The 65,088-nt window shown below is 37.4% G+C and overlaps 1 long non-coding RNA gene across 2 annotated transcripts, besides 1 other annotated feature; it reads right to left on the bottom strand.

Annotated features, from left to right (window-relative positions):
* Nucleotides 5,335–5,535: a silencer, noted in NCBI's record as "peak1873 fragment used in MPRA reporter construct". NCBI's record gives its function as "represses an SCP1 promoter by STARR-seq MPRAs in K562 erythroleukemia cells {active_cell/tissue: K562}" and the evidence as "EXISTENCE:reporter gene assay evidence [ECO:0000049][PMID:32103011]".
* On the bottom strand, nt 6,544–14,175 carry LOC105378255 (uncharacterized). Of its 2 annotated transcripts, none has more exons than XR_945169.1 (2): nt 14,134–14,175; nt 6,544–6,625 (listed from the first exon to the last, which is right to left on the bottom strand). It is a non-coding gene; the product is annotated as an uncharacterized LOC105378255 (long non-coding RNA). The 2 variants fall into 2 exon arrangements; XR_945170.2 differs by lacking the exon at nt 14,134–14,175 and adding an exon at nt 13,802–13,872.
* Nucleotides 14,176–65,088: the final 50,913 nt, after the last annotated feature.

Below are 65,088 nucleotides of genomic sequence, written 5' to 3'. Positions count from 1 at the left end.
GATATACATCTCTCTTGGTAAAAACTGGCAACAGTGCAACCCACCTTTGAGAGCTTGTAGAGAAAGGCAAATTCAAGCAAGTGATTCATAGATTACAAGTATCCTGAGAAACAGGAAATGAGGGAACAAGGCTATACTCAATCTTTATAAATGGTAAGCAAATCCTCTCTTCCCACGTGAAAGAAATTGGCTGTGAAGAAGTATGGTGTCCCTTCTAAAACCTCAACATTCTTGAATTTATGAAGTGCTGGTTCATGATGTTTCATTGGACTGTTTTTATTTTTTCTTCCACAATTTCATGTCCTTTCCTCAATTCACTTGTTCATGGGTTTTGTTTTGTGCACTGGTCAATTATCAGAGCCCAGAGCAAGGGCACACAGTAGGCATTATACATATATTTATTGAGTCTGTCTGTCCATGTGTCTGCTTGTCTATTGCTTCTTTCATCCATTCATTCATTCATCAAATATTTATTATTTTTTATGTACCAGATTTTGTGCTAGTTCTTAGTGATAAAAAGGTGAATCTGAAGTCATCCCTTCCCTAATTAAGCTCATAACCTAGTGGCATGACAGTGACATAAACCGAGTTACAATTCCCCTGGATAAGCACAGTAATAGACCTAAGCACACTTGACACCAGCTCTGCAGTATGGAGGAAGGAGAGGAGGAGGGGTAGGCAGAGGTCAGAGGAGGCTTCCTGAAGAAGGAAACCTCCCTTCCTGTACTTTAGAGATCTCCCGGTGTTGATTATCTTTTTGCTTTCTCTTATCTTAAACCTCTTCCTCTTTACTGTGTCGTTCCCACCAACCTTTAAATTTGTTCAATTCTCCACTATCTTGAGAAAAATCCCTCTTCTTAGTCCAGCATCCCTCCAGCTACCTCCCTCATCTACTTCTTTTTTTTATCCTTTCTCTCTTGCCTTTCAGTCCCAAGTCCACTAAAATCTGGCCCTCATCTTGACCTCTCCCTCAAATTGCTCTCAACCCAGGTCAATAATGGCATCTTGGTTGTTAAATACAACGGAAACTTTCTAGCCTTTTCCTTATTTGTCTTCTTGGTTGCATTTGCCACTGTTGACACTTTCTGTAAGCTCAGCTTCCTCCCTTGGTTCCTCTGACTCCCCTAATTTTCTGGTTCTCCCTCTCCTTCCTTGCCTCTGCCTTCTCATTGTTTTGCAGGCTCTTCCTTTACAGCTCATCATTTAAGGATTGGTAAATGTTGGAATTGCCCAGAGATCTCTTGTAACTCTGTGTTTTCTTCCTGAGAAAGCCTGTCTATTATGATTGTAATACCGTTTTTATCCTGATGATTTCCACATAATTTTCTTCAGCCAAGATCAATCTTCTGAGCATCAGACTTTATTCCTGCATTCATCCACTCAATAAATATTTACTGGTGCTCACTATGTGCCGAATACTGTTTTAGAGATGGAGATTCAGTAGTGAATAAAGTCCTTGCCCTTGCTGGAACTTACATTCTTCTAAAGCAGAAACATGCACACACACACACACACACACATATTCTGTGAGGTGGTGAAAAGTGCTATGAGAAAAATAAAGCAAATGAGGGAGTGCTGGGGTGTGGGAGAAAGATTTTTCTCTTTATAAAGTGTGGTCGGTAAGTCCCCTTTAATCAGGTGACGTTTAAGCAGAGACCTGAACGAAGCCAAGAAGGGAGGGAGCCAGGCAGATATCTGGGGGAAGAGCTCAGCTGTCAGAGAAAAGAGCTAATGTGAATGGTCATCACCATCATTCTCCTCTGTCCTCACTGAGGCTGAGTAAGAAGTCCCATATGATGAGAATCTTCTACCTTGGGCCAAGAGGTGGATAATTAGGGGAAGAAGTGACTGGTGCCATTTCTAAATTCTCCCTTCTTGCTCCTACACTCAACAAATGGGCTTCTTTTCTTGCTTAATGTAGTTGAATCATACAGGTGGGCTAGAAAGAATTGAAATAGTCTCTGTAAATTACTGGCTATCCCAGAAGCCATGTGGCAACAATTATCTTCCCCCACAAAACCGCTTCTCCACCCATGTTCTCATTGTCAGTGACAGACACTGGCATCCACCCTGTTGCCCAAGCTAGAAACATGGACATCACCCTCCCTCATCCTTAACATCTGATTCATCACCAAGTTCTTGTAGGTGGCATTCTCTCTCAAATCTGTCCATCTCTTTCAATCTCTGTTGCCCCTATATAAAACCAGTCACTCTCCTCTCTGCTTTGGATGACTGCCCCAGACCTCTCTGTTGGTTTCTTCTCTTCTTGTCAGTCCCTCCTCCAATCTATTATCTGCAGGCCAGTTAGGGGAGCTGTCTCTAAAACAGAAATCTAACCTTAAACTTTTCACTGGCTCCACGTTGCCCAAGGGAAAGCTCCTGTACTGCCTCCAACACTCCATACCCCAGTCAGGTTGAGCTGTTTTGACTCTCTTAAAAAATCTATGTTCGGCCGGGCACGGTGGCTCACACCTGTAATCCCAGCACTTTGGGAGGCCAAGGCAGGCGGATCACGAGGTCAGGAGATGGAGACCATCCTGCCTAACACGGTGAAACCCCGTCTCTACTAAAAATACAAAAAATTAGCCAGTTGTGGTGGCGGGCACCTGTAGTCCCAGCTACTCAGGAGGCTGAGGCAGGAGAATGGCGTGAACCCGGGAGAGCGGAGCTTGCAGTGAGCCGAGATTGCACCACTGCACTCCAGCCTGGGCAACAGAGCAAGACTCTGTCTCAAAACAAAAACAAAACAAAAACAAAAGACTATGTTCTGGCCAGGTGCGGTGGCTCACACCTGTAATCCCAGCACTTTGGGAGGCCGAGGCGGATCTCATGAGGTCAGGAGTTTGAGATCAGCCTGGCCAACATGGTGAAACCCCCTCTCTACTACAAAAATACAAAAATTAGCTGGACGTGGTGGTAGGTGTCTGTAATCCCAGCTACTCGGGAGGCTGAGGCAGGAGAATTGTTTGAACCCGGGAGGTGGAGGTTGCAGTGAGCTGAGATCACGCCACTGCACTCCAGCCTGGGTGACAGAGTGACATTCTGTCTCAAAACAAAAACAAAAACAAAAACCTATGTTCTTTCTGATACAGAATGTTTTTATGTATTATGATGCTATTCCCTTGTCTGGAAACTTCCCTTCTCCTCCCATTTACTTGACCATTCCTACTCATGCTTTGGGTCTTGGTTTAGATGTCACTTCTTCCAGAAAATATCTGACTTTGGCTAAGTTCCTTGTTGTAGGTGCTCCAGGTCCCCTCTAGTCACTGTACTTTTCACTGGACTGTGATCATTTGTTGAATTACCTATGCTCCAAACTACAGTGCATGCTCTCTGAAAGCAGAGACTGGGGTATGTATCACTACACCCTAGTCTCTGGCACAGAGTGGATGTTTGACGGTTATTTTTTTGGATAAATGAATGAGTAAATGAAGTGACACTTGAGCAAAATTAAAGAACGAATAGGAGTTACCTGGATAAAGAGGTAGTGAGAACACAGAGGGTGTCCCCGTGGAGAGCACAGCTTGAATAAAGGCACAGAGGTGAGAAATATCATGGTGAATGAGGGAAACTATATGCAGTTTGGTGTTTCTGAGGCATAAAGCATGAATATGGAATTGGCAAGAGGCTCGAGAGACCAGTCAAACCATGGAGGGTTTGTGGGTCAGGTTAAGTTATTTAAACTTGATCTTGTAGGCAATGAGGAGCTTACAAAATATGCTTTAGATGTTTAATACAGACAGTTCTATGAAGATTGAATTTGAAGGCAGCAAGAATAGAGACTAGAAAGAGTTGTTAGGAGGTTGCCACAATTCTTCCTAGCTCTGCCTTACAATATGATTTAAGTTTTTTCATCCTGACCCTCAGTATTAAAATTTTATTGTCACTAGAATCCTAAGACAGCCCCCATAATCTATGCTCTTGGGTGTTACTCCATGATTATGTTATATGGCAAGAGAGATTTTTGCAGATGAAATTAAGTTTATTAATCAATTTGCTTTAAAATGAGGAGATTATCTAGGCTGGACTAACCTGAGCACATGACCTCTTTAAAAGCACAGTTTTCTTCTTGATGATCGCAGAAGTTGGAGAGAATTGAAGCATTAGAGGGATTCAGTATGAAAGAAATTCTCTTTTGTGGACTTTGAAGGTGGAGGAATTCACATGGGAAAGGACTGAGAGTGGTATCTAAGAGCTGAGAGAGGCCCCTTTGGGGCCAGCCAGCAAAGAAACAGGGACCTCAGTACTACAATCACAAGGAAATGAATTCAGCCAATAACCACATGAGTATGGAAGCAGGTCACTTCTCAGAGTCTTTAGGTAATAACTCAACCCTGTTGACATTTTGATTTCTGCTGGTGATGCCCTGAGAAGAGAACCCAGTCTTGCCATGGTAGACTTCTGACTGCATAACTGTGAGCTAATCAATGGGTGTTGTTTAAACAATAAGTTTGTGGAAATGTGTTATGTAGCAATAAAAAAGCCAATACAAATATAGCAAGAGACTATTGTATTACTTTTAGTTGTTTATAGAAGGATGCTTGTCATATCTCCTTTTGCTTTATGAACAATTGTTTTTGGATTGGATCATAATAAAAGGACAACTGACACTGTGGCCTCACAGAGTGCCAAATACCATACCAATGCTTAACAACTGATATCTCATTTAGTGCTCAAAACCACCTCATGTGAGAGCCACACCCAGCTATCTCCATTTTACAGAGGAAGAAACTGAAGCTCAGAAAAACAAAGTTACATGCCTAAAGTCATTCAAGTAGCAATCGACAGAGCTGGGACTTGACAACAGGCTGCCTTTCTCTGCCCTATACAGAGGCTTGTGAAAAAATTTAGTGATTCCATTAGTATTCTTAACATTTAGAGTCTGAGAAGGGTTTAATGGTCTAGGTTATAAAACTGGACAATGGGAATAATATTCAAGGTTCAAGTTGTATGCCGTTTCTGTTTGGGATAGATTAGGGGATCTCTTGGGTATGATATCAATTTATTCTTTTGTGTTTTGTTGTAACCTGGACAAGGAGAAGGAATAAGAAAATGAAAGGTAATTGGAGGGAAATGGTTAGAACTAATAAAAAGAAATGAGCTTGATATGGGTTTAAAAGCAGAGGTTTAGTCACAGATGTATCCAATTTAGCAATTCTCTGTTTCATGTCCATTCAAGCATGGGCAGGTGTCCCTTATTCGTGTGTTATAGAAAGCTTGAGGCTGTCTTGTGCCAAGAAAAAAAAAAGCAATTAAATATTTTAATATTTCCTGTCTATAAACTGCTCCCTGTTTTATTACTTCAAATGCACTGGATTTAAAAGGAGGTGTGAAAGACTCCTGAGCCATTAATAAGAGGCTGCAGCTGCTTGTGGAAAGCGATGCTATGTGTTTTTCAAAGGCATGTTTTTGGTCTGAGCACCTTGGTCCACAGACTGTTGATTTATGATCGCCCTGAAACTGATACAGAGGCATGAGGCAAATACTTCAAGTGCTTCCAGAATATATTTGGGCAGAATACAGACAATGAGTTCCTTTCCTTGGGGGAATACACAAGGAAATAAAGGGAATAAATATGAAAGCAGTAGTTCAAAAGTTATGGTGCAATGTAGAGTGAGCACAAAAAAAGAAAATCTTTTGCCAGAGCAAGCCTGAGTCAGTGGTGAATTTCATGTGGGTTGTTCATAAGATTTTTGTTCTTGTATGAACAGAATGAACAGTAGGGACTTAGTGATTTATCTGAGTCTTTGAGAGCATCAAATAGAGACATACCCTAAAGTTAAAAGGTAAAAACCAAGATGTAATTCTATTTTTTCTTACAATCAGCTAAATGAAACCAAAAGACTATTTCCCAAAGGTCTTAAACTTTATTTTTTTGAAAAGTTCATTTTTCCTTTTCAGGAATGGTGTATAACAGAGGTCAAAGGATGCAGGATGTTGGAGATTCAATTCAATTCAGCAAGCCTTTGTTTAATGATACCCTCTGCAAGGTCATGTTTGGTGCTGGGAAAAATGCAATGAAGTCATTGCCTTCTCCCTCTGTCTTATGTAGGTGACTGGGCCCTTTGTATGGACATGTTGAAATCTTTTTGAACATGCTAGAAGGATGTTTCTTAAACTTTAGTTATTCCTGTGCCACTTTTCCAGTTTAGGCTGTGACCCACCTTATAATTTACTTAAATTTTTTTTTTTGATAACTCAGCACACAGTTTACTTAAATAGATTTAACCTCATCTTAAGCAATATTTGTGAAATCGCAGGGTTAGTATACTAGTTAGACCTTTTCAAATGCACCTTCAAATAATAAAGTTTTACAATATCCTTATCTTAAACCATTGGACTAGATGCATTTGGAAATTTGGAACACTTCTGAATGTCACAAAGATAATAATGTACATGTACTATATGTTATGTAGCACCACTATGAAGGTATGAACAATACCCAAGAATTAAAGATTAATATTTCCATAGTGAGACATGTGAATATTTGTACTAGGTAGAATGTGGAATAAGTTAAATAACCTCATGTCCGTTGGAAAATTGTTGGTTTTCAAGCTTTTTGTTTATGGATTTCATAACTGCAGATAAGGAATTGCAGGTCTGTAAGTATCATTTAAAGAAGTTTCTGTAACACAAAAAAACAAAGTTGTCAGTAAAGTTCAATGCATGAGTCATTTCATCTTTTTTTCTGATATATTACTAGGCTGAACTTTTTAGAAAATATTTTCACTCATGTATAAATATAAAGTACATTGAGTAAAGGCCTTAAAGAGCACCAATCTAAAGTACTTAGCTCAATGACTTTATGTATATATAAATTATATATATAATATATGTTATATATATTCCATGTAACCAGGACCCAGATAGAGATACAGAACACTTCCAGCACCAAAGCTTCCTTCAATCCCTTCCCTGACAATATCCCTCCTAGCCTCCACACTATGATAACCAGTTAACCAGTTTTGAGTTCTGTGAAAGAGCTCATTTAAATGGAATCACGCTGTACATATTCTTTGGTGTCTGGCTTCTTTCACTCAATGTTTTTTTTAAATCTTCAATTTTTATTTTAAGTTCAGGGGTACATGTGCAGGATGTGCAGGTTTGTTACATAGGTAAATGTGTGCCATGGTGGTTTGCTGCACAGATCAACCCATCACTTAGGTATTAAGCCCCGCATGCATTAGCTACTCTTTCTGATGCTCGCCCTCCCCCCAATCCCACCCTTTTCAGGCCCCAGTCCATGTCTTTCACTCAACTTAATGTCTGTGAGATTCTTCTGTGCTATTGTGTGTATCAGTAGTTAGCTCCTTTTTATTGTTGTGTAGTGTTCCTTTGTTAACTATTGTAACCTCTTAGAGTGTTACATGTAAATATTTTAAGTTAACACTATATTGGCATTGAAGTATGCTCCTTCTCTTCAAAAGACAGATAATCACCTGAAGAAAACTTTTATCAAGAAATTTGAAAGCAGCTGGCCATGCTCAACAAGATTGCACCCCTTTCAGCCGACTTAGAAAACACAGCTCATGTTGTGATGCTGTATATAAATAGCAGTTAGATTCATTTTTCATCTTGTTTTTGTCACTTTGGTAAGTGGATGCAAGCTGCTAGCTTCATCAAATTAAAAAAGAGACCAGGAGATTCTGAAGAAACATTTTGATTTAATTTTTGGATAGTGTAAAATTTTAGAAAAGGGAATTAAAAGCCCATATTGTTATCCAGCTAGATGATGATATGACATGAAAGAGTCTTTAGAATGAATTTTATACTAAATTTGGGATGGTGCTTTATGTTCAGGCCAGCTGTGCATGGAATGGAGTGAGCAGGGATGAGTTGGGAGCAATCATTGGCAGTTTTCTACTTCCTCTCAAATTCCTTCACAGTCTGGCTTCGTTTAAAACATTTGAGTTGGTGTGAATTACTGGAACATGAGAAGCACTCATTTTCAAAATACAAAAAACACATTCCAGAGGCGAATAGAAAGAATGATCAGATTTTGCTGCTTTAGATTGATAGGGAGAATAGAGAACTGAATGACCGAAGACAGATTGGAAATTCATTTGCTTGGATTCTCTTAATGGATTGTACTATGTCCTTGACAAAAACACTCAGCAGTGCCTATGCAAATGCTCACTATCCTTAAAAAGAAATCAAAGGGGCTAAAAAACATTTGGAGATCTTGTGTATGCATCAGATCCACATTATCTCATAAGAGGCAAAGTAGCAAAATCACATGTAGGTTCTGGGATCAGAAAGACTTGGGTTTAAAAATCCCTTCTCTGTCATTGTGTAGCTGTGCAAACTTACTTCAGTTCATTAATATATCTTATTCTCAATTTTGATTTTACTTGGCTTTTCTTTACAAGAAGCATTATCAGAAGTGAATCAATCTCAGGAAGGACCATGCCAGTGAATTTTAAAGTAAAATGTAAAGATGATTAAAGAACTCACTGCCTCTCTTTCATTGATTTATTTGTCTTTAGAGACAAGGTCTTGCTCTGTCACCTAGGCTGGAGTGCAGTGGTGTGAACACTGCTCACTGCAACCTTGACTTCCTGGGCTCAAGCAATTCTCCCACCTCAGCCTCTGAGTGTCTGGGACCACAGGCATGTGCTGACACGCCCAGCTAAGTTTTAAAAATATTTTTTGTAGAGATGAGGTCTCATCATGTTGTGCAGGATGGTCTTGGACTCCTGGGCTCAAAAGATCCTCCTGCCTCGGCCTCCCAAAGTGTTGAGATTACAGCCACCATGCCTGGCCTCTCTCATTTCAAAATACAGGAAGACCTAACCCTCAGTAGGCTGGGGTTACATTTCTACATCTTTATTTAGGAGCTTAAATATGTAGTAAACCATAGCTTTTTCTAGATCTTTCTTTGGCTGGAATTTGCCAGGGAATTTTCTTTTCTTTTCTTTTTTTAAAAATTTTTCTTTTTAAATTGTCTGATGTTTTTTGTTCTTTAATTTTTTTTTCAATTTTTAAAAATTTTTATGGGTACATAGTAGGTATATATGTTTATGGGGTACATAAGATGTTTTGATATAGGCATGCAATGTAAAATAACCACATTATGGGGAATGGGGTATCCATCTCTTCAAGCATTTGTCCTTTGAGTTACAAACAATCCAATTACAAGCTTTATGCCAGGGCATTTTCAATAATATTTAGCGAAAATGATTTTCCCAAGAACTCACCAAATACCAACAGAGCTAGCCATATGATTGTATTTCCTTGTCATGATTTTTTTTAGTTGAGTACTGGGATAGTTTATAGAGAGTTCATTATCCCAGAGGTTGAATATAGGGGAAGAAAAGGGGGTTGTGCAAAGAAACCCAAGTGAGCATTCATTACATGTAATTGAAAGCTAATCATCTCTTCATGGATAACTACTCTACAGAAAAGACCAGCCAAACCACTTAAAACCATCCACAAAGCTCGCTGGCCAGTTAGGACAATAATGCTGAAAAAATATTGCTATGCTCAATTTATTTGATTGCACCTTGTTTTATAGACTGCCTAATGATGAGTGCAGGTTCAAATTCAAATCAAGGAATTTTGCCTCAACAAATTCTTTTCTTCTGCTCTCCTGCACAAATCTAAAGATATTTATCATAAGAACTATATGTACCAAGATCTCACAGGAACATCACCACTGGGTCAGAAGCAAAATAAACTTCACCTGAGTCTGTCAAGAATTGTTTGATGAAATCATCTTTGGTCTGGGAGAGCGAGGTAATAACATATCAACTCAATTTTAAAGGTCCTGCTTACAGAGGACAGAGACAGCCCCCCCCACCCCCCAAAATGCTTTTATTTGCCCTGATACCTAAGATAAAGATTTTATTTTTCAGCAAAGTGATTAAAAATCCGGGTTTTTATTTAAAAATTCTGAGAGATTAGAGATCTAGCGAATTGTTTTTTGGTTTGGACAACAGTGACTCCTTTATACCACAAATATTTGGTAACACATTTTTATTTCTCATCCTTATTTCTCCACTGGAAAACCACTTTATGATAAATTCTGTAAATATTTATTGAAAAAATAAAATATACAGGTTTTATGCTTGGTGCTTCAAGTTTCAAGATGATTGTGTTTAAATCCCTTCTGCTGACGGCTCTTATATTTCTGAATTTGGCTCCCTTAAAATATTTTGTTTCATAGCCAAAGCCAAAAAACAAAACAAAACTATGTTTAAAAACACTACAGGGAAGAAGGAATCACTTCATTGCTTAGTTTTAAAACTACATGAATGACGTCGCTTTTGAGATGTGGAAATACCAGGGTAATTTTGTTTTACTAAAGGTGTATTTTCTTTTCCTTTTAAAGACATATAACAACTATTGTTTTTAACTGGTGAAAGAAAGAATTGGGTTTGGGGCTTTTCATGACCAGGTTAAGTAATTCAGAGCCTTGGTGCTAACAATGAAAGTGAGATTCCCTTTCACGGAAGGGCTGGCCCATTTGAAGTTGATGATTCCAGTCTGGCTGGTCCAACAGGTTTTTATTTCTTAAAGCTTTGAGCACCATGAGTCAGAGGGAGAGGAAGAGAGAGGGAGGACATGAGCTCACTACAGAGAGGTTGGTATTAGAGGAGAAGGGAAGGATTGTTTGTTGGACCCAAACCAGAGAAAGGAGTGGCTGTTATTGCAGCATAAAGCAATGAGCACTGTAGGGGAGCAGCTGAGCTGTTTGTGGAGTCAGCTTCAGGGCCTCAAGGCTGAACTTCCACAGGCAGCAAAAGCATGAGTTACCAGCCTGAAGTGTGAGCTGGTTTTAGAATCTTGTCCCAGTTTTTTTTTTTTTTGGTAGAGATGGGGTCTCACTATGTTGCCTAGGCTGGTTTCAAACTACTTGGGCTCAAGTGATCCTCCCACCTCAGCCTCCCAAAGTGCTGTGATTACTGGCGTAAGCCACTGCACCTGGCCCCCCTCTTTGGTTTTCTCTGCCTGGAAACTTGAGTTGAGAGGCGGGTGTCTCGCCTCTGCCCTTGACTCACCGACATCACACTTCCTTTCATCTGAGTGCTCTCTGAAGTGAGGTCACGTTGGTGAGCTCATCTATATTCAGGAGCCAGAAGAGCAAAGGAGAGCTTTTGCATGTGAAGATCTGCCTGGATGGAAGCTCTGATGTGATGGAAGCTCTTACTACCAATTGGCCAATGGTTCAGATTTTCTTAGAACTAAACTTTTTTTTTGGTCCAGATATGCTAATCAAATGAAAAATGAATTAGGCTGGGATTTCCTCTTCGTAGTCTAACCTTAATGAAAGGAATAATGAGAGAATCTATATTAAATAGGACCCTTTTCATACAAGTAACAGAAATGCAACCTCAAATGTCTCCTTTTAGTGCAGGCAAAAGGGAAGAGCAAAGGAGAGAACTGGGTCTGCAGGATCACTGGAAACAGAGACTTACATGCCTTCCAGTCTCTCTCTCTTTTAACTTTCACTTCTTTTCGACATGTTTTCCTACAGACCTCCTCCACAAGGTTACCTCCTTCTCAGACTCAGATCCTAAGCCTTGATATCAGAGAAGGATTGTCCCGTTTTTGTAAGTCCCAATTTGCAGATACTCAGGAAGGTCCAGCTCAGGTCACACGCAGCCTCTCTGCACAGTGGATGGGCTCTTGTGATTGGCAGTTCTCATGGGAACCATGTAGTGGCGTGAGGGAAGATGGAAATAGGAATGGGTGGGTCTGTGCCAGAAAAGGGAAGGGTGCTGGGCAGATGAAAGAATACATACCTATTACTACACAGAAAAAGGACTATATGTTTGTATTAATCACAGTTCTCTGGAGAAACAGAACAAAAGAATTTTTGATAGAATGTGGCTTATGTGATTATGGAGGCCTAGAAGTTCCATGATATACCATCTGCCAGGTGGAGAGCCAGGAAAGCCAGCGGTGTAATTTAGTCCAACTCCAAAGGCCTGAGAACCAGGAGAGCCAAATGTGTAAGTCTCAGACTGATTCCAAAGGCCTGAGAATGTGGTGGGGGCAGGGAGGGCAATAATGTAAGTCTCTGTCCAAGTCTGAAGGCCTGAGAACCTGAAGTACTGGTGTCTGAGGGCAGAAGAAGATGGAAGTTCCAGCTTAAGCCAAGAGGTGAATTCATCCTTCCTCAGCCTTTTTTCTTCTTAAAAGGGCCCTCAAAGGACTAGCTGGTGTTCATCTGCATTGGTGAAGGCATCCTTTCTCAGCCTACTGATTCAAATGCTCATCTCTTCTGGAAACACTTTCCCAGACACACCCTGAAATAATGTTTTACCTGCTCTCTGAGTATCCTTTAGCCTTGTTAAGCTGACACATAAAATTAACCATCACAAAGATACAAAAGAAGAAATTTTAGTCGAGGTTGAGTCTGAAATATCCATAAAGTACATTATTAAATGAAAAGTATGATTACATCTTTCTGGTTAAATTTTAGCCTTATTAGTGGGAGGGAATATATAGCATTGAATGTTCATTTCATGATGAGATAAAAAAAATGAAAGAAAAATAATTTGGCTGATTTCTTTTGAAAGAAAGTGCAGATCTCTGATGACTCCATGCAAGCTTTGGGTTAAATTTAAAGGTATCTTCCTAATGCCGGGGGAGAATCTCTGAGCTTCGTGACTCTGGGTTCTCTGAAGATGGCTCTACTCTTGAAGGTGTTAATCACATGAGACTTTTGTAAAAATTCAATCAATTTCATTTCTCTGTAAGATGCTTAAAACTATGCCTACAAGTGGGCAGTATAACATTTCATTTCATTGTCTTCTGCAAATGTTTACTATTTGCTATCTATATAATCACTGTATGTTTCAATGGATTTGTTTTGCCTAAAATTATTCCCTAATTAACTCCACTAAGAAAGCAAAAAGGTGTCAAGTTCAGGTTTTTAAGTGGAAGTTGAAGCCCTGGTCAAAAGACAGAGAAAGATTATTTGAAGCATTTAATTGGTTATTATCCAGGTTGGGGAGTGAGTGTGATCTTAACGGCAGTTGAGAAAGATTTTTGAGCTTGGACGAAAAGGTGGAAAAGGATTGATTGAGCCCAGGAATTTGAGGCAGCAGTGAGCTATGAAGGTGCTACTGCACTCCAGCCTAAGTGACAGAGCAAGACTGTGTTGTGCAAACAACAACAACAACAACATCAAAAACCAAAGACAAAAAAGAATGTAATTATACATTTGGTTAACACTAGAGTGTTTTATTTTTGATAGATATTCAATTTATTTTAGGTCTATTAAATATATTTAGACTGTAAGTTTTATATTGTCATTTGATGGAAATTGTGTATTTCACTGAAATTTTACAATTTAAAACATTGGCTTGAGACACAGCCAAAATTGCTGAATAGGAACAGCTCTGGTCTGCAGCTCCCAGAGAGACCAACGCAGAAGGCGGGCAACCCGCAGACCAGGAGATTCTTTTGTGTGCCTACATGACCAGAGCCCTGGGTTTCAAGCACAAAACTAGGCAGCTGTTTGGGCAGACCCTGAGCTAGCTGCAGGAGTTTTTTTTCATACCTCAGTGGCACCTGGAACCTCAGCAAGACAGAACTGTTCACTCTGCTGGAAAGAGGGCTGAAGCCAGGGAGCCAAGTGGTCTTGCTCAGCAGGTCTCACTCCCATGGAGCCCAGCAAGCTAAGAACCACTGGCTTGAAATTCTCACTGCCAGCACAGCAGTCTGAAGTTGACCTGGGACAATTGAGCTTGGTTGGGGGAGGGGCATCCACCATTACTGAGGCTTGAGTAGGTGGTTTTCCCCTTACGGTGTTAAGGAAGCTGCCAGAAAGTTCGGACTGGTTGTAACTTACCACAGTGTGGCAAAGCAGCTGTTGTCAGACTGCCTCTCTAGATTCCTCCTTACTGAGCAGGGCATCTCTGAAAGAAAGGCTGCAGTCCCAGTCAGGGGCTTATAGATAAAACTCCCATCTCCCTGGGACAGAGCACCTGGGGAAGGGGCGGCTGTGGGTGCAGCTTCAGCAGACTTAAACGTTCCTGCCTGCTGGCTCCAAAGAGAGCAGAGTATCTCTCAGCACAGCGCTCAAGCTCTGCTAAGGGACATACTGCCTCCTCAGGTGGGTCCCTGACCCCCATACCTCCTGACTGGAAGATACCTCCCAGCAGGGGTTGACAGACACCTCACCTCATACAGGAGAGCTCTGGCTGGCATCAGGTGGGTGCCCCTCTGGGATGAAGCTTCCACAGGAAGGAGCAAGCAGCAATCTTTGCTGTTCTGCAGCCTCTGCTGGTGATATCCAGGCAAATAGGGTCTGGAGTGGACCTCCAGGAAACTCAAGCAGACCTACAGAAGAGGGGCCTGATTGTTAGAAGGAAAACTAACAAACAGAAAGCAATAACATCAACATCAACAAAAAGGATGCCCACACAAAAAACCCATCCAAAGGCCAAAACTAAAAACTCTCAATAAACTAGCCATTGATGGAACATATCTCAAAATAATAAGAGCTATTTATGACAAACCCATACCAATATCATACTGGATGAGCAAAAGCTGGAAGCATTCCCTTTGAAAACCAGCACAAGACAAGGATGCCCTCTCTCACCACTCCTATTCAACATAGTATTGGAAGTTCTGGCCAGGGGAATCAGGCAAGGGAAAGAAATAAAGGGTATTGAGATAGGAAGTCAAATTGTCTCTGTTTGCAGATGATATGATTGTATATTTAGAAAACCCCATCATCTCAGCCCCAAAACTCCTTAAGCTGATAAGCAACTTCAGCAAAGTCTAAGGATAGAAAATTAATGTGCAAAAATCACAAGCATTCCTATACACCAATAATAGAGAGTCAAATCATGAGTGAACTCCCATTCACAATTGCTACAAAGAAAATAAAATACCTAGGAATACAACTTACAAGGGACATTAAGGACTTCTTCAAGGAGAACTACAAACCATTGCTGAAGGAAATAAGGGAGGTCACAAATGAATGGAAAAATATTCCATGCTCATGGATAGGAAGAATCAATATCATGAAAATGGCCATACTGACCCAAGTAATGTACAGATTCAATGTTATTCCCATCAAACTACAAATGACTTTCTTCACTGAACTAGAAAAAGTACTTTAAATTTCATATGGAACTGAAAAAGAGCCCTTATAGCCAAGACAATCCTAAGCAAAAAGAACAAAGCTAGAGGCATCATGCTACCTAACTTCAAACTATACTACAAGGCTACAGTAACCCAAACAGCATGGTTCTGGTACCAAAACAGATATATAGACCAATGGAACAGAACAGAAGCCTCAGAAATAACACCACACTGGAAAACTGAAACTGGACCCCTTCCTTACACCTTATACAAAAATTAACTCAAAATGGATTAAAGACTTAAACCTAAAACCTAAAACTATAAAAACCCTAGAAGAAAACCTAGGCAATACCATTCAGGACATAGGCATGGGCAAAGACTTCATAACTAAAATGTCAAAAGCAATTGTAACAAAAGCCAAAATTGACAAATGGAATCTAATTAAACTAAAGAGCTTCTGCACAGCAAAAGAAACTATCGTCAGAGTGAACAGGAAAACTACAGAATGGGAGAAAATTTTTGCAATCTATCCATCTGATAAAAGGCTAATATCCAGAATCTACAAGGAACTTAAACAAATTTACAAAAAAAAAAAAACATCAAAAAAAGTGGGTGAAGGATATGAACAGACACTTCTCAAAAGAAGACATTTATGCAGCCAACAAACATATGAAAACAAGCTCATCATCACCGGTCATTAGAGAAATGCAAATCAAAACCACAATGAGATACCATCTCATGTCAGTTAGAATGATGATCATTAAAAAGTCAGGAAACAATAGATGCGGGAGAGGGTGTGGAGAAATAGGAATGCTTTTACACTGTTGGTAGGAGTGTAAATTAGTTCAACCATTGTGGAAGACAGTGTGGTGATTCCTCAAGGATCTAGAACCAGAAATACTGTTTGACCCAGCAATCCCACTACTGGGTATATACCCAAAGGATTATAAATCATTCTACTATAAAGACACATGCACATGTATGTTTATTACAGCACTATTCACAATAGCAAAGACTTGGAACCAACCCAGTCAATGCCCATCAATGATAGACTGGATAAAGAAAATGTGGCACCTATACACCATGGAATACTATGCAGTCATAAAAAAGAATGAGTTTATGTCCTTTGCAGGAACATGGATGAAGCTGGAAACCATCATTCTCAGCAAACTAACACAGGAACAGAAAACCAAACACCGCATGTTCTCACTCATAAGTGGGAGTTGAATAATGAGAACACATGGACACAGAGAGGGGAACATCACACACTAGGGCCTGTTGGGGGGTGAGGAGGAAAAAGGAGGGTGAGCATTAGGACAAATACCTAATGCATAAGGGGCTTAAAACCTAGATGATAGATTGATGGGTGCAGCAAACCACCATTGCACATGTATACCTATGTAACAAACCTGCATGTTCTGCATATGTATGAACTTAAAGTATAAAATAAAAAATAAAATAAAATAAAACATTGGCTCTCAGAATTATTTCTAGAAAATGATCTCCTATGGAGTACTCTAGATGATGTTTCTTTCCTCTATTTAGACCTTAATTTATAGACTTTAAATTGTTTTCTCTTTATTCATACTAGAACAGAGAGAAGTCTCTTTTTTAAATCAGTCTTTGTGATCAGGCAGGGTGTGTGGATTGACTTAGGTTTTCCTCATGGACACTTCTGGTACTTGACAAATTCACTCCTCAGATTCATACTGTAGGATAATTTGATTATACTAGTACTTGCTGGACAGTTCTCCTTGCCCACCTCTCAGGATCAGCCAGGCATTCATCTAGGGCAGCTTTGTGCACAGAAAAGGGACCAGGACTTATCCTTACTTTTTTATTCTCTCAACAAGCTTTTCTTGATGTGTTTTCTGAAAAATGCTTGTTATGTAAGGTATTAAGAGTTGTTATGTGAGAAACTTATTTTCCAGGCAAAAGGACTTAGGCAATGATGGATAAAAATTTAAACATGATTACTTTCTGCAGAATATCACAAAATTGTTACAGGCACTTTGAACATCCAGGAAGAGGCTATGGATCTCTTCCCTAAATTCTTTGTTCACAAAATCTTCTAAAACATCCTTTCTTCTATGAACTTTACCTGGGGAAAAATTTAAACATGATTGCTTCCTGCAGAATATCAAAATTACTACATGCATTTTGAACACCCAGGGATAGGGAATGCATCTCTTCCCCAAATTCTTTATTTGCAAAATCTTTAAAAATATCCTTTCTTCTATGAACTTTATTTTGGGAACTCCTGCTACAGATAAGAGTACTTGGAAATCTACAATTCCAAAAACAAATGGCTGGAATGCTTTCTGTACATCCATTTCTAGAACGTTCACCTATTTTTCTCTTCTAATTGGTCTCCAAATAGTTGAAGGATAATGCAGAGAGAAGAGCCGATGGATTTTAGCTGCCTCAAAATCCCAAATAGTAGCAGGAAACACAGGTCTGTGTGTCTAGAAGTCAGAGAAAAGAGACGGGAGGAAGAACTTAGAGAATCAGCTGGGAACTCCTACTTGTTATTTTTTCAGATTCTTAAGTGGCTAAGATATTATGTTTGAACAGATGAAGCATGGGTAGGCTCTGAATTTTAAAAATCCAGCCCCGTTGTTGGACTGAATAGAAATCCCCATTAGATTCTTGTGGCAGGCTGCCAGTTTTAGTTCATAGAGATATAACAAATTTTGTCTTTTGTCATTTTTTATGTCATCCCAGGTATTTTAGGGGGGAGTTAGCACAGCCTGGAAAAAACACTTTAAATCTATTATCTTCATAAATATTCCTTTAAGTCCTATGAATTAATAATGTATTAGTCTGGTCTAAGAGGTTTAATTGTCTCACAGTTCTGCATGGCTGGGGAGGCCTCAGGAAGCTTACAATCCTGGTGGAAGGCACCTCTTCACAGGGCGGTAGGAGATAGAATGAGTGCCGATCGAAGGAGGAAGCCTCTTATAAAACCATAAGATCAAATGAGAACTCACTCACTATCATGAGAACAGCATGGGGAAAATTGCCCCCATGATTCAATTATCTCCACCTGGTCCCCGCCTTGACATGTGGGGATTATTACAATTCAAGGTGAGATTTGGGTAGGGGACACAGAGCCAAACCATATTAAATAATTATTCTTTATGGCCTCTTATTTAGAAAACTAAAGGCATAGGAAAAGAGAGAGAGGGGACGAACAGCAGACAGGATAAATGTCCTCTTACTTCTGATGTAATCTTTGTAGCTTTCACACGTCTTGGTAAGGATGGTTTCTCAACTGGATCTGCATGTTTTTGTTTTCTCCTCTTTAATAATTTCCTAGATAAATACCCTTAAAAATGGCCACTGCTGCTGCAAACAAGCAGGTCTGCTTTACTGCCCATTCAGGGGTTCTAAGCAGTCTATTTTTCAAGCTAGTCCCTTGTTAACTATCTTTTGCTCTCAATATTCATTAGACTAAGTACAATAAGCTGACTATTGCCTACAAACTATGAAGAAATCATCATCAATTACCTTCAACTTCTTTGCTTGGTCCTTGTAGTAAACCTAAAATTAGGGAGAAAAACCCCAAAAGTTTCAGACCAGTGCCACTCATAACGTGGCCTGCAGACTAGTATTGGACTATTTGTTATCTGTCTGCAATAAAAAAAGTACAGAAATAGTAAGTATGTAGCATTTTTATAGCAATTTGACATTGCCCTGACTTGCAAGTGCATGGTTAGTGGGTTTGTCCGTTGAACAGAGTACAGATCAGTTTGTTTGGGTGTTGTCAGACTCCGGGGTGTGACATAAGCTGTGCCTTAGTCCTATTTGGATCCTTTGGAACATAGACTGAGAAGCCCAGGATTAGAAAGCTCATCACCTTTTCCCATTGCTCAAGTTTTGCTGGAGGCTTTGTAAGCTTTGAACTCTCCCCTACAAGTTTTCAACTGCACAGAGAAACATTCCCAGTCTCCTCTGCACCTTTCACATTAATGACTCATGATTCAAATCCAAATTACTTGAAATCTGCAAAGGATCCATGAAGATGGAGAAGCAGAACTTACTTCTCGCAGTTGCTACACTAGAACTTGCCTGCCTGCCTGCCTGCCTGCCCACCTGCCTGCCTTCCTTCCTGCCTCCCTGCCTTCTTGCTTTCCTGCCTTCCTGCTTTCCTTCTTTTTCTTTTCTTTTTTTTCTTCTTTTCTTTTTCAGTTGGGTCTTGCTCTGTCACCCAGGCTGGAGTGCAGTCACAAGATCACGCCTAACTGCAGGCTTAAACTTCTGGGCTCAAGTGATCTTCTTGCCTTGGCCTCCCAAAGTGTTGGGATTATAAGTGTGAGCCTCTGCGCTGGGCCTAATACTTTTTCTAATGACAGTGACAGAATGCTACATAACTTCTTCAGCTCATTTGTGGTTCAGGTTATGTAATAGCAACTTGGGCATGAATTAAAGCCTCTCACTCAATGTCACAGAAATGCCAAATATATCGCTTGGTTGCGTTTAAATCAGGAGGCCAGGCTGTTCAGCTGTGGCCCAACATGATGTGGCATAAGCCAGGTCCCAGAGATGTGATAAGTTATTTAGCACCATCTGCTAAAATTTCATACTTGGGAAACTATTAAAATAGATTTTTTCCCTCTGAAATTTAAAGATTTATTTATGTATTTTTAATTCCTCAGTAGAACATCTGTTGTGTGATACCTTGTGTGCATTTATACATCCAGTGAATTCACCTAAGGAGAAGATTTGTACCCTATAAGCATGTGTTTGTGTGTGTGCACACACGCTTGCCATGTGCTAGATCAGTACAAGGAATACTAACTGTACTCCTGGACTTCTGTTAAATCAATGTGCTGAGTTGGTGAAGGACAGGCTATAACATTCTGAAGAGTCTCAAGTATTAAATATAATTTGTTTCCAAGCTTCTAAGACAATGTGAGATGAATAGTCCTTTCTTCTTGTTCACAAATAAAAATCTTTTAAAACTAAAACCAATGTTTTCAATGTCAAAGATTGTTTCCTTTTTTGGCTTATCAGCCACCACTGCTTCTCAATAGGTCATTTGCTCTTCCATCTAAGGAAGATTTATGGGACACCTATTGTGTGTCAAGTATTGTGCTAGATCCAGGTCTCTGCCTTTATAGGGCAGGCCCACAATAAGTAACAATAGCAACAAATTATTCATTACAATGCATGCTTTGATAGAGGCATTAACAGGATATATAGGAGCACAGAGGATGGAACATTTAAATCAGAAGCAAGGGAATTAGGAATGAAATTCCTAGTGTAGGTAATATTTATACAGAAGACTGAGGAACTGGAAATAGTTAAAGAAGGCATGCTTGTGGGCGTGCCCTTGCACATTGTGTATGTGGTTTATGTATGGAAGACAGTCCTCAGTGGAGAAATGACAGTATATTAGAAGACACAGAGGCATGATTGGGGAATGTCACACTGAAGTAATTTTATGTAGGAGGTCCCATACCTCCCTAGATCATAATCTCCACAAAGAGAGCCTCTTATTCATCAGTGTGCACTCAGAGCTTGGCACATGATAGGAACTCCATAAATATTTGTGGAACAAATGAATGACCTGAAGTCATAACTTAATAAGTTCAAACTACCTCTGCAAATGATAGCAAGATATTGGTAGCTGCAGTTGGGCTTTACTATGGCTTTTATGATTTTTTCTGGTAACTCAAAAGGGAAGACTCTGCTGTACAACAGCTGTTCTCATCCATTTTCTTTCCTTCACATTAGAATCACTTGTTCTTACTTTGCTAGTAATTATTGATTGATCCGTCAACTCTCTGTTCATGCTGGTGACATATAACACTTGTGTCAAACACGGTCATGGCTCTAAGACTCTCATATGGTTTTTTTTGATAATCCATTGCATCCTCCTAATATGAAATGTATATACTTTTTTTTTGAGGCAAAGCCAACACTGGAATTTAAAATAAATAATATGTATCTTTTTATGTCAAGGTGTTTTAACAGTTATAAATGTTAGACTTGATAACTATTAGAAAATTAAATTGTTAAGTCATAACATTAAAACTGGTTGAATGTTTATCATAAGAACAGTTCTTCTTTTTGCTAATTGAGCCATGGACTAGGAAACGTATGTCAATTTCATAAGCAGAACTTGAATATGTAAATACTTGACACACTGAAAGTTGATAGCAGCTGAGTAGACACTAAGGGCACACTTGATTTTGGACTTAAAAACATCAAAATTAGTAAAAACAAACTACTTTCATTCAACTGGAGAAAATGAGTTTCAATGTAATTTAATATTTAAAAATATCTTCATTAGGTTAGAAGATATTACATTAGAAATAAAATTAGTTTAAAATTTTTTATTTCTTTGAAAGATTAGTCAATTTTACTAGCCAGGTTTTGAACTCACTTTCAGAGGTTTGATCTTTATTATCTTTTGCAGATATTTCCCCAAATACCTTTCTCACTGTACACATCACCTTCTTTCTTTCCAAATTTGCTTCAGTTCATTTCTTTTGGGAGAGCTCTCTGGTGAACCTCACCCATCTCTGATTGCATGCCAACTCTCTGCTTCTGCCAGCTCTCACCCATGTGGCTTTTAATTCATTCTTTGACTTGTTGGCATGTATTTTTATTAATTTAATCAATGTCTTGCCTCTTTATTAAAAAAAGCATTATGCTCATGGCCTTTTGTTTCTAAGAGACAGGAAGCCATTCAGACGTTTTAGTAAAATTTGCTGAAAGGATAGTAGGGCATCTCTGAAAACTTTGGAGGGAAAAAAGTACAACCAGGACATGAAAGGCCCCGGGACTGCAAAATCAGTACCTGAATCCACTCTCTTCTCTTGCTGAACTACTAGCCTCTTGACTCTACTTTTCTCCTCTTACGTGCTTAATTGTGTTTTTCATATTTACCACCTTACTCATGGTTGCCCCGCTCCATTTAACTTCTGCTTAGACATAGCTTTTGCTTGAATGGGTCCAGCCCTGACTTTGGTCCTACACCTGTCAATGTGTCCCTGCCACCTTCAAGCAACTCTCATCTCACTGTCTCAGTTGCTAATGCTAAATTCTATATACCCAGGTCAGAGAATCTGATTTGCTGAATTATGGATGGATTCTCCATTGGGTGGGTGTTTTTCCATCAGATTGGGTGCTAAGTGTCACTTGGTACAAGCAGGATGGACTTTCTGAAAATGAATTGTGGGCCACAGGCAATGACTGGCATTAAAGTACAACATTATGTTGTACTTTAAATGTTATGGAACATAGCATCTTTCATAGCATTTAAAGTACAACATTCTTCCATAGCATTTTGATTATTTCAAAAGGCTACCTGAAAGATTGAAATGACTTTAGTGAATTAGAACTGCTGAATTCCAGTGGTCTTCACTATTTTGCACCCCTCCTTAATTAAGAATACTGTTTCTTTCTTCTTAAATGTCTTATTTTCCAGGCTTGCCTCCATACTCTGGTGGGAATCAAGCAATGATAGTTTTGCTTCCTTTAAGTAGATAACGCTCTCAGTAAATCAATTACTCAGATCATCCAGGTAGAGCCTGGGTTCAAAGCCTGATCTCTCTGGTTGCTTAACCATTGCCCTTTCACCATAGCTCTCTGTTTTAAGATAGCTCACATTAGTTAAAAAATAAACAATGAAAAAAAAAGGAAAAGCACAACTCTACAACTGTGTGTACTAAAAGCAAGATTCAAGTATTTTCAACATTCAAAATCATAGTATTTAATTCAGTGAAGAGAGAGCCCTAGAAAAAACTTGTTTCAAGTTTATAAGTTGATCAGGGAAATTTGATTTTTTTTCCACTGACAGAGCTTCTAATATGTGCAGTAGTTTTAGCCTTTGATATTACTATTATGAAATTCAAAAATACTGTTCATTTTGGGCTGGGCATGGTGGCTCACACCTGTAATCCCAGCATTTTGGCAGGTCGAGGTGGGCAGATCACCTGAGGTCGGGAGTTCGAGACCAGGCTGGCCAACATGGTGAAACCCTGTCTTTTCTAAAAATACAAAAATTAGCTGGGTGTGGTGGCATGTGCTTGTAGTCCTAGATACTTGGTTGGCTGAGGCATGAGAATTACTTGAACCTGGGAGGCAGAGGTTGCAGTGAACTGAAATTGTACTACTGCACTCTAGCATGTGTGACAGAGCAAGACTCTGTCTCAAAAAAAAAAATACTGTTCATTTTATTTGTCTTCAAAATGTACCTTGGATTCTTGCCATTGTCACAGGGAACATATAAAACAGCTTGAAATTCTGCCTTATTCTAAGCCTAGCCTAACTCTTTTTCAAGATCTTAAGTAACCAGGGGCTTTTACAAATGAACGTATACCTAGATATGATAATATAAAATTATGGCTTACTAACTTTAGAGATGCAACAAAGAAACAGCTCCTAAATGGGGGTCTGGAGACCAAAATGTCAATTTGGGCTTTGCTTCTTAATAACTATGTGACCTTGAGGAAATCCGGTCTGCTTCTCCAGCCTCAATTTCCTAACCCATGAAAGGGAATAATCAGGCATCATTATGTAAGACGAGTGTTGTGAAGATAAAATAAAATAATCTATGGGAAGCCACTTTGTAAACTGAAAGGTAATATAGAACTGTAAGTGGATATTATTATTTATTTTATGAGCCAGTAGAATTCAAAGTCCTGATTTCATTGCCAGGAGGATTTTCCTCACAGATCTAATTCCTAAAGGTTGGCTTTGCCCAGTTAATGAGTACTTTCCAAATAAAGATCCCTTTTACTGCTTTGATTTTTGTGAACTTCCCTTTACTCTGATTCAAAGTCACATGGGAAGGTGCTCTTGTAAAGCCATTGTTTAATTTAGACTTTTCATACTGCGTGTATGTCCGGCTATTCTCTGGTTTCAGTCTCCAAGGAGCCTTTGAGGGCAGACCTTGCTTCTTTCCCTTACATATAGTTTGGCAGCAAATGAGATGTTTTCAATAGGGATGAAAAAACTCTCAGTATGTAACCTGTCACCTAAAGGAAGGAGGACATCCTGTTCTAAAGAAGTTGCCTCAGAGCCGGCCCCAGGTCCACCCTGGTGTTTCACTTGTATCTCAGGCAGTAGCCTGGGATGAAATTTTAAGGAGAGAATTGTTACATGATATTGTGTAATAGCAATATGAGAAACCACCATACAAAGCTCTTTATTTTAGTAACCTGGACTTCTAGTCAGGACTCTTATCTCTGTTCACTGGTTTTGAAGTCAGTGTGCTTAAACTTTTCATGCTAATACACAGGGAAAGCACAAAAATGATATTTAAAGATCATCAGGTATAAGCAGATATACTACTAATTTTAATCTTCTGTGCAAAGGTACTAAGAAAATGTGTAGTTGATTTGCTTTCCTAAAGTCACTTGATGTGGCTTCAATGGAGATAATTGTTCCAAGGTTTTGTGTTAAACTTCACCTGTTAATTTTGCCTTGATCTTGTTCTTCCTGAGCTTTTGGCACCCAGGCATTGAGCCAGGGGGTAGAGCAAGATGGGACTTTAAAGAAGTGAGGGAGCTTTTGTAATTATAATCCTGTTGTCACTATCTGATGCACTGTGAAAAATGGAAGAACCAATAGTAGCCTCCTATCTCCTGTCTCTAGCCTTTTGTATTGTGTTTTTACCAATCTCTGGAATAATAGTCTCCATTCAGGGAACCCAGAAGACTCCACAATGCCAGGCCAATAGTTGGAATTTCCAAGGTGTTCGATCTATTGCTATTTGCTCTTTTCCTCTCCATCCTAGTACATTCTCCAAGATTTAATTTAGTGTCATGCCATAGAATAGGCAGATTGTGTAAAGCAGTAATAGGATCTGGTTGGCAGCCACTTCCTGAAACCCATGTGTAGGTGGTAGTAAATACAGGACTGAGATTCCAATCTTAAAACTCATGGTTCCATTTTTTTCTGTCCCTTCAACAGTTATTTTCTTCATGAGTTATAGAGGAATGTAAAAATGAACTGCCATCTAAAAAATATTAAATTTGATATTCAAGCCAAGAAATCTTAGCATTCTAATGATAACAGAAGCAGAATTGAGGTGATAGCAGAATTTTGCTTTTTTTTACTCTTAGTCCCAGCTTTCATTACTACAACATGCCTGGCTGATGGGGTATCTTTTCTAATGTGAATGTTATTGCCTTGTATCCAAACGTTTAATGTGGCCAACTCCTTGAAAGATCTTTTGCAAGAATCTCTGGGATTCTCCGGGAAGTGTCTCATGTCAGTATGTGAATGGGTACAGCCAACAATAAACACCTTCTCTGTTACTTGATAATATTCAGAGACCAATGACCTATTATCAAGCTAGCTATAGATAGAGCTCCTGTTTTGAGTGTCAGGTTGTCTAAGTTTTTTGTTTTTAATTCTAAAAGCCTATAATTATAATAGTCAGGAATGTTCAATAAATGTTTAGGAAATAATGAGCTAGTTGCTTTGGATGGTGCAGAAGGTTTACGACATAGAGAAGCAGAGAACAGAGCTGGAATGATGAATTGGTGTCTCATTATTAATGCTGTATCACCCATAAAGTGGGTGCTATCACAATCTCTGGATATATATTGATACAAATTATTATAAAATATTTGCAAAATGAGTATGAAAATGTAGAGTGGCACTGCAGTGGGTAAGGTAACAGACAGATTTATATTTGAGCCTACATCTGCCACCTACAAGCCTAGTACATTTAGGCAAGTTAACTTACCATTGATAGCCTTAGTTTCCTGATCTATAAAATGGCAACAATAAGATTTAACTCACAGGGCTGTGAGGATTAGATAATAGAGCATGTAAATATCAAATATATAAAGCAGTTCTCACACTGCCTGACACATGGTGTACAATAAATACCAGCATCATCTCTCGCGTGGATGGTTAAAATAGCCTCCTCCCAGATTTTCCTGCTTTGGCTCCAGCTCTGCCTCATTTTATTTTCAACACAGCAGCCAGAATGAGTCTGCTATAAGTTGGATGTTTGCTCAAAAACCTCCAATGGCTCTCCATTTGACTCAGGGTGAAAGCCTCATAATGGCCATTGTGTTTACAAGCCTGTCTCCTTCTCTTCTCCTTTTGACTCAATCTGCTGCAGTCACACTGGCCTTCCCCTCACTAGACCTTAAACATTCCAGGCTGTTCTCCATACCTGACATGCTGTATCTGCCTTATCTGTTTAATTTTCTACTAACAACTTATCCCCAACTAGCCCTTATATATTTTACTTGCTTAGAGTGTTCATTCTTTGTCTCACCCAACTAGAAGGCAAGCTCCAACGGGATAAATAATTTCCTTTTTTCTGTTTTGTTTACAGTATCCCTAGTGCCTAAAACTGAGCCTGGCATGCAGAAGCCCTCAGCATATATTTGTTCAGTTAGATTTCTTTAAATTGTGTATTTAAGGAGCACATGAAGTTTTGATATATACTTATCTTAATTTACATATAGATAGTGAAATGACTACCACAGGCAAATTAACATACCCATCCTCTCATATAGTTACCTTTTCTGAGCAAATGGGAGCCATTAATTACTGAATTCATGAGGTCTCTTATATTAGTACATGTATGTGATTATTGATCCATTCAACAAATACTTAAACACATAATATGAGCTAGCACTACCCTACACTCCTAGTTGCTGGAGACAGAGCCAGAAACCAGGCAGACACAGCCCTGCACTCTTGAGAGCTGACGTTCCTAACGTTATAAGAATTGCAGAGTAGATAACCCTAATTGTTAAAATATGAAAGTTTTTTTCATAATACTTAAGTGTGAACTTTATTTGAAGTTTTCATAACCTTTAAACATTATATTCTAAAACTTTAAAAAATGATTTTATTTATTTATTGTTGTTATTTTCAAAAAGTATTTAAAGGAGAATTAGAAAATTTTGTTCTAACTTTTTTTAAACCTTTGAAAAAAAGAGTTCTAAACATTTCCCCAGTGATTGGATTCCATGTGTTAAATATTTCTTCTCACCCTAGCGATCAAAACAACATCACATTTAAAATCACATAGGATAACTTTTATATATACTGCAATCTATAATCATTTACCAAAATGTGACTTGGGCTTCTATCTAATTTCAATTCCATATTTAATCTTGTGATAATTTGACCTAGGACTCTTGACAAAACAACATTATCTCAGAGTTTGCAATTTTGTTAACCTCTTGTGATTGAAAAAGGGATTATTTAAAACTTCCCATCTCATTACTCTGAGCTCTAGCTCAGATTTTAAAAGTTATTACCAGATTTAATTTAATACTTTTTCTTCTCTGATTATGAGACTAAGCTATTAAGGTTTATTCAATCAGATAAGTCAGTATCATGGAAGTTTTAAAATGATTCTTAATTAATTCATCTTTTTATTTGAATTTGTTCAAAATAATCTCTCATTTACTTTGTAGTTTTGATGTAAAAAAAATCAGTATTCTGCCAGTCTGCTGCAGAGTATGATTTAAAGAAGACTCTTTCACGGTGTTTTTTTCTGTGAAGGTATTGCATCAGATTGCACTGGTCACACTGAATTTGCTATGTTAAATGAAAGGAAGACAAGCTTATCCCATGCAAAGGAAACCTTCATAGCTCAGAGTAATCAAGTGGAAGGCTTGAAATACTCTCTTTTCTAATCACAAGAGGTTAACGAAATTGTAAACTCTAAGATAATGTTATGTTGTGAAGAGATCTGGGTCAAATTATCATGGGCAATTCTCAAATGGAATTAAAATTAGGCAAGAGGAAGTTCCAGTTGATTGTGATCTGGCCAGTCTCAAAGCTATAATGATCAGATGTTTCACATTTACCAGGGTTATATTTTGTCCTTGCAGGGGCATAATTGAAATTAAGGCCTAAGTTTGCGAAACATAGTGTTCAACGGGATCTTCTGCCTATTTTCTTAGCGAGTACTGCCTTAAGATGGGAAGCTAGATGCATCAAAGACTAGTGAATAGGAAAGGAATTAAAGGACTAATTTGTTAAAAAGAAATTACAACGATGGAAATTGAGAATACAAAATTTTGAGTGATATATAACTAAAACAAATTTTTCCTGTAAGTAAATCAGTTAGATAAAAGGTTGAATCAAAAAAAAAATTATTTCGTACCAAGATCTAGTCTTATTTAAATTTTATTTTATACTATTCTTATACAAACACAACACAGATAATTCTCTCTCAAGGATATTATAGAAATTGCCACTCCAAAATAATACTGCCACAAAGTGCAATACCTTCTGCTTTGTAGATTGTCGGATAAAAAATAAATTTAAAAAGTCCAAGAAAAGAAAACTTTTGTCTGTGATGTGTCTTGGAAAGATCCTAGACAATCTTAAAATAAGGTTCTTCTACTGACTTTAGATGAAATGGGAAGAAAATAAGAAAACTTTTAAAAATCCTTCGGTGACAAGTACTTAAGTTTTTAATAGCCTTCATCATAATTCCAGTGTATTCAACAAACATTTACTAAGTGCTTAGTATGTGGTAGGTGCTGACAACACAAAGATGAATATGTTCCGATTCTGGATTCAGGAATTCACAGTTTAGTTGGAGAGAGTAATAAGTATAAACAAGGAAAAAGCTAAATCTGTTGACTACTGAACTATCTGCTAGGGGATTTACATGCTTTATTACTGTTAATCTGTATGGGAAAATTATGAGGTAGATATTATCTTAAATAGCCATTTATCACTTAAGAACTTGAGGGTCAGCCAGTGAGTGGGGAACTGGAAATCAGTGCTAAGTCTATTGCTTCCAAACCTCTGATTCTTTCTATTCTAGGATGCTGAAAATGAGACAGATACACCCATGTCTTATATACATTATATTCATGTGTATGTACATATACACACATACATAAGTGTACATATATATGCATATACACACATATATATATATAAACAAATACATATATGAGTTTTGTATATACATACATGGGCATTCTTTGTTATTCAAATCAAATGTGTGTTTGATGTGTTACATAAATTTTTGGTAAATACAGCCTATATTCTACTGTTTTAAATAGGAAAAATAATGGATTACTAGTAAATCCCACTTCTCCAGCTAATGCTGTTACAGTTTAAAATACTTATAGAATAATTCTCAGGGATACTTTGCATGATAAAAAGCATTTATAAAACAAAGAATTTAATTATTTAATAATTAATGCACCACTAGTGGATGTTTGAGTGCAGAATGAAATAATGATGTGTAGACATGAATTGTAATTTCCATCCGCAATGGATATGCACTGTAATTTAAAGGAACAATGAAATAATGTTATATTAAAGTTACATAATGAATTTAAATGACACTTAACTAAGTTAAATATATGAATCAGTTTTAAAATAGTTACTTATTAATTGAAGAGTTTCTTACGTGGGGTTGGCAGGGAGAGGAGAGGAGAGAAGAAAAATGGAGCTCATGGTCAATAGTTCTATTTGATGGAAGAAGAATGAGCTGGTGGAGAGTGAGCAGAACAGAAAATGCCTGAAGTTTATTTTTCTTCAGTTTCAGGGAATTAGTGGACAGTCTTCCCTTCTTGACACTCAAGACTGTGTATGACTATGAACCACAATCTGAAGTCTTAGATGAAGCAATGGGACAAACCAACAAGCTCAAAATGGGCATCTATTGGCATGGACAGCTACTGATAGATACTCTACAACTGTGCTTAGGTCTGTGGTTTTGAATGTGACGCTTTACACATGCCATGGCCACATTCACTTGCAGTGGAAATTATTTTGTTTGCATGTCCTAAAATTTCTTTTAAAGTTTCAATATTACACATTCATGCCTCCTCTTTCCCAAGTAAATAACCAGTGATGAACACTGACTGGAATGGGTTCCTCAAGTATAAGTACTGTACATGTTATGCTAACAGTTTTTCAATATTTTCATTGCCCTAAATCCAACTTCCTTAGCAAGAGCTAATAGTTTTGCTTTGCACCACTTCCCCAAAACCTCACAAGTCAACAACAAATAGCCAAGCCAGTTTCCTGTCAACTTCACTCCTTATTGTGATTTTCTTTCCCAAGCCTGACTGATGAACCTGAGAGCTTTTTGGATACGGCATGGGACACATCTCATGTACCTCCTCAGACTCTTTTGGCCCTCTGTCCCTCTCATGGGCTACATCATTCTGCTTCAAGCCAATGAGCCACATGTCTTGATTAAAACATCAAGACTTGATAAACACAGTGTTGCAGAGACCTGTCTTCCCATGTGATGTGGACAGCTGAGGAAACCCAGAAGTCCATTGGGAGACAGGAGATAGGAAGGAACTGGAAAATAAGTTTTAGCTCCTGTTTTCTTTCCAATTGACTACTCCAAAGCATAGTTTATCTGCATGACCTGCCCACAGCCTAAAGAATTTAACTGCCTAACAACTGCATTTGTCTTCTTGCAGCACACTTTACATTGGCCAGCATGGTAACATATCACATATTGTCTTGCTCCTAATCCTTCACTGTCTCACTTCCCTTGTCCGTCACTTATGCTGTCCTGGTATTGTGCATCCATTAAAAAGTATTATACTTAATCTGTGCTTCAGACTTTTTTTCTAGGTAATCGAGGGTAGAGCAGATGTCAAAGCTCTTTCATAAATTTTCCATCAAAGTAGTGTTATCTATGTCAGCCCTCTGCACGAGATATTACATGTTGAGATGGCATATTGATCCACAGGTTACAAAAGTGACATGGTTTTGGAAGGCAAAAAGAACATCCTTAAGATATTATCACTAAATCAATAGTGTAAAAATTGTCTGAGGGCACTATTATAAAATAGTTTTGTTTGCAAGATTTTCCTTCTTTGTATGTACTTTGATCAACAGTGACAACTCACTCCTCATGTAATCATTAACTATTTCCTTTACTATCCTTACTTTGTGATTTGGGTGCGCAAAATAATTCATTTTCAACATTTCTCCAAAGGGCTTGGGTTTTCAAAGGTATTAGCTTAACATTGCTTTCATAATGTATATCTAAAATTCTATCTTTGGATATATAATGTCTGCACTATTTTTACCTCTTCTTTTGAAATGAATGCAACACTTATTTCCTAAATATTCCAGGTTTATCACCATTAAAAACTTGCCTGTGGTATGAATTGTTTGATTGCCACCTCACTATTAATGGAAGCTGTTTCAGCTGTGAGCTTTAAATTATGCAGTGTTGCATACTCTTAAATCTTTTTACCTATTGTGGATTTGTTTTATTTTTTTCATGTTTTGGGTAAATGTAGTTAGTGATCATTGCATGGAGTCTAGAGGACAAAAGAAACAAAACTTGTTGAATGCATCCTATCTCCCATGTTCTCTGCAAGGCATGTTTGCTTTGTCTAACTTGATTTTTACTAAAAGTCCATGAAGTAGATAATATCCTCCTACTTTACATATAAAAAGTCATGTGAACAGTAAGGAGTAGAGATAAGATTTTAACTCATCTGTGCCTGGATCTAGAGCCTCTTTCCATAATACTTTGCAGCCTTAGAAATCTTTGATATTTAGGTGTGTAGGTGATATCAAATTTTACATTTTTGCAGACTTACTTTTTATTTATTGATTGATTGAGCCAGGGTCTTTCTCTGTCACCCAGGCTGGAGTGCGGTGGCATGATAATGGCTCACTGGAGCCTCAACTTCCTGGGCTCAAGTGATTCTCCCACCTCAAGCCTGCTGAGGAGCTGAGACCACAGACATGTGCCACCACGTCTGGCTAATTTTTAATTTTTTTGTAGAGATGGGCTATGTTGCCCAGGCTGGTCTTGAACTCCTGGGCTCAAGTAATCCTCCTGCCTCAGCCTCCCAAAGTATTGGGGTTACAGGTGTGAGCCATTGCATCTGGCCTGTGAGCATACTTCTAAATTTCATTCCTTTCCTGAATGAATTCCCTCCTTCCTTACCTTCTTTGGTGTCTATTAAGCCAATACACCAAGATATTTATCTGCTATCCAAAAAATAGTGTAACATGATTAAACTTTGTAAAATGCACAATAATTAGAAAAATCATTATGTGGTAAAGGTAACACATGCATGGCCAAGCTTCTGATTTGATGTATATGTTTACATTTCTATGTTCTTTCAGATGTAGAAATGTATGGCTATTCTAGACCTCTCAGGTTCAACTTCTTTCTTCAGAGCCTTTCTCACTTTTTAGGAAACTTTTTTTTTTCTCATAATGTGGGGAAGATGATTATAACAGATTTATGCAAAAAGAGCATGGGGAAACTGTTGAGACGTGTCCTCTTGCCTGTAATCTTGCACAGTTTGAACATTTTCACTAGTGTGCCATGTATATTTAATAAAGTTGATTTTTAATTTATATAGTGAATTTTGTGTAAAAAATGTTTGCTATTTATTTAGGAAATATACACGTTGTGAGAATCCAGATAGCAAGTGATCCCTGTATGTGTGAAGTGCTCCACCAGTTCTATGAACAAAAAAACTATAAGAATATAGAGAAGTAATAATTCCTGCCTGACTGGGATATAGGAAGTAATATTGACAGGGGGACTGGCAGTGGGCTGACATGCTTGGAAAATCAGATAGAAGAGGTTTCACAGAAGGGTTAACATTTGAGTCAGCATAGAAAAGGGGTAAGAAGTCATCCCTTTCTCTTTGAAGCAATCCCTGATTTCTCACCTAGCTTCAGAGGTTACTTATCTTCCTCTGTCCTCTAATAGTGCCCCCTAATTTACCTTAACCACGATCAGCCTTATCTTTTATACCTATCCTAGGACGATGCTTGGGGCAACATAAAGCTCAGTATATTTATTGAACTAGTTATTCAACATTTATTGAGCATTTGCTATATGCCAGATCCTATTCTAGGCACTGGGAAATAGCAATGAACTAACCCCCAAAATCTCTGTCCTCATGATGCCTATATTTCCTTGGATTTGTTTTCATAATAAAATGATTATAACATTGAAAAAGTATGAGCTGTAACAAGTCAGAAGACAAGTAAAATTTCAGGCAATGACAAATCATGCAGAAAAATAAATCAGTAAAAGGTAAGAAAGGGCCTGGGAGTGCTACCTTGGATAAATTTGTCAGGGAAGGTCTGGAGAGGGAGCATGTGAACAGAGCTGTGAATGAAGTGAGAGAGTGAGGTATGTGGCTACCTAGGGAAGAAAGTTCTACACAGAGGCCATGGCAAGTTCAAAGGCTGTGAGATAGCAGGTGCGTTTGATGTGTTGTAGAACAGAAAGGAAGAACAATGAGGTTGGAGGGGTAGCAAGACACCAGGTCACATAGAGTTTTGCAGCCATGAATGAATGAACTATTGGAAAGTGAAGGCAAGAAAGTATGAAAGTACCATTTTCATTTCTGGAAATGGTATGGCTATAGGAAAAAGTACAATTTTTCCTAGGAAATAGAGTTCAAAATCTTTAGCATAAAGTTCATGGCTCTCCTCAATTTCACCTTAACCAAGTGGGAGGCAGTAATATTTTTTAAAACTAGGTTGATTGGGAGGCCAACGTGGCTGTTCGCTTGAGCCCAAGAGTTTGAGACTAGCCTGGGCTCTATGGCAAAATGTTGTCTTTACAAAGGATACAAAAAATCATGCTGTGTGTTGGTGCATGCCTGTAGTCCCAGCTAATGGGGAGGCTGAGATGGGAAGATCACCTGTGCCTGAGGAGATCGAGGCTGCCGTGATTGCACCACTGCACTCCAGCCAGGACAAGTGAGACCCTGCCTCAAAAAAACCTAGGTTGAGGTGAAACTGGGGAAAGCCATGAACCTTATGCTAAAGATTTTGAACTCTGTTCTCTAGGAACTGGGTGACCTTTGAAGATTTCTGGGCTATGCTATAATATTTGTGTTTAATAAAGGTATTATTAAGGGCCTCCTGTATATTATGGGTGGGACTGTAAGTTGGCACAATAATTTTGGAGTAATTTATCGAAATAGATAATTCTGCTGTAATCTATCAGATTTTAAAATGTATATATAGGCATTTTATAGTACATTCACTTCTAGAATTTTACTTCAAAATGTTTATGTAAAAATGCACAGATATTTGTATGAGGATTGCCATTGTTTTGTCATTTGTAATAGAGACAATTAGAAAGAAATTAAATGTCCACTAATCGGAGACTAGTTAAATAATCATGGTACTTCAAACAATAGACTACTATGTGCCATTAAAAGAAGTGAGAGAGCTCTCAGCCTACTGATATGGAAAGATGACCAGGACATATTGTTAACTGGAAAAATAAAATTATAAAAGTATATGCAAAACATTAATCCATTCATGAATGAAAAAAATGTATATCTGTGTTTGTATTTGCATGAATACTAAATTTAGGAATAGACAATACCTTGATTAATTCTAGGGCAAGCTTGTCCAACTCATGGCCCAGGGGCCACATGTGGCCCAGAAAGTCTTTGAATGCGGCCCAGCACAAGTTTGTAAAGTTTCTTAAAATGTTATAAGATTTTTTTCTGAGATTTTTTTTTCAGATTATCAGCGATTGTTAGTGTTAGTGTATTTTACGTGTGGCCCAAGACAATTCTTCTTCCAGTGTGGCCCAAGAAAGCCAAAAGACTGGACACCCCTATTCTAGGGAGCTGTGTTTGGGCTGCAATAGTGGGGTGGGGCTGAAGAGAAAAGGAAATGTTTTACTTTACACTCTGCACTTTTGGGTCATATTTAAAGTTTTTATAGCAAACATATATTACTGTTTAAAATAACATTTTTAAAAAGAAGAATAAAAAGATGTTTTTATCCAAAGAAAAGCTATTGATGACAATCTACTGGGAACATTGAAGCTTTTTCTGAAAAACTAGCTTTGATAAAGAGTAATAAATTAAAAACCTATTCATATAAGGTCATCTGAAATGCTCATTTCCAATGAAATTAGTCTATCTAATTATCTGTTCCTGGTTCTAAGACAATGAAAACATCGCTTTAGGGAATTTTTAAAAATGTCTGTACCCTGAAATACAATTTGAATGAGCTCATTGTATATCATAATTCTCTGTGAACTTCAGTACTAATAACCCATGTTATGTATTGGTCAGAACTAATGTATTTTCTACTGATTTAACATTGCTTTTCATCCTAGGGACATTATAATTCAGGAGGATTCTAATCAATAGTCGGTACTTCTGATGAATTTCTCTTCAGATAAAATCTAGAAAAGAACATGTATAGCATTACCAAATAAATATTTTGGAGTTTGGTTTTGCAATAAAATTTTCATGATGTCATTAAAAATGTTAATAATCAAGCAATAACAAATGCCCTCAGATAATTAGTATCTTTGTATATTTTTTGTCTAGTCTACTAGTATCTGTTATCTTGTTGGTCCATGTCTCTGTATCTAATTTTGTTTCACCAACTAGATTTAAAGGATCTTGATGGAAAAGAGTGTGCGGTATTCTTCATCACAGCTACCAGCATGGGATGTACCCAGCAACTTGATGTGACCCTCACAGAAATTGAAATGACACTCTCAGAAGTCCATTATTTTTCACTTCACCAGTATGTTAAAGTTGTGATATATTTTAAATTTTCAGTCCTCTAAATGTGTCTCTATGTCCCACAATAAATGTCACATAGATATTTGTTGTGTGATCCTAAGCCAATGCAGTATACAGGTTTTGAAATCTGTCTCTATGTCATAAATTGAAGGCTGATTTGTATCACCTCCCAAGGTGATTGATTCTTTTGGGGGCAATCACTTCTGTCTATTCCTGACCTCCTCAACTCCTGTCCCTCACTGTCCTTACACAGTGAGTCTCTAAGTTCTATCTTTGCACATCTTAAACATCTCCTGGGGTATGGCCTCTCGTGCCCTCTGTCTTTCATTGTAAGACTTATTGTGCATACAGGGCCCTGGCTAAATGGTTTCTTCACCTTCTTGGGTGGGGAGAATACCCATCTGTCCATCTCTATGGCAGGTCCTGACACATCCTGGGTATTTAATAAACACCTGAATGATGCTTGGACTTTTATGAAAGGTAAGATGCTAGTCCCCAAACAAATCAGCCAATATTTATTAAACATATATGCTGTGCAGAGCTCTGGGCAAGATGCTATGAAGGGTATGAGGAAGTCTTTGATGCTAGATTCTTAAAAATCTAAATGAGGAACCAAGTAACCCACAAATAGAATTACCTAGTAACCAGGTATATGAACACAGAAGCAATGCTGCAAGGAGGTCTATCATTAATTACCAAATTTGCTATATAGGACATGAGTGCTAGAAGGAGAAATTAGCCACTGTGGCATGCAAACACTACATGGAGATGTGACCCTGTCTTGAAGAGAAAGTTGGCTTTTTATGAGTGGAGAAGTAGTCCAAGGCTAAAGGGAAGAGTAGAAGTGAATGGGAGAGGGAGTAGTACCATCTCCCAGAGTAGTTTTCCTGCAGGCTAGTGTTCTTCACTTTTGGAAGGCTATGGGTACCTTTAAGAATGTGATAAGTACTTTGAATTCTCTTTCCAAACAAACCATATAAAAACAAATGCGGCTGGGCACAGTGGCCCACGCCTGTAATCCCAGCACTTTGGGAGGCCGAGGAGGGCGGATCATGATGTCAAGAGATCGAGACCATCCTGGCCAACATAGTGAAACCCCGTCTCTACTAAAAATACAAAAATTAGCCAGGCGTGGTGATGCACTCCCATAGTCCCAGCTATTCGGGAGGCTGAGGCAGGAGAATCACTTGAACCCGGGAGGCTGAGGTTGCAATGAGCCAAGATTGCGCCACTGCACTCCAGCCTGGCGACAGAGCGAGACTCCGTCTCAAACAACAAACAAGCAAACAAAAACCAAATGCAAACTTTTATATACATGTGTAGGCATTTATGTATATGCAGTTTACCCATGTGTATCAGAAGGAATCTCAGTGGGGTTCATAGATCTCTTAAAAACAACATTTCAACAGAGATAAACAAGAAGAGTTACAGATTTTGAAAAGTCTTAGAAAAGAGACAAAATAGGAGTAAGGGGAAGAAGTAGAAAAATATTCCATTTTCATGCAGAAATTGCTGTTTCTCCTTAAATTTTTTATGTATAGACTGTGGAGAATGATGATCATTTCCTCTCTAGATTTTTGGGTTTATTTTTAATGGTAATAATGGTGCAGAAAATGCACTGTGAGGAGCGCATATCTTTATTTTACAGGGAAGAAAAAATCCTGAAGATTTTTGATTAATGAATAACATGATTAAAATGGAATTTTGAAAGAGGAACTTTTTGGCAGCATGCATGATGGAATGGAAGTAGAAGAAACTTTCATTCTAGTCATTTCAAAGTGTGTGGCACCTCACTTTGTAACTGCTGAATATAGAAGAGGGGAAATAGGGACATCCAGCATGAGATGAGTGGGCCATAAACAACACTTTCAGTATAAGTAAGAGCAAGGCTTTTTCTTTTTTGAAACAGAGTTTCACTCTTGTTGCCCATTTTGGAGTGCAATGGCGTGATCTCAGCTCACTGCAACCTCCCAGGTTCAAGCAATTCTCCTGCCTCAGCCTCCCAAGTAGCTGGGATTACAGGCATGCACCACCATGCCCGGCTAATTTTTTGTATTTTTATTAGAGATGGGGTTTCACCATGTTTGTTAGGCTGGTTTTGAACTCCTGACCTCAGATAATCCACCCGCCTCAGCCTCCCAAAGTGCTGGGATTACAGGCTTGAGCCACCGCACCTGGCCGGCTTTTTTTTCTTTGGAAGAAATGTCACCTAAGGAGGAGTTAGCATTTAAGAATATATCTTCCTTTAAGAGGTCACTTTTTACAGAAACTCACTCCCACTTAGTAATTTAGAAAGAAACAATTGCAATCATTATAAATATTCACTTAAAATATTCAATAAATAACAGTGACTGAAGTTGGTAGACTGCATGATAGATTTGTCGCAGGAATAGAAGGTTCCTTTACAGAGTTTCACACTAGATTACATAGAAAGGCAGGTCAGGATGTTCCCAAGAGTGATTCCATATGCTTGATTTCTGTGAGAGACAATTGGCTTCTCTATTAGTCCATTGTCATATTGCTATAAAGAAATACCTGAGAAACAGGTAATTTTTAAAGAAAAGAGGCTTAATTGGCTTATGGTTCTGCCGGCTGTCCAGAAAGCATGATGACATCTGCTTGGCTTCTGGAGAGGCCTCAGGAAACTTAAAATTATGGCACAAAAGGTGAAGGGGGAGCAGGCATGTCACATGGACAGAGCAGGAGCAAGAGATTGGGGGGAGGTGCCACACACTTTTAAATGACCAGATCTCACAAGAACTCATTCATTATCGAGAGGACAGCACCAAGAGGGTGGTGCTAAACCATTCATGAGAAATCCTCCCCCATGATCCAATCACCTCCCACCAGGCCCCACCTCCAACATTGGGGGTTACAATTCAACATGAAATTTGGGCAGGGACATGCATCCAAACTGTATCAGCTTCTTTCTGCTCCTCTCATCCCTAACCCCTCCTTTATGGCTCATAATGGAGATTGGTTTCAGTTGGTCTACAGGTCCTTCACACCTGATGGATCCACCCTCTTCTCTTTTTTCTACTAAACTTTGTTCAGACCCTCTGTCTAATTAATTACTCCATCAGTTTCCTTAAGGGACTCCCTGCCTTCAGGTCTTTCCCCATTTAATGTATTCTCTGCAGCGCAGCCAGAATGCTCTTTCTGAAATACAAATATGATCACATCTCTCTCTGGCTTTAAACTTTTTACTGACACCTCAAGTCCTATAGGATCAAGTCCAAAGTGTTTAGCATGGTTTACAATCCGTAGTCAATCTACTTCCCCAGACATATCTCCAGCCATTCCTATCTACACACTCATACTCTACATACCCAGCTGTTCCAGAGGCTGCCATTGTTGCTGACAGACCGTGGATCTTTTTCTTTGCATATAGTTTAAGCCTTTCAACTATTCTACTTTAAACTTAATTGTCATTTTAAATACATGAACATATATTAATTATACAGACCATACTACAAGCCTGTCTTTGCTCTGCCCTCATGGCAAAGTGTGATATTCTCCAGAGGCAACTATATTCATTCACCTCTTAGATATTTCTGGTGTTTCTCTTTATCTATCTGTCTGTCTGTCTATCTATCCGTCCATCCTATCCTACCTATCATCTATCATTTCTCTTATTTTTAAATCTTAGACGTGCATCAAAATACTAATGTGGAAAGTTAGAATTTGGCTTCTTTGACCCCTCTTTCTACAGCATTGGTTTAGCCTCTGAACTGGGTACCAGTTTTACGTGTCTCCTCAGTTTCTCCTGGTGCTGTCCATTTCCCAGATAGTGCTGCTCCTCCCAGGAGATAACCAGTCATTTGTCCTGGGAATGTTGGGCCCTTGTTCTTGGCTGCTAGTAGCACAGCTGGGCCAGCTAATTTAATGACCCAAATTTCAGGCTCATGCTACCACATCTAGACTCAAATGAAGCTCCAATCCTCGGTACACGAGATTCAGCATCCCGACTGGATGTGGAGGGGCCAGATGACCCACCTTAGAAAAGAGGGAGGTCTCTGTGGGTGAACTTTGGCCAGTGAGAGGACAGCATGTAACATACAACCTTTATTGTTTCCCATTCTTTTTGCTTTGCTTCATTTCTTCTTTTCTCTCATTGACTTGGGTTTGTACTTCTCCAATAAAGCCTCCACACTTTAATCATTTTATTAGGCCCTATTTTTTTTTTAAAGTACTCAAGGTTAAGATGCTTTCCCTCCTGGGTATGTGTATATGTGTTACAATTTTTGGTTAATTCAAAAATCAGAACTTAAATGATCATGATGATATATATGCTACATATCCCAGCAAAACCAGTAAGCATGATTTTAAATTTGTTTCCTAAAACTTTGGTGTTTTTGGAGTTTAAGATTGCATGGATTTTTTTTGTGCATTTATGTCCTATGCCAGTAAAGAAATTTTCTCAAAGTACAAAAGTACTCTTAATGTGGCCAAAAGTGTTAGGTAATATAACAGTTTTTCTTCAGTCTTTGACATTCCTGCTGTAGTCTTGTGTTCTCTCATTCCAATTTTAACTGGTTGTTCCTTAGACCTGATATTCAATACTATCCTTTAAATTCTTTTTGTATCTTTCCTCTGTGTTATCTATTTCCCAAATCCAATACCTTCCTTCTTCTTGGTTTGCTATGTCATGTTGATAAAGCATATCCTCCAGTAGCTTTCTGAGATAAGGTGTATGGGTAGGCAATATTTAAAAAACCTTAAACATCTGAGAAGCTCTTTATTTAACCTTCATATTTAAGTGATAGTTTATTTGAATATAGAATTTTTTGATCGAAATAAATTCTTACCAGAATTTTAAAGGCACTGTGCATTTCCCTGCCTCACCCCAGTATATTGCATCGTTACTGAGAAATTTAATGCCAATCTAATCCCAAGTTCTTTGTGTATTACCAGTTATTTTCTCACAGGAATTTTTAGTGCCTTTAAAAAAATCTCTAACATTCTGCATTTCATAATGTTGTGTATTGGTGTGGGTCTTATTTAACAACAGAACATCAGGTGCCAATTTTTAACTCAGGTCCATAAGTTTTAAGAAAAAATTTAAAATTATCTCTTTAATTATTTTCTGCTATCTATTTTCTTGATTATTTATTTCACCCCTAAATGTCTTGGTTATGTTTGTGCATTCTTCCATGCTCTGGGGATATAGCAGTGAACACAATTAACACAAAGATGAAAAACATCATGCCCTCATGTACATTCTGATCTCATGTACATTCTGATAGTAGAGATAGATAAATAAGTGAAACAAAAGTCTGTTAGGTAATGATAAGTGCTATGGAAAAAAATAAGGGCAACAAGGAGGTTATAATATGGTGTGTATATGTGCATGTGTGTGTGTGTGTGTGTGTGTGTGTGTTGTGGGGGAGGAGGAAGGGAGGGAGAGAGAGAGAGAGAGAAAAAGCGAGAGAGAGAGAGCGAGAGAGAGAGAGCAATTTAAAAAATGGTGGCCAGAAGAGGCTTCACTGAGAAAGTGAGGTGTGAGTAAAGACTACAGAAAGTGAGTTAGCTGTTAGATATCTGGGGGGAAAGCTTTCCAGGCAGAAGAAACATCTCAAACTACAGATGCATTTAAGGAACAGTGAAGAAGCCAGTGGGACTCTAGTGAAGGAAGCAAATGGGACACTTGAGGGGATGAGGTTAGGTTAAAAGCAACTAGGGCTCAGATTGTGTTAAAACCTTGGGTAGTAAAAGAACCATTGGACAATTTTGAGCAGAGGGGTAACCTGATCTGACTTGTATCTTAGTGGCTAGTGTGTTGAAAATAGTCTGAAGCAGTGCAAAGGTAGAAGCAAGGGTGCCATTTAGAAAGCTGTTGCAGGAAAGTAAAAGAGAAGTAATAGGTGACTTGTATCAGGTTAGTGGCAGTGAGGATTGGGGGATGTGGTGGAATTCTGATATAGTTTGCCTGTGTCCCCACCAAAATCACATCTCGAATTGTATCTCCCATAATTCCCATTGTTGTGGGAGGGACCTGGTGGGAGATAATTGAATCATGGAAGCGATTTCCCCCATGCTGTTCTCATGGTAGTGAATAAGTCTCATGAGATCTGGTGGATTTATAACGAGAAACCTCTTTCACTTGGCTCTCACTTTCTCTTTGCCTGCTGCCATCCATGTAAGACGTGACTTGCTCCTTCTTGCCATCCACCATGATTGTGAGGCTTCTCCAGCCACGTGAAACTGTATGTCCAATGAAATCTTTTTCATTTGTAAATTGCTCCATCTCAGATATGTCTTCATCAGCAGTGTGAAAATGCACTAATACAAACTCTTTGTATGTTATGAAGATATAGAGTTGTCATGATTTGTTAACAGATCATATCTAGGGTGTGAGATAACAAGGAAGAAGTGATAACATCAAAGTTTTGACTCAATTCTTAGAAAAAAGGAGTTGCCAAAAACTGGAAAAGGGAGAGAAGTACAGAGGAGAAAGTTTTTATTTTGGCAGGGGATTGTGGAGTGTTGGGGAAGGAGGGAGGAAGGTAAGTTAGAAGTTTGGAATTTGGCATTAGAAGCATGAGATGCTCTTAACACAACTAAATAGAGATGTAAATTGGCAGTTTGACATTTAAGTCTGCATGTTCAGGGGAGGCATGAAGGCTGGAATTGTAAAAGTGGAAGCCAACAGCATACAGGTGGTCTATATGACCATGAGGCTAGACAACATAGCTCAGGAGGAGGAGTGCAGATTATAGAGAGAAGAGATCTGAGGGCTATGCTTGGAGTAGACTGCCTACATTTAGAGATCAGGGAGACATGTAAGAAACAACAAAAGAGATAAGAGGAAATAGGCAGAAAAGTAGGAGGAAAAGCAGGCATATGTGGAGTTCCACCAGCCAAGCAAAGAAAGTTTTCCAAGGAGGAGGGAATAATCTGTTCTGTCAAGTGCTACTGAGATGCAAGGTAACATGAAGACTGAGAAATGACCTTTTTATTGGTGATCAGGATAAGAACAATTTTGGTGGACTGGTGGGGGTGAAAATCAGATTGGTATGGGTTAAGAGAGGGGAGGGAAGGAATTTGAAATAGTGGGTAGAGACAACTCTTTTAAGGAGTTTTGCTAAAACAGGAGAAACAAATAGGATTGTAGCTAGAGCTCTATTCTGTATTTTAGGAATTCCTATTATTTAGATGTTGAATATTCTGAATCGATTGCCTTATTTTCTTTCTTTTCTTTTCTGTTTTTCATATTCCTGTTCTGTTTTCTGGAAGATACCTTGATTTTATCTTAAAACCCTTCCTTTGATTTTTTTCCTGCTATCATTTAATTTTGAGAGCTAATCTATTCTCTAATTGTTCATTTTTAATATGAACTGTGAGCTCTGTTTGTCCTTGTTCCTCATTTATCATAGATTCCTTTGAAGTATCTGAAAACTGATATTTTAAAACTAGTAATAGAGCTTTTCAATTTTGTTCTAGTTAGCTTCCCCCAATGCAAATTATTAAATGATATTTAAGATATACAAAATGATATAAAGGATAATACAACAAATTCCGTGTGCTTAAAATACAACATTTTAAAACTTTGGTCTCCCAGGTTTGTTTTGTAAATATAGTATCTTCCCATCTTCCTAAAGGCATTTATTAAAGTTTATTTTTCCCTGAAGCTTTTTTTCTGCTTACTGCATTGATCTCTATTTCTTCTGAGTCCAATTCACTCTCCTGCTTTGTTCTGTTTGCTTTAGTCTGTGTTTTGTGTTAAAAGACTTCCTCAGATATTTGGAGGATGGATGCTTATCCATGCCTAGTTAAGAGTGAGGCTCTAAAAAGCTCATTTGTAGCTTTGTGTGCCTGGGCAGCACTGGCTGGCTGCCACCCTTCAATAGGCTGAACCTCAGCTCTTTCCTCATGAGACCTCCAAATGCCAGTTTCTGTAGATCTCTTCTCAACCATTCTGTTCTCTCGGAGGAGAATCTTACAGTTTCCTGCCTAGGGATACAATTCTAGACTTGGAAAAGAGGCCGAAGGAGCCTCACTATCCAAGATGTATATTTTCATTAATCTCCCATCTCCAATATGGCACCTTGGCCCTGCCCTTAGCTGTACTTGGGGTTTGAGTCAAGGCCTCAGGTTAAGATTTAGCTTCTCTTGGGAGTAAACCTCCTGTCTTCTGCATAAAGTTGAAGAGGGACAGTCTCCTGGTGCTACAAGCTGGGGGAAGTAGTGGGAGGCATCGAAAGCTCCGTGTAGGTTTTTAACTAGTTCTGTTCTCAGCTCCTTCATCAGCTGTAGGTCTCTGCCTTCCTCCCTCTGCTGAGCCACTCACCACTCTTGTGGCGTATTTCCATCGATGACTTCCTCATCTTTCTTTTTGTTCTGTTGGTTTTAAAGATGGGGCTTAAATATTTACTTTATGTAATTTTAAAGGAGTGACTCAGAAGTAAATATGTATGGTCAGTGCTCCAATGTTTACTTGTGATGCCACTTACTCACCATTACCCAGTTCAGATGTGACCTTCCCTGAGAAGATGTCCCCAGATAGAGAGAGCTTATTCTTCCTTGGAGCTCTGATACCACTCATGTGGTAAATAAGTCTCTTACATTAGCCATTACTTTGTCTCTTTATTGGACTCTAAGCCCTTGGAGGGCAAGGACGATTACTTATTCATTCTTTATTTTATTTTTATTTTTTAATTGACAAAAGTATATATATATATATACTTATCTTTACAACACGTTGTTTTGAATACACTGTGGAATGTATACATCGTGGAATGTACCCATCATGGAACAGCTGAATCCAGCTAATTAACATCTTCATTATTTCACATACTTATTTCTTTTGTGTGTGCTGAGAAAAATTAAAACTACTTTCTCAGCAATATTAAAAAATAGAATACATTGTTACTAACTGTACTCACCATGTTGTACAGTAGACCTCTTAAACTTATTCCTCTTACTGAACTGAAATTTTGTATCTTTGATCAACATTTCCCCAACTCCCTGCCTTCACCTCCAGCACCTGGTAACCACCATTCCACTCTCTACTCGTACCAGTTCAACTTTTTTAGATTCCACATACAGGTTAGACCATGCAGTATTTGTTTTTCTGTGCTTGGCTTATTTCACTTAATATAATGTCCTCCATGTTCATCCATGTTGTCACAAGACAGGATTTCCTTCTTTTTTAAGGCTAAATGATATTTCATTGTGTATATATACCACATTTTCTTTATCCATTTATCCATTGATGGACATTTAGGTTGATTCCCTATCTTAGCTATTGTGAATAATGCTGCAATGAACATGGAAGTGCAGATGTCTCTTCAACATGCTGATTTCCTTTCCTTTGGGTATACAGTATATCCAGTAATGGGACTGCTGGGTCATATGGCAGTTTTGTTTTTAACTATTTTTTCTTTTTTTTTGAGATGGAATCTCATTCTGTCACCCAGGCTGGAGTGCAGTGGCCTGATCTCAATTCACTCACTACCACCTTGGCCACTTGGGCTCAAGTGATCCTCCTACCTCAGCCTGCTGAGGACCAGAGAACATAGGCACGCAAGGTGTTACTATGTTGCCCAGACTGGTCTGCCACTCCTGGGCTCTCAAAGTGCCAGTACTACAGGCATGAGGCACTGCATCTGTCCTATATATATTTTTTTGAGGGAACTCTACACTGTTTCCCATAATAATTGTACTAAGTTACATTCCCACCAACAATGTTCAAGGGTTCTCTTTTTTCCACATCCTCTCCAACCCTTGTTATATTTCATGTTTTTGATAATAGCCATTCTAACTTGCATTTCTCTGATGATTAGTGATGTTAATTTTTTTATATACTCTTAGCCATTTGCATGTTTTCTTTTAAGAAATGTCTATTCAGATCCTTTACTTATTTTTAAGGCAGTTGTTTTCTACTATTGAGTTGTCTGAGTTCCTTATATATTTTGAATTGTTTGTAAATATTCTCTCTATTTCTTAGTTTTTCTCTTCACTCTGTTGATTGTTTCCTTTGCTATTTGGTTTGATGTAATCCTGTTTATCTCTTTTTGCATTTGTTGCCTCTACTTTTGAGTTTATATATATATATATATATATATATATATATATATATATATATATATATGTAAAATCATCACCGAGACCAATATCATGGAACTGTCCCCTTACTTTTTGTTCCAGTAGTTCTACAGTTTCAGGTCTTATGTTTAAGTCTTTAGCCAATTTTAAGTTGAGTTTTGTACATGGTGTGAAATAAAGGTCTAATTTTTTTCATCTGCATGTAAATATCTAGTTTTCCTAGTACCTTTTATTGAAGAGACTGTCCTTTCCCCATTGTGTATTCTTGGTGCCTTTGTCAAAAAGCAATTGACTGTAAATACATGGATATATCTATGGACTCTGTTTTGTTCCTTATTTATGTGTCTGTTTTTATACCAGTACCATGCTGTTTAGATTACTATAGCTTTACAATGTATTTTGAAATCAGGTACTGTGATGCCTCCAGCTTTGTTCTTTTTGCTCAAGATTGCTTTGGCTATTCTGGTCTTTTGTGGTTCATGCAAAATGTAGGATTGTTTTTTCTATTTTCAGGAAAAATGACATTGTAATTTTGATAAGGATTACTTTGAATTTCTAGATTACTTTGGGATGTATGAAAATTTAACAATTTATGCGCATAGAATGTCTTTCCATCTATTTGTATCTTCTTCAATTTCTTTCATCAATGTTTTATGGTTTTCTGTACAGGCTTTTCACCTCCTTGGTTAAATTTATTTCTAAGCATTTTATTATTATTGTTATTTGATAGCTCCCATAAATGGGATTGTTTTCTTGATTTCTTTTTTTCTGGAAAGTTTGATGTTAATGTACAGGAATGCTACTGATTTTGTATGTTGATTTTATATCCTTTACTGAAATTTGTTTACTGAATTTTACTGAAATTTACTGAATTTGTTTATTGGTTCTAACAGTTTTTTGGTAGAGCCTTTAGAGTTTTCTATATACAAAATCATGTTTTCTGCAAACAAGGACAATTTACATTTTTTCTTTACCATTTGGAGTATTTAGTTTTTTTCTTTTCCTATTTACTTTGGCTAAAACTCCCAGTACTGTGTTGAATAGAAGTGCTGAGAGTGGGCATTCTTTTCTTGTTGCTTATCATAAAATAAAAACTTCCAGCTTTTCACCATAGAGTATACTGTTAGCTGGGGTTTTGTTTGTTTCATTTGTTGTGTTGATGTACATTTCTTTTATACATAATGTATTGAGGATTTTTTTTCTCATGAAATGATGTTGAATTTTGCCAAGTGCTTTTTTGTCATCTATTGAGATGATCATACATTTTTTGTCCTTTATTATGTTAATATGATGTATCACATTTATAAATTTGCATACGTTGAACCATCCTTGCATTCCTGGGACAAATTGCACTTGATCATGCTGAATGATCCTTTTAAGGTGCTGTTGAATTTGGTTTGCTAGTATTTGGTTGAGGATTTTTGCACCTATGTTTTTCAGGAATACTGTCCCATAATTTTCTTTTTTTCTAATGTCCTTGTCTGGATTTGCTATCAGGGTAATGGTGCCTCATAAAATGAGTTTGGAAGTATTTCTTCTTCTTCTATCTTTTGGAAGAGTGTAAAAAGGATTAGTATTAGTTCTTTAAATGTTTGGTAGAATTCAATAGTGAAGTTATCAGGTTCTGGGCTTTTCGTTGATGGGAGACTTTTTACTGCTGACTCAATCTTCTTACTTGTTAATAGTATTTTTTAGATTTCCTATTTCTTCATGATTCAGTCTTGGTAAGTTGTATGTGTCTAGGAACTTACCCATTTTTTTCTAGATTATTCAATTTGTTGGCATATAATTATTTATGGTAGACTCTTATGACTCTTTGTATTTCTGTGGTATCAGTTGTAATGTCTCCTCTTTCATTTCTGATTTTACTTATTTGAGTCTTCTCTCTTTTTTTCCTAATTAGTCTAGTAAGGGTTTGTTGATTTTGTTTATCTTTTCAGAAAACACACCCTTAGTTTCGTTGATCTTTTCTATTGTTTTTCTAGTCACTATTTCATTTATTTCTGCTCTGATCTTTATTATTTTCTTTCTTCTGCTAACTTTGGGCTTAGTTTGTTCTTGTTTTTCTAGTTCCTTGAAGTGTAACATTAGGTCGTTTATTTGAGATTTTTCTTCTTTTTTGATGTAGGAGTTTATTGCTATAAACTTGTGTTTTAGAAGTGCTTTTACTACATCCCATAAATTTTGGAATGTTGTGCTTCCATTTTTGTTTGTCTCAACATATTTTTTAACTTTCCATTTAATTTCTTTGTTGATCCATTGGTTATTTGGGAGCATGTTGTTTAATTGCCATGCATTTGTGAATTTTCTGAAATTCCTCCTGTTGATTTCTAGTTTTATACCATTGTGGTCAGAAAAGATAACTTGATATGATTTCAATTTTCTTAAGTTTGCTAAGACTTATTTTGTGATCTAACATATGATCTATCCTAGAGAATGCTCCATGTGGACTTGAGAAGAATGTGTATTCTGCTGCTGTTGGATAGAATGTTCTCTATATGTCTGTTAGGTTCATTTGAGCTAAGGTGTTTAAGTCAATTAAAAAAAATTAAACCTGTTCATTGCTAAAAGTGGGGTATTGAAGTCCCCTACTGTTCTTCCCCTACCCCTGAAGTCCCCTATCCCTTCAGATATATTAATATTTCCTTTATATATTTAGATGTTCTGATGTGGAATGCACATGCATTTACAATTATCTCATGAAGAATTGATCCCTCTGTCATTACATGAGGATTTTTTTTTTTTTTTTTTTTTGAGACAGTCTTGCTCTGTCGCCCAGGCTGGAGTGCAGTGGCACGATCTCGGCTCACTGCAACCTCCGCCTCCCAGGTTCAAGTAATTCTCTGCCTCAGTCTCCAGAGTAGCTGGGATTACAGGTGATTGCCACCACTTCCAGCTGATTTTTGTATCTTCAGTAGAGATGGGGTTTCATCATCTTGGCCAGGCTGGTCTTGAACTCCTTACCTCGTGATCCACTCGCCTCAGGCTCCCAAAGTGCTGGGATTACAAGTGTGAGCCACTGCGCCCGGCCACATAAGGACTGTCTTTGTCTCATTTTATCGTTTTTGACTTAAAGTTTATTTTACCTGATATAAATATAGTTACTCCTGCTCTCTTTTGGTTTCCATTTACATGGAATATCTTCCTCTATTTTTACTCATTCTTAAATCTCTAAAGCTGGCCATAGTGTTGGATGAAGACATATCTGCAAAAGTTACCAGTTAGGCTTGTTTGTAACTATCTGGGGGAGGTTATAAGGGCAACATGGTGCAAGAGTGGATAAGTAACATTTTATCATGGAAAAAATTGTTCTATTGCTTAATAGATCTGTGATGCTAAGCAAGTTATTTTTCTTTAGGCCCAGTTTCCCCAGAATTGTGACTGTAATAGTGCCTACCACATAAGGTTTATGGGGGAGAATTGAGCACTTTATTTTTTTCTTTTTCTTTTTTTTAAACCTTTTACTATGATTATTTTCAAACATACAAAAAAGTAGAAAGACTAGCACCATGAACCCCAGGTAATAATTACCTAACTCAACAATGATCAACATTTTGCTGTGCTTGTTTTATCCATCTGTCCCTCTTTTATCTTTGATGCATTTTAAAGGTAAATTTGGACATCATATCATTTCAACAATAAGCACTTCTGTATATATCTCTAATCATGGTATTATTAGCACCCTAACCCTAACTGAATTAACAGTTTTTTTATTTTTTTTATTTTTTGGAGACGGACTGTTACTCTGTCGCCCAGGCTGGAGTGCAGTGGTGCAATCTTGGCTTACTGCAACCTCTGCCTCCTGGGTTCAAGCTACTCTCCTCCCTCAACCTCCAAGTTGGGATTACAGGCATGTGCCACCACACTTGGCTAATTTTTGTATTTTTTTTTAGTAGAGATGGGGTTTCATCATGTTGGCCAGTCTGGTCTCAAACTCCTGACCTCAAGTGATCCACCCATCATGGCCTCCCAAAGTGCTGGGATTCATGCTAAATTGAGCCTAGAGACTAATGGGGAAATTGTCTTTAAGTAAAACTCTAAATATAAAATTGGAAAGAAGGGGGCATTTTGAGAGAGATATATTATCAGGAATGGGGATGGAGGCATGTTGGTAATTTAAATTAGGATATGAGAAAACTTTTCTTATGAATGGATTTTTAAGCTGAGGTATGATGACTAAATAGAACTTTTCAAAGTGAATATTGAGGGGAATAACATTCTGGAACATTAGGGGCAGGGAACACTTGGTGGTGAGTTGGACGGCTCTAAAGTCTAGATAGTAGGTGTTTGTTAGAAGAGAATGGCTGAATATGAGGCTGCAGAAGCCAGTGATGACCAGAAACACACACAGCCTTTGGGAGCATATTAATGGTGTTCTGTGTTATTCTAAGGGTTATGAGGAATCATTGAATGATCTCATCACAGAAATAATTCTATTTGTGTTTAAAAAAAGATTGCATAGGCTACGAGAAGAAGAGTTCGTAGAGAGCCAGAAGTACCCTTGTGAGAACAAGTAGGAGGCTAGGATGTTGGCAGTGGAAATGGAGGAAAGCAGTTGTATTTAAGATTCATTTGTGAGGGAAATCGTCAGGATGTGTTGACCAAATTGATGTAGGGAAGTGTGGCAGAGGAAGGTGTCTTAGATGACTTCCAGTTTCCAGAGGGCAGCTGAGGGGAAAGGATTTGGAAAAAGTATGAAGACTCAGGCAAGAAACACAGCATAGTGTAATTATCAACAGCAGCTAATACATAATTACATTTTTTTTCTGTTAACCAATCCTTCAAGTTCTAGATCATGTCTTGTCTTCTTATGAAAACTTCTCTGACCACCTGAGGCAGACGTCAGTTGGCTCTTTCTTCTCCTCTTCTGTAATACTTATTACTCATCTGAAGTTTACACATGCTGTTTTTATCCTGCTTATCTTGATCTGTGCTGCTTCTTCTCTCACCACCTAGATTTTAAGTGCACTGGCAAGGCCTTTTTTTTATATATATTTCTTTGAATTCTCAAAATCACTTAGTAGAGTTTGGTACGCAGATAATGTTTTTTGGTAGATAGAAAATATTAGTAGAGTTCAGCACACTGCAATTAATTTTTGACTGTGTAATAATTGAAAATATTATCATTTTGGTAGAAAGTTTTAAAAGGACATGTTATTGGAAGTCATTTCTTCTCCATATGCTGTTCACAGAGAATAAAATAGATCATGTCTATAATTTAATTTCTGAATTGTCCTTGAGAGCACAGCCTATAAATAACCATAGAATAATTTATGGTGGATATTTAATCAAGACAGATCAAGGGAATTAAATATATTTGTTTTTAAGTCTCTGAATCAATTGTCTCTCTAATGAATTAGATGTGCCAGTTACATTTTGAAGAACATAATGGAAATAATGATGATTGACAAAAATATATACACAATGTGGCAATATTTTTTTTTGTTTATTTGTTTTATTTTTTTGAGACAGGGTCTTGCTTTGTTGCCTAGGCTGGAGTGCACTGGCATGGACATGGCTCACTGCAGCCTCAACCTCCTGAGCTCAAGCTATCATCCCACCATGGCCTCCCAAAGTGCTGGGATTATAGGTGTGAGTCACCGTGCTCGTCCACACAATGTAGTTTTATGTCACTTATGAAAAGTGTTGTAACATCAGAGCCCCTAAAAAGCTCTCTAAAATGATGTCAGTAATAGTACAACCCACACCCACTACCTTCCGTGTCCTATGGTTAATGGTAATAAGAAAAGAAGGATGGGGGTGTTGACTCTGCAGCTTTATGATGGGATCCTTCTCCAACTGCACCTTCATCTCAGACTGCTGCTGAAGCACCTCCTACTTTCTTCTGCCCATGATTCTTTGAAAACATTTTAGTGATGGTGAGGGTAGAGGTCTCATTGCTGCCATTTATCTATCAACTCCCATTGCTATTATTAATCACAATTAGCTCTTTATGTGAGCATTTATGTAGAAATAAAACACATGTTTATTGAATCTGTATGCCTAGATTTGAAGTAGGCTGCTTTGGAGATATAGATACGAAAATAGATAAATAAAATCTATGCTCTAAAGAAGCATTCATGCAGTGACAAAATCAGATGTGTGCACAGGCACAATTTTTCTCTATGGAAATAGATATTTTTTTTTTTCCCTGTGAGAAGTTTAGCTATCTGTGTTTAAGGTTGTACAATCAGGGAGATCTAGGTTAGTAGCTTGGCTTGTCCATGTAGTAACTATGCGATCTTGGGTAAGTTACTTAATTTTTACCATCCTTATTTGCATCAGACCTAAAATGAAGATAGTGATGCTTTCATTCCAGAATCGTTGTAAGTATTAAATGAGATAATGCATTCAAAGTTCCTAGCATAGGGTATTATACATGGAGAGTGTTGAATAAATCGTATGCAAGTGTGTATGTTTTTATATATGTATATAAAGACCTATTCCACTGATCTAACAAGTGCTTGCACATTCATTGGCGGTGGCAACATTTATTTTGCAAAGACAAAGTTGATGATAATAATAATTCCTGGGGCTGAGTCAGATCAGTTGGCCCTAGGACCCACTGTTTCTTCACAACCATGAAGTGTCCTTCCGTGGCTAGGCTCCTGTCCACTCCACCCATCCTTCACCCTCCCCATTGCCTCCCAGTCACCCTCACAGGACATGACTTTCCCTTTCTCCCACTCCAAGTGGTTATGCAAGAATCAGGCTGCTCTTTATCCTAGGGGCCCTTATAAGAACAAACTTGAGAAGAAATACTTAGTTATTTCAAAACATGAAATGAAGCAACTTGTCTCCCATTTCATCCATGAGTCAAGAAATTTGTTGGAAATGAGTTCCCATATCATCTTCTATGCTGATTTGGAATAAACCTGATAAGTTGTTCACTTTCTCTTGGCTTTAGGATTCTTGTTTGTAAAACAAACGATTGTGAAATAAGAAGGTTGGGTTGCCTGTGATGAGTGGAGTTGTTATAGTGAGAAGTACTAAAAAAGTGTTTGGTGAAGAGATCACTGTCAGAGACATCTGGACTTGTTAAGTACACTAAACTCTAACAGGATGATCTCAGGTAGAAGACTAAAGTGTGGGAAGAAGACCCAACCTAAATCTACCTTACCATGGCAGTGTTCTCTTTCTTTCTCTTTTCATCTGAAGATGGGGAGGGGTGAAATAATGACCTGAGAAAGGGATGGGAAGAATAAATATCGGAATATCAGCATGTTCATGTTGGAAACAGGGTGGTCAGGTCAACCATCAATTCTACCCCAGGACTTTTTCGAATGGGCACCAAAGGACACTGATTTGCCTTCTTGATTTGTCTCCAAGTTAACTTTTTCAAAAGTTAGGGGATAAACACTATATTTAATGATTTACTACATCCAGTGTGCAAGAGTTTATGTAACATTTTGTGAAATGTATTTATGTTTTCAGGCAATATCATATTTTTGGGTAATGATTTTCATAAAGTAAAAATTTTTAATTTTCAAGAAGAGATAGAGAATAATTAGGGTCTCTGAGAGGATGCTGGAAAATCATGCCCAAGATTCTTCTCTTCTCTGCCATACTTCCCACCCAAATTTAATATAAATAACTCAGTGTGGTTGTCTTAGATTTTAAAATGTGAAGAGTCTTCCTGTTACCTTCCTAGACACTGTCTCCAAAATATATTACTGCCTGACTTGCCCAAAGAAAGAAAGCATGTTATATATAGTCACTGATTTCTTTGTTCTGGCTTCTTTTGCCACAAACAACAAACCACTATGCTGTAATATAATTTAATTTAATTTAATTTTTTTTGAGACAGGGTCTCACTCTGTCACCCAGGCTGGAGTGCAGTGGTACGACCAAGGTAGGTGGGACTATAGGTGCACACCACCATGCCCAGCTAATTTTTTATTTTTATTTTTTATAGAGATGGGATTTCACTATATTGCCCAGGCTGATCTCGAACTCCTGGGCTCAAGCAATCTGCCCGCCTTGGCCTCTTAAAGTGCTGGGATTACAGACATGAGCCACCATGCCCAGTCTGTAATGCCATTTAGATGGTTGTTCTACTTATCTAAAAATAAGTGCTGACTTTTTGTCACTTTCATTGGGACAAGTTTAACAAATTCTTTACCTACAGAAACTAGAGAAAGAATTTGACTATTAAAAATATGGCAAGTGTTTCCAGAGTTTAGCCTTTCTATAAAATGCTATTCATTAGGCAATCCTCATTTGCAGGGAGGAAATGGAAAAGGTGATGTGACAGAGAGTGACCAGGTTGGAGAAGGAAGGATGGCAGGAGAATCTCTACTTTCAATGTTCAGAGGGGGCTTCTTTCTACGGGGAGGTAACATCAGAGCTGAGAATAGAAGGCTAATGATGACAAGCAACACAATAATGACCTATAACTATTAAGCACTTAATTATATTTCAGTCATTTACATATATTAATTCACAGTGTCCTGGTATTCGTACTCCCAAGTCCCTGCTTTTAAAATTCCCTGCTCTTGTGGTTAAATCTTGTGAAAAATTGGGGAAGAATATTCCAGAAAAAGGAATGGCAGGTAGAAAGTCTTTAAGCAAGCATGAAATTAGGTATGTTTAGGAACTGAAAGAAGCTCAGAGTGGCTTGTGTGTAATGAGCTAGGAAGAAAAGTTTATATGTATGGGGAAGTATATTGAAGGCCACAGTGAAAATAAAAGTTTTCGTTTTGTTCTTTAGTCTTAGGAATTATCTAATTTATTATTACTTTTTTTTTAGATATTTGAAGGTAAACTTCTAATTTTTTACTGTACATATGCAATGAACTGGCACATAGCAGAACAGACTCAGCATAGTTTTTTGAAAGAAAATATTCTAATATCATATCTTCAATATTATACAAATAATTATTGAGTGTGATAGAATTTAGCTATTTAGTATTTCTACTCTTTAAAATATCCAAGTCTAAATAACTCGCCAGCTTGAATAATGTCATCCGCCACAGTCTAAACAGGCCTATTGACCACTCCAGCAGATTGTTTCTATTAGGTGCATTTTCTTCTTGATCTTAAGACTTCCACAAAAGTATAAATATTTAACATCTTTGAGCAATTTAAGCAATCACAGTTTGCTGGAATATTAAAAATGCAATAGTGATGAAAAACAAAAGTATTTCTAACAGAATGCAGACCCAGATCTAGATAAATATAGCTTACTTGTTCATAATCTTCTTTCTCAGGAAACCATGCCTGTCTTCAACAGGATTTTTTCAGTTTAGGTTTGCCCTTTTAACACACTGAGTCATTGTTTGGTAATCAGAACAGTCTCCCCTAGCATTACATTTTTTCTAGGAAATTGGCTCACAGGTTTGATCACGCTTAACAAAGGGTGTCTACCTTGTAAAAAAGGACAAAGCTCTGTGTTGGTATATAGGTACTGAGGAGATTAGCATTTTTTAAAAGACTATTTTTTAGAGTAATTTTAGATTCACAGCAAAATTGAGAGGAAGGTATAGAGATTTCCTGTATACTCCCCACCCCTACACATGCATAGCCTCCACCACTATTAAAATCTCCTATCAGGATGTTACATTTGTTACAGTTGATAAGCCTGCACTGACACAATATAATCACCTCAAATCCATAATTTGCATTAGGGTTCACTCATGGTGATGTATATTCTACGAGTCTGGACAAATGTATAATGACATGAATTCACCATATAGTATCATACAGAGTATTTTCATTGTCATGAAAACCCCCTGTGCTCTGGCTATTCCTCCTTCCCTCCCTTCTAACCCCTGGCAACCATTGATCATCTTACTGTTTCTATATTTTTGCCTTTTGCAGAATATCCTATAGTTGGAGTCATATAGTATGTAACTTTTCAGTTTGGCTTCTTTCACTTAGTATACAAGCATTTAAGCTTTCTCCATGTCTTTTCAAGGCTTGATAGCTCATTTCTCTTTAGCACTGAGTAATAGTCCATTTTCTGGATGTGCCTCAGTTTATTTATACATTCATCTGCTGATGGACATCTCAGTTGCTTCCAAATTTTAGCAATTATGAATTAGGCTGTTATAAACATCTGTGTGCAGGTTTTTGTGTGGACCTAAGTTTTCCATTTCTTTGGTAAATACCAAGGAGCAGGATTGCTGGATCATATGTTAAGAGTGTTCAGTTTTTAAAAAGCTGCCAAATTGTCTTCCATAGTAGCTGTACTATTTTGCATTCCTACCAGCAATAAATGGGTCCTTGTGCTTCACATCCTAGTCAGCGTTTGATGTTGTTAGTTCTGGGTTTTGTTCATTCTCAAAGGTGTGTAGTGGTATCTCATTGTTTCAGTTTGAATTTCCTTGATAACGTATGATATGGAGCATCTTTTGAGGTTAATATTTTAAAATACCACAATGGGTAGAAACAGAAATGCCTGTTCTACTCCTGTGCAGAATTAGAGAGCTGAATTCTCTCAGGATGATGAATAGTTTGCAGCCCCAAATATTATGAGCCTTTTTGACAAAAAAAATGAAACAAAAGCAAAAAGACAAAAAACAAACAAAAAACAGAGTAGCTTAGTACTTGGGGTATTAAGAACATGTTGAAAAAGATTGACCCCCTGAGGTTAGTGAGAATTGTTTTAGGTGAAGAAAAGGCAAAAAAAAAAAGCTTCATTCAGATGCAGGACTAAGTGTTTATTATTTGAGTCCAGAAATGGATGGGAGTGAATAAAAGGGGATGTTCCCTTAGTAGGGTGATGTTTTTGGCAACAGTACAACTGATGTTGCAAGAAGGGAAACAGTCTCCAGATGAAAATCTCTTACAGGTTGGCGTTTGCCCAAAACTGAAATGTTGACAGGGAAGTACAGGCACACCCAAAAACATCCTGATTAAATTGCAGGTGTTGTGCAAAACCAAGTGGGAAGAGCAAGTATTTTTAACTAGTAAGCAGATTCTGGTAGTTGCCTTATATATGGTGTGTGTAGTGTGTGATTTTATAAAATCTCAGGAAACAAGGTAACTGTTTTATGCTTTTGTTATCAAGCTAAGTTTTGTGTGGAGAATCATATACTATTTGTTTCGGAATGTACATTTCAAGTTATTTCTAGCGTTTTTTTTTGCAGAAGTAATTCCTCTTAAATAAAAATGTAAATGGAATTTTACTACATAGAAACGATATTTTATTCATAAAATAACCTTATAAGTTCAAATTGAATAAATTTCCTCAGTATATAGTCAATAAATGAAACTAAGGTTGTTTTGATTAATACAAAAACTTGGAATGAGAGCTTACTATGACACTTGTGATTTCACATAATCCTTAGCATCTAATTTAGTTTAGTATTTCTTTTGTATTTACACACTATCAAAAAAGATCCTAATTTACTCAGAAAACTAGTTGCAAATGGGAAGTCTTTAACAGGTTACTATGTAATCTCAGGATACTCTTGCAGAAGAAGCCTTTAATGTGAGGCCCATAAAAAGCAAGTCAAACTGGAAACACAAGTTAATGCATTGATAGTTTCCAATGTGTTAACATCTGGCATAGAGCTTTCTGGAGTGTTTTAAGTATTACGATATTTAAAATATTTTCCCCAAAACACTTAACATGCAAGTTGAGGTCAACATCTGTTGAACTTTTTCCACAGAAGCTCTTCCACAGAAACCTAGGGCTCAAAAGAACACTACTAGTTGTTAGTGGTGATGTGATAATTATCTCAGACTTCTCAAGAACTGAAGAGTATACACTCCAGTAAAATAAACAAGTGGAACACTGTTAAATAAAATAATGTACATTCTTGCTAGGAAATGTCACAAGCAAGACTGGAATCCAGGCTTCTTGGCCTCTTTCATGTTGAATTTTCATGGAGAATGAATTCAACACAGCATGTAATGGTTCACTGATTGTCAATTTTATTCATTTGTCACTTTATTAAGACATGCCTTATGGGCTAGTGCTCTTTCTTTTAATATGTGTTTCACCAACTAGATTTAAAGTCCCTTACCTAAAGGAATTGAGCCATATATTTTTCTGTAGCCACTAGCCCTGTGTGCACATAGTAGGAAATTAATAACATACTTTGGTTATTCATTTAAGAAATATACAAACTTATTCCCAAATAAACACCTATTGTTAATAATTTACTTGATGTGAGACATTCTGCTGATGCTTCTAGCTGTACAATTTTCAGTGCGTAGACTGATCTAGCTGTATATTTTGTTCAAAATCTCATGAGATAATTTTGTTTTCCTAATTAATGAAAGACATATAGATTGAATATCCATTACGTCTCTAGTGCACAGATAATTCTATGGATGCAATGGTGAGTCTTTTGCACAACTATTTCACGTATTATAAACACAAGAAGTTATTCACTAGAAACCATCATGTCAATGGGTAGTCATCATTGCTAAGTTTGTCATTAAATTGGTCTTTTAATGGGGATATTTGGTATTTTCTCTTTCATTTGCAATGATAGCAAATGGTAGCATTTAGATCTGATTTCATGTTGTGGGAAGACTAAAATTTCTTTTTCAGAAATATCCTGGCTTTGCTTAATAATATTTCATGTCCCACTCCTATATGTGAGTGTTATTATCCATCCAAGCAAAATATGTGTTGCCTCTTTAATGTTTGTAACAAGATTTCAATTTTTTCTTAAGCATTAGAGTGAATAATATAGAGTTGGCCTTTTGTTTCTAAAAAAAATGAAAAACTGGCAGTTTCATGTGGTTTTATCTAACGTATGAATCTAACTCAAATCCACAAATTGTTTGTATCCAACTCTTATCAAAAGTTCTGTGGAGAAAAGTGATAATAATGGAAGTTTAGTTTAAAGCAGGGGTCAGCAAAAGTTTTATGTAAAGAGCCAGATAGTAAATATTTAGGTTTTGTGGGCCATATGGTCATTAGAATTACTCTCTACACTACACTAGCATGAAAGCAGCTATCGACGTGAAGTAGATAAATGCATCTGGCTGTGTTGCAATAAAACTTTATTTACAAGAATGGATAATGGGCTGTATTTGGTCTGGGGTCTGTATTTTGCTCACCCCTGCCTGGCTTAAAGGATAGAGAATGATGTATCTGGACAATGTTGCTGTGTTATGAATTGTTATGAATTGCCTTTGCTGAATTAGTCTGTGATGTTTTGCTCTGGGCTTTCACTGGGGAAGAAGTTGAAAAACAACCTTATGAAATTATTTGTTGCATTTGCTCTGGGGATGCCACTGAGAATATTATTCACATGATTAATCAGTATTTCATTCAGAGCTAAAATCTAGAAATGATTTGCTTCTTCCAATGCCTAACTGATTTTTTGACTTTCAAAAATAAGAGTTATGGGGAGGGCAGAGTTGGGGGAGAGCGCCAGAGAAAATAGCTAATGCATGCTGGGCTTAATGCCTAGGTGATGGGAAAATCTATGTAGCAAACCACCATGGCACATATTTACCTATGTAACAAACCTGTACATCTTGCACATGTACCCTGGAACTTAAAATACAAAAAAAAAAAAAAAGGAGTTATAACTGACTGTGTCTCTCCTTTATGCTTTGGCTACTAGTAATATCAACACGAAAGCTGAGGTTCCACTAAAGCAACAATGTCAGTTATGATGTGTAGAGATCAGATTTTCTTTTTTTTTCTCTGTAATTGTTCTTATTTTGACTATATATTCAAATTAAATTTTCTTTGGCTTAAAAAGTTTTGTATTATAATCCACCATTTCCCTTTGCACTATTTATTACAAACTGACTCAAATTCTTGTGGATAATGTTTGAGAGTAAACACACAAAGTAAGTGATACATTTTTTATGTCTGAAAATCAAATTTCCTGCAAAGTTTTAGCATCCAAAGTCTTTTAATCTCAAGCACAAATTACTAAATTCTTTTAATCCAACAAATTTATGAAGATCTACTCTCTTGCCCTCAAGCAGTTTATAACCTGCTAGGGAAGACACATGTGTAAACAAGTAATGACAAAGCAACAAGATAATTCTTACAATGGAGGTATCTATACCAGGCAGCCCGGAGCTTGAGTTTCTAAGGAATGATGCTGTTGCATTATCCCCTCATTGGCATAGTGAGGCCAGTTCAGCAGAAGCAAATCTTTTGTGGATAGTCATTACCTCCTGTGGAAAAACTTCAAGGCATATAAACAAAATGAGGCTTGTACTTCCTCTTTTTATAAGCTCAAAAACTCTTCTATGATTAATTTAGACATTAAAATTCACCTTTTACGAAAACATGTTAATTTCCACCAAGATTTATTATGTATTTGTTAAAGCCATCAGTTTAAGCCTTATATCTAAATTAGACTGTGAATACTTCAAGAGTTTAAAGTTATATTACAGCCTGTAAACTTTTTTTTCACCAGGAAAGCCAAGGCATTTCTCTTCATGTTATTTAATACATACAAGCAAGACTAGTAGATGATTAAAAACCCATAAGTAATATTTTAAGGGCATTAAAGTAACTAATAAAAAATATAAGAAAAAATGTTATTGGGCCAGGCATGGTGGCTCACGCCTGTAATACCAGCACTTTGGGAGGCTGAGGTGGGCGGATTGTCTGAGCTCAGGAGTTCGCGACCAGCCTGGGCAACACAGAAAAATCCCGTCTCTACTAAAATACAAAAAATTAGCCGGGCATGGCTGGCGTGTGCCTGTAGTCCCAGCTACTCAGGAGGCTGAGGCAGGAGAATTGCTTGAACCCAGGAGGTGGAGGTTGCAGTAAGCCGAGATGGCGCCACTGTACTCCAGCCTGGATGACAGTGACTCCGTCTCAAAAAAAAAAAAAGTTATTCATAATAATTATGTCGGTAAATAAAACTCTTGTAATTTTTTCTTTGTTTCATGTGCAAAATAACATCCTTAAAATTATATCTATGCTGTTGTGTTTAAGCAATCATACATTTTTTTTCCATCAAACTATATATTTTTATGTTTATAATGTCAATATCTGAAAATTATTCATTAATTTGTTAGCAAATATTTATCAAGCACCTATTATGTGCCAGGTTCAGTTCCATATACAGTGGATACTGTAGTGAACGAGATAGGCAGTCCTTGACTTCATGGAGGCTACAATCTAATGGAAGAAGAGAGATGATAAAGATAGAGACAAATTTTTAGGAATACATATTTAAATAGTGATTAGAGCTATGATAAAAATAAAAGATAGAGATGGGAAAATAAGATGTTGGAGGATGGTGGTGGGTGGTGATCTACAAAGGTCTTTCTTTTTTTAATTATAATTTTTTAAATTTTAAAAGGTTTCTTGTAGAGATGGAAGGTCTCAGCATGTTGCTTTAGGCTGCTCTTGAACTCCTGGCCTCAAGTGATTCTCCTGCCTCGGCCTCCCAAAGTGCTGGGATTACAGGCATGGACCACCACACTCAGCCTTAAAGGCCTTTCTAAAGAATGATGAGAAGGATCCAGCCATGTGAAAACCTGGCAGGGAAGAGAAAGTATTTAGAATTTATTTAAGATTCTCCTATAGTCAGGGAATTAAGTTACTCATAAATTTTTAATATCAACAATATTATAGAAAACATAACTATATGCAATCTTTATTCTTACCTGCAATGGGAAAAATGTCTTTTAATAAATTATCCTTATTATGCTATTTCAAATGAGTAACATGAAGTCATTTTGGTTTGCCTGCAGATGCTTCACTCTGAGGTTCTGAGCCTGTTCCTAAGGAGAACAATTCTATTGAAGCTTCATTTCTTTTCTTCCAGGATGGAGCTTCCAGGATAGAGCTTCTTTTTTCCTCATGGCCTTGACCACCTAGAATGCCACTAGAATGGAGGTGAAACTGCGGTACATATATGGAGGGTTTGGAGGGTGGCTTAAGGATAAAATAGGAAAGAGGGAGGCAGATGGTAGGAAATGAGACTGGCACTCAATCATTTGAAGCTTACTGAAAGATTATACGATATTAAAAGTTAACATTCGAAGTTGTCCTGTCCTCTCACTATGGAAACGTTTATAATCAGCCAACAGAGAATAAGAATGTTGTCTGATAATGAACTATACTTTCGTGGTCACCCAGGTATTGCAGTATATAGTTGAGAGGTTAAATAGGCATGTGGTTAAAACATATATAAAATATCTTTAAATTTTCTTTTTTAGAATACGTTCTCAGAATTGGGACTTCCAGGTCAATGGCTATGATTATGTTTGTGGTTCTTGATATATCACCACATTGTTCCTAAACAGACTCTGTGTATCAATTTACTAGCCCTCCAAGAGCATCCTCTGAGGCCTATCTCACCAGACTGGTTGATATTTAAAACACAATTTAAATTCTTACATGCCAGGATTGAACTGGAGACTGATTGTCTAAGTGATCATCTGCTAAGTCTGGATAAAAGCACACACTGAACACCCTCACTGTTGATCCACAGTCTAAAACCCCCAATAGAGCATGCTTCTCCCCTCCTTTGGGCAGCCCTCCTGCACATGTAGCTTTTTGGCAACCCTATGAATTCTGTGTCTACCACATAGGCAGATTCTAGATTCCAAATGGCTAGTGTGAGAAAAGATAGCTTCCAGTGAAAAGTGACACTCCCTGGCCACATCCAACCATACACATACTGTCTCAAGCCTAGAAGAAATTATTGCAAATTCTGTAAGCTACTCTACTTTTGGTTCGTTTTTAGGGGTTAATACTGTGATTAAAATGTTTATCTCACTAGTTTTTGGTTTACAAATTTCCGATATCTATGGACAATCTGCTATGACTCATAAGGATTTAGAAAATCCCTCACTTTCTTTTTCCTGTCTTAATATAGTTATATTATTATTTTTAATTCCTCTATCTGTGACTTTTATAACTTCACATAATGTGTGAAATATTTATACCTTATTCTGTCAGCCCATGATTTTCAAATTTCAAAAATAAAGGTATACTAACATCTCTATTATTTTCTTCATTTCACTTCACCCCTCGACTCGTAGCTTCAATCATAAGCAATGTTTATATTATCAAAAAATATTCATAATATTTCTCTGTTATTTTGTGACCATAATTAAGCCTTTCATTCTCTGCGTGTAGGAGGTGTTGAAACTTCAAATGCTACAGAGGCCAGAGAGGCATGAGTTAATGGGATTTACATATCTTTTTGGTTTGGCCAGTGCAAGCTCAATGTTGCCTGCATGAATATTGGATCCAGTGATGCAAATCTCCTAGTGTTTTCAAAGAAGGTTGCCAATGCAGACATTTATGTGGAAACTCCAGATTTAAAACTCTAGATTTAAAAGTAGTGGAAACTCATTCAATCAAGATACACACACGAACACAGAGTAGGTCAAATAAAGCACTTCTGTGAGTTGGAGTTAGCATTTGGCTACCAATTTGTGATTTCAGGTGCATAGGCTGTGTCTAAAATTTGTAAATACACAAGTACCATTCACATTTTTATAATATTAAAATACTGTTCATAGCATATCAAATAGTGTGTTAAGTTCTATTCTTTAATAGCTATTTTTTTCTGCTTTTCTTTGAGTTTCTAATTTTTGTTCTCTAATTTACATTGTCTCTCTTTATTAAGTTCTTAAATTATTTCAGTTACTAAGGAAAGTGTCAATTTTAATAAGTCTTTATTTTTTCTGGGTGCCTCTTTGCTCCATCTGGACTAATTGTTCTTTTGAACTCTTTGCAGTTTTCATCTAACCACTAATAATTCTTATTTTTCTGGCATGGTTCCCTAATCTCTTGGCTTGAAGTTCTCCTTTCTTGGTTTCCTCCTTTCTTTTTTTTTGGAAAGCATCCTTAAGTAAGTTACTAAGAGAGGATGTGTGAGATTCCGATGTAAACATTCTGAATCTTTATATATCTGAAATACTTTTATTCCACATTATAGGAGGGGTCTTCAAAAAGGTCAAGGAAAATGGATATTATGAAAAACTATGCATGGATTTCAAAAGTTTTTGCACAAAAATGAGCTCATACTAATTTGTTATAACATGTTTGAACAGGATTTAGTTTGAGGCACTAAGAAGGATAAGAAATCAGTGTCAAAAAAGCCCCTATTCTCTAATAATAGCAACATAAATTCTGCTAATAATGAAGCAAGAACAAACATCAAATTTATGGTAAAACTTGGATGGAAGAATGGTGAAATCATTGATGCTCTATGAAAAGTTTGTGGGGACAATGTCCCCAAAGAAAAACAGTTTACAAATGGATGACTTGTTTTAAGAAGGGATGACATGGTGTTAAAAATGAATCTTTTAGTGGCTAACCATCCACATCAGTTTTTGAGGAAAAAGTTCATCTTATTTGTGCCCTAATTGAAGAGGACCAACAACTAACAGCAGAAACAATTGCCAACAACATAGATGTCTCAATTAGTTCAGTTTACACAATTTTGTGTGAAAAACTTAAGTTGAGCAAACTTTCTACTTGATGGTTGCCAAAGCTGTTGCACCCAGATCACCTGCAGACAAGAAAAGAGTTTTCAATGCAAATTTTAACAACTGGGATCAAGATCCTGAAGCATTTCTTCAAAGACTTGTAACAGAAGATGAAACATGGCTTTACTGGTACAATCTTGAAAACAAAGCACAATCAAAGCAATGGCTACCAAGAGGTGGAAGTGGTCCAGTCAAAGCAAAAGTGGACCAATCAAGAATAAAGGTCATGGTAACAGTTTTTTAGGATGCTCAAAGCATTTTGCTTTTTGACTTTCTGGAGGCCAAAGAATGATAACATCTGCTTATTATGAGAATGTATTGAGAAAATTAGCCAAAGGTTTAGCAGAAAAATTCCTGGAAAACCATGACAATGCTTTTTCTTAGTCTTCTCATCAAACAAGGGCAATTTTGTGAGAGTTTTGGTGGGACCTAATTAGGCATCCACCTTACAATCCTGATGTGGCTCCTTCTGACTTCTTTTTGTTTCCTAGTCTCTCAAAAAATTGGTGAAAAATGCACCTGTTTTTCTTCAATTAATAATGCAATAAAGACTGCCTTGACATGGTTAAATCTCCAGGCCTCTCAGGTTTTTTTTTTTTTTTAATACAAAGAAACTTTTATTTGCATATCAAAGACTCTAAGAAATGATGACATAAGGTTAACAGAGTTGGTGTCAAGACACAAATAGGTTTGAAGTTATAGATGATAAATCACTTTGTTTCATTGAACGTTCCCTTGATTACGTTAGAGAGCATCCCTGGCATGCTCTCAGTTGAATCTTAAGCATGATGTGTCCAGGTGATATAATTGTAATTCCTTTCTGTTAGTCCTTGTTATCTCTCTTTTTTTTCTTTTTCTTCTTTTTCTCTGGACTAGGAATTGTTGTGCAGTTCTTTAAGGATGAACTGAATGGCTGGTATCATTGCTTGCAAAAGAGTCTTGAACTTGATGGAAAATAAAGTTTGAAAATAAAGTTGAAAAATAAAGTTTGTACTTTTACTTTTTATCCTTTAATTCCATTTTTCATGAACTGAAAAGTCCCCTTATATTTGACTGCTAATTTAACTAGATATAGAGCTATCAGTTTAAAATTATTTTTTCTGACATTAAAGCTATATTTTTCATTGTG

The sequence above is a fragment of the Homo sapiens genome, chromosome 12 (assembly GCF_000001405.40).
Source record: "Homo sapiens chromosome 12, GRCh38.p14 Primary Assembly".
NCBI lineage: Eukaryota > Metazoa > Chordata > Mammalia > Primates > Hominidae > Homo > Homo sapiens.
This window is presented reverse-complemented; position numbering and strand designations above follow the sequence as displayed.